The sequence below is a fragment of the Bactrocera tryoni genome, unplaced genomic scaffold, assembly GCF_016617805.1.
Source record: "Bactrocera tryoni isolate S06 unplaced genomic scaffold, CSIRO_BtryS06_freeze2 scaffold_11, whole genome shotgun sequence".
Lineage (NCBI taxonomy): Eukaryota > Metazoa > Arthropoda > Insecta > Diptera > Tephritidae > Bactrocera > Bactrocera tryoni.
In genome coordinates, this window is record NW_024395824.1 from 20,316,887 (window position 1) to 20,387,297 (window position 70,411).

The 70,411-nt window shown below is 34.5% G+C and overlaps 1 long non-coding RNA gene and 1 pseudogene across 1 annotated transcript; both read left to right on the top strand.

The window, feature by feature from the left end:
• The first annotated feature begins 9,341 nt into the window (after nt 1-9,341).
• On the top strand, nt 9,342-20,035 carry LOC120779850 (annotated as a pseudogene).
• Nucleotides 20,036-21,463: 1,428 nt separating this feature from the next.
• On the top strand, nt 21,464-22,735 carry LOC120779644. Its single transcript, XR_005705691.1, has 3 exons — nt 21,464-21,902; nt 21,984-22,149; nt 22,207-22,735. It is a non-coding gene; the product is annotated as an uncharacterized LOC120779644 (long non-coding RNA).
• The last annotated feature ends 47,676 nt before the right edge of the window (nt 22,736-70,411 follow it).

Genomic DNA, 70,411 nt, shown 5'->3' on the forward strand with positions numbered 1-70,411 from the left:
TTCAGGCAACGATTAATGTTTCTAAGTCATCACTCACACAGAGAAGAGTTCAAAGTTTTTGTTTAAATTAAGTACTTAAAAAATTAATTTTCTTAAACGAGTATCGATATTTTGTGAAAATTCTATGGTTACATCGCTAAACACTCGATAAGTTTTACGAAATATATGATTTGTTATGTTTATTAGCCATCAATTTGTAATATAAGATGAAAAATTTGTTTAAATCATTTTTTATAATTTTTTGTTGGACTTTAACTACGAATAACTTTGAATGAGTTGACACAGCTAAAAAATGTTCTAAACCTTTTTTGTAGATCGGTAAATTTCCTATAAGAATAAGTGTTGATTATCGCTTAAATTATTTGTTTGTATACATTAAAAATCCAAACAAAAAGAACAAAATTTCCTGTGTTACTTATATGGGAAATTGAAAATGTCGATGAGGCACCTCTTAACAATAATATTAAGAGCTCAGGTTTTACCAGAACTTGTTTTTAGTCATGTCGGATGAGATTTTCATGGTAACTAAGAAAAAAAAAATAAAAACTTTTTTTGGCCCACCTTAATACATATGTATGTATATATTTTTCTTTTATTATGTAAGAAAGGTAGCTTTTCTCTCGTAGCGCCTAATAGTTGCCTCAACTTGGCTTTTTGTGCACATTGGTCGCACACAATTGACTTGATTTTAAGCCCGATTTCTTCCGAGCCATTTATATTGCTCTTAAGCAAATTCAAAAAATTCGCACTTTTAACGCTATTTTTTGCCACGTTATAGGAAATCACATACATTCCATTTTGCAGCTAAGCCTTTTAACATGAAAAAGCAGCACTTATTGCCGATCACGCTTTCCCGGTGACCTTCTTCATTATCAACGAAGGCATCAATCACACCTCGTACTTTGTTATACGTCAGATCTTTTTTGATTGAGTCGAAAATTAATTGGCATATGCGTTCTTCTGTTTTCATTTCTAGAACGATTTTTTTTAAATTGTTCAAGACATTCTCGTCGATACCGGGGCAGACATACCGGATCGGACGCCAACGTAAAAGTGTTTTTTTGTGGGGCAATGCAAACCCCAAATCGTCGCGCATAAAATTATAGGTCTTAGTCGACATATAATTGATGTTTAAAGCCATTGCTTTCTCCTTTTCATCGTAGGAGTTTTTTTTTTCTTCAAAATCATCTTTGCGAAGGTTATCGCATGTTCATTTCCATCGCCTGTTATCATGACGTTTTTTTTACAGAGCTTGACAATTTTTTGTCAACAGGAAAATATTCCTTTTTAGCTCTTTAATTTTTTTTCATTTGCCTCAAAGTAGTGGTTTGAAAACCCCTAGCTACTCGAGCGTAATGCTCGTGGCCGCAAACAGTGACATTCTCACTATCTTCGCACTTCATTTGTATATCATGAAGCCGGGAATATTTGTCGAATATTTGATTTTGGCGCAATTATTGACACTTGTCTTAATATGCAAAATTGAGCCAAACGAAACAAAGAAATGCATAATTAGTTTTATACGAACATATGTATGTCAATAAGGAAATGCCGACGGCAAAACGAAAAGGCATCCATTGCACATATGTACATATATATGTATGTACATACAAGCAATTCCTTGGTTGAAAGCAAAAATTGAAGTACATATTTATGTATGTATGAGAAATAGAAATGCCGACGACAAAACGAAATTCCTTACATTCGTACATTGCGTATGAAAGGAATTCCATGGTTGAAAGCTAACATGCATCATGAAAATATCATAATGGTGTTAGGTAAATCTGTTATTTATTTAAAATGACTTATTATAAAACAAGATTAAATTAACATAAAATAATTTGAAAAATAATAAATAAAAGTTCTACATACATATGTATATCCATACATAATGGAACATATTTCCTATGGAATATCAAAGATATTATTTTTCTTCAATATTCTCTGTTTGGGAGTAGAGATGGTAAACTCGATTCCTATATCATTTAATGCTTAATTTCTAACAAGTTATTTTTTCAACTATCATTTATTTACAGTCTCGTTTATCAGAAGCAACGATAATGGAATGCTCAACTTATTCCAATGTGAGAGCGCCTCAAACCAATCGTTTTTTATAACATTTTCTATTGTGGCCAGATCGAACAAAATAAGAATTTTTGGGCACTTAAATTAAAATGCCCAATTGCACTTTCCACACCACCAAGGAGGTATGCAAAACGGCGCGTTACCGAAGTTAGGTTTGGGTGCTCGGTTCCCCTTTAGGCCTACATATCACCCATTAAAAATTTATTTACATAAAGTAACAAAACGATAACAATTCATTAGTATATAACGAAAAAAACAAAATAGATAAATGTATACATACATATAACGATAAAACCAAAACAATAACAATTCATGTAAAAAATATATAAAAATATTACAGTATAAAAAAATATTATTTACATATATACAAATGCCTACATTTAAATCCCAAATTCTAATTTTCGTTAAAAAAAAATTGTTTTCTAATTTTAGAGCCTCTTTATCCTACCTGTTTAAAAATTTTTCACTTTTCTATATTCTTTCGTAAGTTTAAGTTCGCATATTGTAACCACTAAAAAACAAAAAAAAAATTAAACCTATAGGAGTGAAACACACAAAATTTTATTTTTAAAATTAGGGACAGAAAGGTCTTTATTTGAAAATTTAATTAAAAAGTATATTCTAATTCTAATAAAAAGGGCTATAACTATTTTTGGGTCACAACTATCACAACACAAAAAAGGCCTAACATCTTTCATTTTTTTTTTTAAAGAATATCTCCTATTCCTATTTTATGACAATTACTGTCGAATTCTTCTAAAAATCTTGTTTCCATAATTTTTACAAATGCAATAAAATCCTCAGGCGGCTCCACTAAATTGCATTTGTCTATTTGATTTTGATGCATGAAGACGAATTCGTCCGAAGGAATTTCATCTCCTAAATATGGTAAAGGCAAGGAACATACAGTTGCTCAAAGTTATAATGGAACAGTATGATTAAAATACTTTTATCTTAAATACAAAAAATTTAAATTGAAAGACGACAATAATTTTTTTTGTTTTTTAAATTCTGTTTAATGTTCACAAATATCAACCCAAAAAACATTAAAATATTTCATATTCACCACGAAAAATATAACTATAATAACAGATACACAGAATTCAGGCTCAAAGTAATAATGGAACAGCTATAAATAAGTACAAATAAATTAAGTAAATAATTAAATATAGATTTTTTAATATTTAGTGGGCAGTCCTTTTTGTTGTAAAACAGCTTTCAAGCGATTTGGCATAGATTCCACCAATTTACGGCAGAAGGAAGGTGGTATATTGTCCCACTCCTCTTTCAAGGCTGCTATCAACTCCGGTCTCTTCGTAATGTGGCGATTATTTAATTTCTGTTCCAAATAATGCCACACATCTTTCTTAATTTGTGCTAAAAGCCAACGCTCATCGGCCTCAGAAAAAATTTTGCGTTTACTCGGCTTTGGTCGATTGCTGAAGTTACCATTATTTTTGTACCTTTTTATTATATTAAATACTGTTGTCGGAGCTCGATTCACAATTTCACTTATAGCACGCATAGATTTCCCCGATTTTGATAACCGAATGACAGTTTCCCGCTGTTCATCTGTGGTTTGTTTACCCTTTGGAGCCATCTTACTTGTAGCACTTAAACACAGAACTAGTTTAACTTGAATACCGAATTCTTGGGATTCCCCTTACTTGTTCTGTTCTAACTAATAAAAAATTGAAGTTAGTTGCGATTTCTGCAATACATAAGTAGAGTTGCCATATAGTGTTCCAATATTAATTTGGGGTTAAAATATATGATTTTACGAAAAAGTGGTAAATTAAAATACAACAAAAGTGAAACTTACAATATTTTTTATTAATTATTTAATCATGTGATATATACATTTTAAAATAAAATACAAAATATTTGTACTAAATCTTTACGACCAATTATACTGATCGAAACTTCTGCCTTTTTACTGTTCCATTATTACTTTGAGCCACTGTATGTGCAGTTTGAAAATTTTTAAATAAAAATAGCCGCAAAAGTAGCTGAACGCATTTTCTTTCAAAAAATTAATTTCTAAACTGCTATCTAATGTGATAGATCTAACGAGGAAGTGTTCAGGCCGTGGTAAACCTTGAAAATCCTGCCAAGAAAGGTCATTCAATAGTGAATCATTACACACATTACGTAGAACATTATTACTAAGTTCCGAAATTACTGTAGCATCAGCTTCTAAAGGCAGCTCACAGTTTCCTTTTGTTAGGACGGTTACGTAACGATTTCCTAAGCAAACTAGAGAACATATAGGGCGTTACTCTAGTACCTCCTCTGCTTCGAACATGCCCAAAAAAATGTTCTAAACTGTCCTGACATAGTCGTCTCGTCTTCAGGTACGGAAAACTTGAATGTGACAAAAATTGCCACAATCGTCTTAAACTGTTAATATTTAACACCCACCCCTTTATAAAACTAAAATTATTGGTTGTGTTACTTTCTAAATCGTCTACGATCCGAATAGCTTTTAGAATTTTTTCGGCCTCATTTAAAAACTCTAACTGTTCAGGGGAACCTACAAACACTTTTTTAGTGGGTAGAACAGCCTGAACAGAACTGCTATTTAGAGTATCAAATAATTTATTAAAAAACGAAACGAATTCCGCGGTATTAATAAAGCTCCTACCATTCGAGCTTAAGGCTCCCGAGCTATATAGGGACAACATACCAGAAGCGACCGTATTACTCAATACTTGAGACGCAAATTTAACCTTCATTTTTGGAAGGTATTTGGATAAATATGAGCATTGGTTAATTTACGCGCACACCGATAATTCGACTTAGAGTCGGTTTCATAAAAATGAACAATATCCGACCAACTGACCCGACAATTTTTAAAGAAAACCGTATTTTTTAACATTAAAAAAAGGCCGTGACGCTGAAACACCTAACAAATTAGCGAAATTCTGAAAATTGGTGCCCTGGTCGCAAACAAAATGGCAAGGAATTAGTCCTATATTTTGCAGTTGGATAATGGCTTCAAGAATGTATTTCTGGAGGACATCCCCTTTGCAGGAACCTTCTACGAAAAAATAAGCCAATGGGTGGGACCAAGGCTCTCCACCTATACCTTGCACCATATATCATTGCAGTAGTTGCTAATCTAGAAGTGCGATTTTCTCGCCATAATCCTCAAGACCTATCACCCTATCGAATTTGCTATCATACTGCAAATGACATTTCACTGACATTTCATCACATGAAACCGACACGAACTTTTGTTCGAAAGTGAATCCCCTACTCCTAATCTCTAACGATTTTATGCTGCTTTGGGTGCAACCTGGGAAACGGGGCCGGTCTGTAACAAAATTTTTCAAAGTACTTTCAGATGGAAAATCTAATTGGTGTCGATAAGCAACTGGCGACAAAAAAAATACACCCAAAGCTATCGTTTTAAAAAAATTGTCATATCGCCGACCATGGGTACGGCGATTACTATTTATAAAACTACTCCTAATGCAAGCACCTAACTGAGGAGGAACTTTACTAAAAACTAAAGAAAGAGGGTCTGACTGTTCCCTAAATGAGCTATTCCTTAGCTGTTCCACACATCTTTTTAACTCTGCGGCCATTTCAACTAACTGGACCTTTAAACTCCTATTTTCCTGCTCTTTTTCTTCTATCTTTATTTTCAAAACCCTATTTATTCCCTCAATTTCTTCTTCCTTTCTGTACCTACTGTCAGACTCCTACCTATGTGCGCGGCCTTATCAAAATTAAGAGATACATCCTCCTCAAAAAATGGAAGAGGCTCTAAAATTCCATCTTCAATCTCATTTCCCAGTGGAACTTGGAAAAAGTACTTCTATATTTCATTAGTTTTGAAAGTACTTATTGGCTATGGAAGATGAAAGTGATTACTTCGTAAATTGATGGTATGCCAATGAAGAAAAGGTTTATAAATTTAATTTAACCTCGCTACTAAGCCGCTTACGATTTCAGCAAATTGTATGCTTGTACAAATTTCTGTTGTTGTATTCTAGCAGATCATGTTGAATTTTATTTAAATTTCACTTGAAAAATAAAACTCATTACCAACCACAATACGATTTCAGCAAATTGTATGCTAGTACAAATTTCTGTTGTTGTATTTGATAGGTTGAATTTTTTTTTCAAGAAGTAACGGCATTTTTTGGTAAACGTTCTCGTCCATGAAGTTATTTGTCACTTTAAAGAAGAATTTTGTTTGTGGGTGTTCAAATAAATTAAGCAATAAATATAAAGGGCATAGAAATAAATGTGGAGATACATATATATACATATATAGTTATCAAGGTCAGTACTAACATCAAATTTTATTAATCATTAAATTTTATTAAATATGTTATATACATGTACATAAATATCGTACATACTAATAATATTATCAGATGAAACGCGGTTTCGGCAAACGTCATATAAAAAGATTAGCAGCTGCGCATTTAGCTAGAATGCAACTACAAAATGTGCAAGCAGAATCTAGAAGCAATGATATATGTATTTACGGAAAACGTTTCCAATGAAAACGAAATATTTATGGAAGACATTTCCAATGAAATTGATGATAGTAAGTTAAACTCAACATAAATAATCTTTTTTTTTTTAATTACCACGTGTTTGTTGTTTTCTAGATAATCCAAGTTCATCTAACTTAAAAAAAAACAAGTAAGGAAGGGCTAAGTTCGGGTGTCATCGAACATTTTATACTCTCGCATGATAAAGTGATAATCGAGATTTCATTATACGTCATTTACATATTTTTCAAATACCGTATTTTTGTAAAGTTTTATTCCGCTGTCATCATTGGTTCCTAATGTACTATATATTATATAGAAAAGGCATCAGATGGAATTCAAAATAGCGTTATATTGGAAGAAGGCGTGGTTGTGAACCGATTTCACCCATATTTCGTACATTTCATCAGGGTGTTAAGAAAATATTATATACCGAATTTCATTGAAATCGGTCTAGTAGTTCCTAAGATATGGTTTTTGTTTCATAAGTGGTCGACGCCACGCCCATTTTCAATTTTTAAAAACAGCCTGGGTGCAGCTTTCTTCTGCCATTTCTTTAGTAACCTTTGTATGGGCGTGGCTATTATCAGATTTTTCCATTCCATTTTTAAACTGTTTATGGAAATGCCTGAAGGAAACGACTCTGTAGAGTTTGGTTGACATAGCTATAGTAAATTCCGAGATATGTATAAAAAACTTTTCCAAAAAAATTCCTAATGCCCATCTTTGAACTTAACCTTCTTATGGAGCCAAGAAATACGTGTACCAAGTTTCATCATGATATCTCAATTTTTACTCAAGTTACAGCTTGCACGGACGGAAGGACAGACGGACGGACATCCGGATTTCAACTCTACTCGTCACCCTGATCACTTTGGTATACATAACCCTATATCTGACTCTTTTAGTTTTAGGACTTACAAACAACCGTTTTGTGAACAAAACTATAATACTCTCTTTGGCAACTTTGTTGCGAGAGTATAAAAAGTGGTACTTTGAGTACAGCCCAAGTAGAAATTCAGTAAACTCATTATTATCAATTTTGCAAGATGAAGGCTTGGATGTCCCTTTGTCGTTACATGGTCTAATAGGACAAAACGAAAAAATTATTGTAAAAAGCGTTCATCCTGGCGAATATTTCCATATAGGCATTAGCTATCATTTACAAAAAATTTCTGATAGGATTAAAAACATGTCTGAAATAGTGATATATATAGGCATTGATGGTCGTCCTTTATTTAAAAGTTCCAAATGTCGCTATGGCCAATATTAGGCTCTATAGAAAATTTGCAAGAAAAATATGTATTTTTAATAGGAGCGTTTATCGGTGACTCTAAACCTCGAAGTGTAGATCAATACCTACTGACATGATTTCAATAATGATTTAAAAAAAATAATGCAAGAAGGAGTTCTCATCAATAAACAACATATAGCTGTAAAGATAAGAGCATTTATTTGTGACGCTCCTGCAAGAGCTTATGTTACAGAGGTTGTAGGTCACAATGCTCATTATGGTTTCCACAAATGCACACAGAAAGGGAAAACAATTGAACATGTTGTGGTTTATAACACTAAAAGGTGCGATGAAAGGACGGACTTAGATTTTTAAAAACGTGTGCACCCAGAACATCACAATAACATGTTTAAAAATATTCCTTCAGACCTCGAAAAGCTTGGAATAAAAATGGTATCGCAGTTTCCTCTAGATCCCATGCATTTATTGGATCTAGGAGTAACAAAACAAATGCTGATATGCATTATAAACCGTAAAACAAATAATTTCAAATTGCAAAAAAAAAGATAAAGAACTGATTTCAAAACGGTTACTTGCTTTAGGTACTTTTATGCCAAAAGAATTTTCAAGAAAACCAAGAAGTCCGATGAATTAAAATTCTGGAAGGCAACTGAGTTTAGGCAGTTTCTTTTGTATACTGGCCCTATTGTTTTGAAAGGCATTATTAGTGATAAGCCTTACAATCATTTTTTAATTTTGCATTGCGCCTATCGTTTGTTATGTTCTAAAAAAAGCTATTTTGATAACTTGGATGTAAGCGACCAGCTATTAAAGAAATTTGTAATTCTGTTTCCCAGCTCTACTCTAAGATGGCAGTTACTTATAATGTACATAATTTGCTGCATTTACCGCAGTGCATAAGAGAAATAGGGTTTATCATGGGCTTTACTGCATACAAGTTTGAGAATTTCATGCAAGACATAAAAAACAAAATTAAATGCCCAACAAGAGTTCTTCAACAGTTTAATAATTTATATGTAAATGAAATAGTAGTGTCATCAAAAAGTCCAGTGGTTGCTTTTAAAACAAATCGGGAGAAATAATTTCATTTGGAAGCCATTTTTTTTTTATCAACAATTCAACCCAATAATTACTGCTGTATAACTCCTTGCATTCCCTTCAAAATTAAGGAATCTAAGCAAATAGATGATGAGAAATATGTATATAGTGGGCAATATAGTTTTGAACTTTGATAATTTTTTCACGCAACCAGTCCAATCTTTGTCAGCATTAGGAATAGTAATAGCGAGTAAAGATATACATATGTTCTGATTTAGAAATATTCAAAATAAGTGATATAATTTATAAGTACACAGCTTTGCCTTATGGAGAACAAATCGTCATGATGCCCATTCTTCTTAACGTCATCTGGTAATATTTTTATAAATTTTAGATATCTAAAAATGTTATATGTTTTAAATGAAAATTGTTACACTTATGTTTAATTGCAGATGTCTTTATTTATGTCGCAAATCCCCGATTCTGATTTCTTTATCGCTTCTAGCGAGTTTACCAATATACTTAAATACAACGAATAACACTAAATTAGAAAGTAATGTCAATAACAAAGTTCCTAATTTCAATGTTTTTAATCAAAATGTTTGTGTTTATTAGAAAAACTTGATATCATTATAGCCAACCAAAACATCATAAAGAGACAACAAGCAGAAACGTTGGCGATGTTTAAGCAGCTATTTGAAAAAGATGTAGGCTCCTATGGAACAAGAAGTGTGTTCCCGTTGTCCAACTTGGAGGCATTAAAAAAACTGAATGCAGATATAGTGGCAGGTTCCAGTGCAGACTATGCAAGTTGTCTATATAATTAAGTTTCACTATTTGACTAATAAATATTATACCTATTTTTCTATAGATAAAAATCATTAAAAATATAATAGGCAAAACGGGGATTATTGAATCTATTGAGGGTATTTTCGAAAGGAGTCTTATTGTTCAGTTGAACTACGATGGCATTCATTCCAAATACTCCTTAAAGGAATGCAAGGGGTTAGTCGACTGGAAAAATAGTTGGAAGAAAGTACTTCGAAGTATACGAAACACTGGGTTTATAGTAAGTAGTTACCGAATTAATAAAATATTGGTGTGGGGAAAGTGCTTCGAAGCACACGAAATATTAGGTTTATAGTAACTACCTACTGAATTAATCAAAATTAGGTGTGGGGAAAGTACTTTCCGTCATATGAATTCGTAAGCGAAGTGGAGGTCCTTCGCTCCAATGACATTGATCAGAAAAACGAAACTAGATAGTATTATTGTAGGAAAGTACCTCTACTTATTTTTTCAGTAGGAAGTATCCAATTCTTTCCTACTTCCAAGTCCCACTGGGTTTCAATAATTGGAAAAAGCTGCCTCGATGCATTTGTTTTTTTTTTTTTTAATCAGAATTTGGGACGTCAAATGTAGGCTCAACTTTTAAATTCATTTCGGGAACGGCCCTCGAACGCAATCGCTTTTCAAGGCGCATCTTTTGCCGAAAAATAGCGCTCACAGCAAAAATAAGTTTATGTGTTTCTTCGGAAACACCTAAACGGTTGAGCCAACATTTACGCCTATTTACATAAAAGAAAAAGAAAGAATATAAAAATATAAAATAACTACATATATTACATATAGTGCAAAAATACCAAGCTTATAAACTTATCCATTCAAATGAACCGGTATATTCGTTACATTTAAATATCTAAAAAGTTAAATTTCAAAAAATCGAAATTTATCGAAACTTTTTCTTACACTTTTTTATCCGGCTTATTTGAATTTAATTATTTAAATTATATAATTAAATATTATTTAAATAATGCTATCAAATTCACATTTCAAATATTTAAACGAATCCGCGTTAACGTTATATTTATATATTTAAGAAACTAAGTTTCAAAATATCGAAATGTATCGATAAATCTATTACACTTCTTCTGTTTTTTAAAAAAATTGTAACACTGGATTTTTATTATTCATTATTCAGTCACTTTTTGCACTATTTATAGTCTATTAAAATTACTAACCTTTCGAGATCCGTTCCCTCGTTGGGAAATCTAAATCCCTCGCTGCACAGATAATTCATCCTCTTCACCAGCAGTTGGGTTGCTTTGACACATTTTAAAATTTACATTCGCCTGGTCTATGGCATATATTTTTTGCACATTTATATTGCTCTTGAGCAAATATCGGTGATTTTTTAAGAGCTTGATAACTTTTTTTTAAAAAAAAACGCATAAAATTTGCAAAATCTCATCGGTTCTTTATTTGAAACGTTAGATTGGTTCATGACATTTACTTTTTGAAGATAATTTCATTTAAATGTTGACCGTGGCTGCGTCTTAGGTGGTCCATTCGGAAAGTCCAATTTTGGGCAACTTTTTCGAGCATTTCGGCCGGAATAGCCCGAATTTCTTCGGAAATGTTGTCTTCCAAAGCTGGAATAGTTGCTGGCTTATTTCTGTAGACTTTAGACTTGACGTAGCCCCACAAAAAATAGTCTAAAGGCGTTAAATCGCATGATCTTGGTGGCCAACTTACGGGTCCATTTCTTGAGATGAATTGTTCTCCGAAGTTTTCCCTCAAAATGGCCATAGAATCGCGAGCTGTGTGTCATGTAGCGCCATCTTGTTGAAACCACATGTCAACCAAGTTCAGTTCTTCCATTTTTGGCAACAAAAAGTTTGTTAGCATCGAACGATAGCGATCGCCATTCACCGTAACGTTGCGTCCAACAGCATCTTTGAAAAATACGGTCCAATGATTCCACCAGCGTACAAACCACACCAAACAGTGCATTTTTCGGGATGCATGGGCAGTTCTTGAACGGCTTCTGGTTGCTCTTCACCCCAAATGCGGCAATTTTGCTTATTTACGTAGCCATTCAACCAGAAATGAGCCTCATCGCTGAACAAAATTTGTCGATAAAAAAGCGGATTTTCTGCCAACTTTTCTGGGGCCCATTCACTGAAAATTCGACGTTGTGGCAGATCGTTCGGCTTCAGTTCTTGCACGAGCTGTATTTTATACGGTTTTACACCAAGATCTTTGCGTAAAATCTTCCATGTGGTCGAATAACACAAACCAATTGCTGCGAACGGCGACGAATCGACATTTCACGGTCTTCAGCCACACTCTCAGAAACAGACGCAATATTCTCTTCTGTACGCACTGTACGCATTCGTGTGGTTGGTTTAATGTCCAATAAAGTAAACTGAGTGCGAAACTTGGTCACAATCGCATTAATTGTTTGCTCACTTGGTCGATTATGTAGACCATAAATCGGACGTAAAGCGCGAAACACATTTCGAACCGAACACTGATTTTGGTAATAAAATTCAATGATTTGCAAGCGTTGCTCGTTAGTAAGTCTATTCATATGAAATGTCAAAGCATACTGAGCATCTTTCTCTTTGACACCATGTCTGAAATCCCACGTGATCTGTCAAATACTAATGCATGAAAATCCTAACCTCAAAAAAATCACCCTTTACAACAAATTCGCACTTTTAACGCTATCTTTTGCCACGTAATAGGAAATCACATATTTCCATTTTGCAGCTAAGCCTTTTAACATGAAAAAGCAGCACTTATTGCCGATCACGCTTTCCCGGTGACCTTCTTCATTATCAACGAAGCCATCAATCACACCTCGTACTTTGTTATACGTCAGATCTTTTTTGATTGAGTCGAAAATTAATTGGCATATGCGTTCTTCTGTTTTCATTTCTAGAACAACTTTTTTTAAATTGTTCAAGACATTCTCGTCGATACCAAGGCAGACATACCGGATCGGACGCCAACGCAAAAGTGTTTTTTTGTGGGGCAATGCAAACCCCAAATCGTCGCGCATAAAATTATAGGTCTTAGTCTACATATAATTGATGTTTAAAGCCATTGCTTTCTCCTTTTCATCGTAGGAGTTTTTGGAACGAAGTTCCTTACGGCAGGCTTGGAGAAGATAGGGATTTGCTGCGGGACCTAACTGAAAAAAAAGTGATGGCAAAACCGAAAGAAAAAACCCGAAAGAAATAACCCGTAAGAAATAACCCGTAAGAAAAAGACCGTAAGATCGCTAGTTATAGCCTACCTTTAGGTTTTGCAAATTAATTAGGCATTAAAATCTGTAACATTATTGTGTATGCAAATTAGTTTTGAGTGAAGTGCGGAACATATAGACCGCGACAGACTGCAAACTACCTCTGTCAAATATTAAAATACACACGTTCTTATGGACACTGTTATTTGGACAGCTGCACGACTACACGACTGCAGGCCGACAGTTGTCGTTCCCGCTAACTTGAATATTTCCTATATTTGCCAACGACAGTAGGACGACAGTAGAGTTGACAGTAGAATGGAAGATAGAAAGAGGAGGTAGAGTGATGATGCCACTAATATGTAATAACAATTGATAATTTAAAGCAAAAATATTTACCTATTTACTTATTTTTTGCATAAAAAATTTCATTTTGAACAAAATATTACAATTTCATTGAAGTGAAAGGAATTAATATGGCCACAACGATATTGTGTACACACAAAATGGACAGCTGTGTTGTCTTGTGTACTTGCCGGCTATTGTTATGTTGCTGCCTTCTTACGAATGTTCATGTAGTAAGATGCACAACGCCATTTTCAGTTCATTGTCGTTCTGCTGCAGTCTGTCGCAGTCATTGTGTTCACCACTTGAGAATTGTGCTTGCACTAAGTACGTTTATAGGGAGTTGAATTGTTGCATATTTTTTGGCGCAGGGTGGTTAATGGTTTGAGTTTTTTTTGTTATAATTTGAATTATTTTTTTATTTTACGTAATCCGTTATTTCTTAAAATACTAAATTTTCTTAATACTTATCTGTACTTAAATAAAAACTAATCAGCGAAATTAGAGAGAAAAATCAAGAACACCTACATTAAATTAAGCATAATTTTGTTTGCAAATTGTATCGATTCTACATTATACGAAGGAACTTCGTTCCTACCTGGTGTCCCACGAAACCACATTTCTTTTTTTTCTTCAAAATCATCTTTGCGAATGTTATCGCATGTTCATTTGCATCGCCTGTTAATATGACGTTGTTTTTTTTTACAGAGCTTGACATTTTTTTTGTCAACAGGAAAATATTCCTTTGAGCCTTATCACACACGGCAACTTTTGTTGCGGCAACTCTTAGTTTATAGGCGAGGGGGCGACGAGGAGAGGAGAATCGCGCCGAGTTTCCAGTGTTCAGCAACTCGCTTTGTGTTCTTATTCGTAACAGTTCGCTGCGACGTTTTTCGGCATTCGTGTTCTTTCTTTCGTAGTACATAGTTGCATTTGCGTATATTTTTTTTAAATTAATATTTTGAATATATATAACAAATTTAATTTCATCTATTAGTAAGTAATTTGCATATATGTATACAAATATACATAATATAATATAAATATTTTAGAAAATGGAGTATGACGAAAAAATCGAATTAATTAAAGATATTGTGAAATGTATGGAGGAAGCCATACAAATTGATTCAGACGTTAGTAAAAAGGGTGATATATCTTTGTTTTAATAAATAAAATGTATTTCTTAATTGACAGAGCTGATTAATATATGTGATAGAGTGGCCCAAATACCTATAAGGAAAGTAAAGAGTAGACAATTGGTTGAAGTAAAGTGAAAGAGAATGAGAAAAAAACTCGAGCAGAGTTGCGCAACACAAGTTGCTCGTGTGAAGGTAATGGGCGACAGCAAAAGAGAATCGCCCGAGAATTAGCAACTAAAGTTGCCCCATGTAATCGCAAACTTTTTAGCTCTTTAATTATTTTCATTTGCCTCAAAGTAGTGCTTTGAAAACCCCTAGCTACTCGAGCGTAGTGCTCGTGGTCGCAAACAGTGACATTCTCACTATCTTCGCACTTCATTTGTATTTCATGAAGCCGGGAATATTTGTCGAATTCTTCAAATGATATGTGATTTGGATTTCCAATCTCTTCAAATGACATATCAGCAGTGTGCTTAGGGTCATTGTCATGTTGAAACAAGAAGTCTTCTTGTATACCTAGCCTAAGAGCACTTTGCTTCATATTATTTCGTAGAATATCCAAATATGTATTCTGGTCCATATTATTTTCGACAAAAATCAGGTTTCCTACCCCCGCAGCTGCCATGCACCCCCACACCATAACGCCACCGCCTCCATGTTTAATGGTTTTAACCGTATTCTTTGGATTGAGCGATTCTCCTGCTCTGCGCCAAACCCTTCTATGCCCATTTACGTCAAATATGCAAAACTTAGACTCATCTGAGAATAAAATTTTGTCCCAAAACTCCACAGGCTTGTCACAATATGTCTTTGCGAATGTTATACGCTTTTCTTTGTTTATAGCACTCACAAGCGGCTTCTTCCTGGGCGTTCTAGATGAAAATCCATTCTCTACGACAGCTCTTCGCACAGTTTCTGCACTAACCTGTTTGTTGTCGTAAACAGCAAGGTCATCACTAATTTTTCTGCAGCTTACAAATGGGTTTTCTTTTACTATACGCAAAATTTTCCTCTTGTCAGTATCATTCAGTTTGGGCGGGCAGCCAGTCACTGGAGTGCATTTTCAACTCTGTTTTCCTTATTATATCGGTTAACCACTTTTTGGACTGATGACCGACTACGCGATACAAGCTCAGATATTTGTGAATAAGATTTACCTTGCCTAACATGTAGATCAATTATGATTTCCCGTTCTCTAATTGTTAATTCTTTTCGGCCCATAACTTATTTTATTTTTATTTGATTTTTATAACAAATAACACTCAACGAACACGAATACAATATTAAAAGTACCAGACTGCAGCTTTTAATTCACAGCAATAATATTGAATTGTGGGATTCCCTTTTTACTAATAAAAGCGCGTTTGCATCAGCTTTACCAAGACTTTTGTGGAACGTCAGTAAAGAGTTGCCAACAAAAACGTAATCTCCTCGCTGATCAAGGTTGCCGAATTGGTTAATTTTATAAAAATTAAAAAGTGCTATTACTAGTCATAATAACATTTTCGTTATTTGGCGTTTGAATTAAAAACACCTGCAAAGCAATACAATTCGCAAATCCAAATTCACCGTACCTTCAGTTTTGTGGAAGACTGTATGTTTGTACAACCGGCGGCAAAACCTACTGCGGCGATTGCTGACTAATTTCGATACATCTTTATTGTAAAAATGTCTTTCACATATATACATATAATTTTTTTTGGGCCAATTGCCTCTTTTCAAAATGTTTCTCACAAATGAATGAGTTGGTGTCTGGAAAGTGGTCAGTGGGGGACATTTTTTGGTTCTTCTTCCACTTTTCAGCCAGCTCCCATTCATTTGGGAAACTAAATAGTCGTAGTACCCCACCGTTGATACTTTCACACCCGCTCACGAGACACTTACGAATTTTCGACATTTTATTACAATTTTTAAAAATAACCCGATTGAAAAAAATCCGTCTGCACTTCACAAAATCACACACTTTATGAAAATTGGCGCAATTATTGGCACTTCAATTTTGTATAAAATTTAAAACATTTTTACATATGAATATATAATATATTTTATTTTGGCGCAATTATCGACCAATTGGGCCAATATACATAAAAGTAGGAGAAAGAAGGATGGTTACTTTCATTTGTGTGTAAAGCTCCATACTTATTTACATATGATATATACAAAGAACATGTAAGAAGAAGTGTTTTACAGGTTCCCTGGTGTGTGATTTGTAAATATTTATTTGATTTTGGCGCAATTATTGACACTTTTCTTAATATGCAAAATTGGGCCAAACGAAGCAAAGAAATACATAATAACTTTTATAAGTCAACAAGAAAAAACGTTAACTTCGGCTGCACCGAAGCTAAATACCCTTCACAGGTGCATTTCTGTTAGTAACTATGTGTTCAGTTTGTGAGGAAGCTATATGCTATAGTAATCCGTTCTAAACAAGTTTTCTAGAGATTACATTGTTGCCTTAAAAAATAACATATGTATACCAAATTTCGTGAATATATCTTGTCAAATGTGAAAGTTGTCCATACAAGAACTTGATTCCGATCGTTCAGTTTGTATGGCAGCTATATGTTATAGTGATCTGATATCGGCCGTTCCGACAAATGAGCAGCTTCTTGAAGAGAAAATGACGTTTACAAAATTTCAAAACGATATCTTAAAAACTGAGGGACTAGTTCGTATACATATATACAGACGGACAGACAGACGGACATGGCAAAATTGACTCAGCTCGAAATACTGATCATTTATATATATACTTTATAGGGTCTCCGACGATTCCTTCTGGGTGTTACAAACTTCGTGACAAACTTAATATACCCTGTTCAGGGTATAATAAGGAAATGCCGACGGCAAAACGCAAAGGCATACATTGCACATATGTACAAACATATGTACATACAAGCAATTCCTTGGTTGAAAGCAAAAATTGAAGTACATAAGGGAAACAGAAATGCCGACGGCAAAACGAAATTCCTTACATTTGTACATTGCGTATGAAAGGAATTCCCTGGTTGAAAGCTAACATGAATCATGAAAATATCACAATGGTATTAGGTAAATCTTTTATTTATTTAAAATGACTTATTATAAAATAAGATTAAATTAACATAAAATAATTTGAAAAATAATAAATAAAAGTTATACGTACATTCATATTTCCATACATTATGGAACATATTTCCTATGGAATATCAAAGATATTATTTTTCTTCAATATTCTCTGTTTGGGAGTAGAGATGGTAAACTCGATTCCGATTCTACTCGAGAATCGAATTTTCTCGTAAAATAATCGATTTTTCGGAAGCGATCTTCATTAGTCGAAGTCGATTAAGAATCGATTCTTGACTTAATTAATTAAGTGACTAGTTTCAAGTTATATATACTACATACGAGCACAAGAAAACTCGCGGTTCTTAATTCTTGACGATAAATTTATTAAAATGGCGCCAAGCGCTGTATGGATTCACTTTAAAAAAATAAACAACGGGTCGAGTGTCAAGTGTCACCAATGTGTAAAGCAATTAAAATATTATAATAGTACGTCCAGCTTAACCAAACATCTCGAAAAATCAAGTAAACTTTCCTTAACTGCTTCTAATTCTAATCAAAATCGCACATTAAGTGAAAAAGAGAGTGACGATGAAATAATAAGTGTCTCACAACCTAAAAAGATAAATATACAGGTTTATATTTATAACCTTCAAATATATACTGTTTTTCTTGTATTTTTCTTTATGTATGCATGTACATATATTTAAATGCCAGTTATTGTATCCTGAACAGGGTATATTAAGTTTGTTACGAAGTTTGTAACACCCAGAAGGAATCGTCGGAGACCCTATAAAGTATATATATAAATGATCAGTATGTCGAGCATAGTCGATTTAGCCATGTCCGTCTGTCTGTCTGTCCGTCGGTGTGTATATATACGAACTAGTCTCTCAATTTTTAAGATATCGTTTTGAAATTTTGCAAACGTCATTTTCTCCTCAAGAAGCTGCTCATTTGTCGGAACGGCCGAAATCGGACCACTTGTATGGACAACTTTCACATTTGACAAGATATATTCACGAAATTTGGTGTATGTTATTTTCTAATGCAAAAGAGTAATATTTAAAGAAATTGTTCAGATCGGTTAACTATAGCATATAGCTGCCATATAAACTAAACGATCGGAATCAAGTTCTTGTATGGACAACTTTCACATTTGACAAGATATACGCACGAAATTTGATATATGTTATTTTCTAAGGTAACAATGTAATCTCCGAAGAAATTGTTCAGATCGGTTAACTATAGCATATAGCTTCCATACAAACTGAACACATAGTTAATAACAGAAATGCACCTGTGACGGGTATTTAGCTTCGGTGTAACCGAAGATGTGTGAGATCGCCATAAACCTCAAGACCTATCACCCTATCGAAATTCTTATCATACTGCAAATGACATTTCATTAAAATTTCATCACATGAAACCGACACGAACTTTTGTTCGAAAATGAATCCCCTACTCCTAATCTCTAACGATTTTATGCTGCTTTGGGTGCAACCTGGGAAACGGGGCCAGTCTGTAACAAAATTTTCCAAAGTACTTTCGGATGGAAAATCTAATTGGTGCTTTAAGTGTCGAAAAGCAACTGGCGACAAAAAAAAAATACACCCAAAGCTATCGTTTTAAAAAAATTGTCATATCGCCGACCATGGGTACGGCGATTACTGTTTATAAAACTACTCCTAATGCAAACACCTAACTGAGGAGGAACTTTACTACAAACTAAAGAAAGAGGGTCTGACTGTTCCCTAAATGAGCTATTCCTTAGCTGTTCGCTACATCTTTCTAACTCTGCGGCCATTTAACTAACTGGGCCTTTGAACTCCTATTTTCCTGCTCTTTTTCATCTAACTTTATTTTCAAAACCCTATTTATTCCCTCAATTTCTTCTTCCTTTCTGTACCTAGTGTCAGACTCCTACCTATGTGCGCGGCCTTATCAAAATTAAGAGATACATCCTCCTCAAAAAATGGAAGAGGCTCAAAAATTCCATCTTCAATCTCACTTTCAATAATTGGAAAAAGCTGCCTCGATGCATTGGGTGCATTTGAGACAGCTTTTTCAACTTGAGGAGCACAATCTTCAAATCCCATTTACTTTGTTTTTTTTTTTAATCAGAATTTGGGACGTCAAATGTAGGCTCAACTTTTAAATTCATGTTGGGAACGGCCCTCGAACGCGCATTTTTGCCGAAAAATGCCGCTCACAAGCAAAAATATGTTTAGGTGTTTCATCGGAAACGCATCGGTTAGGGATCTCTTTATCTCTGATCAGAAGCTTCTACTGAACAAGTTGCATTCAGTAGTACATCAAATTTAAATTTAAGGGCTGAGTCAGAGTCAGAGAGACCAACTTTCCAAGGACCTATTGATCGCTGTATAAATAATGCAAGTTCCTTCTTAGGCAAAGTTTAATGGAACTACAATTAATTTTTATATGTTAACATTTATCTATATTTTTACAGTTTGTGCTCATCGTAATAATGATGCAACAACGTCTCTCATGTACTTACATGATGGCTGTCGATAATCTTCCTTTATGCACGCCTGAAAAAAAGGCTTTACAATGTTTGTAAAAAATATATGTTGTTAAAAAAAAATAAAAAACGCGCTTTTAAATCATATCAAACTAAAAAGTGAAAAATAATTATTTGTATAAACTAACAATAATAATGAAGGAAAAATTCCTGCACTATTGTGAAAATAGCGTGGAATGCTCGATATATGAAAAATATGTCACCAAGCATACAAACATATGTATGTATGTGCTATAGAGACTGTGGGTACGTCATTGACATGGAAAATTTATTAAACTATAGGGAAAATTTCATTTTTTTATTAGGATTTTTGACGATATGCAACCAATTACAAGACTTATGGAAATTTCTGTATCATAAAACTTTAAATATTAATATGTTATTGGAATAGGTTCACTGGTAAAAGAGTGTCAAAAAACTTAGCTATTGAGTGTGATATTCGGCTAGCTATTGAAGATCAACAGTCATCAAACAAAGACAAAAATTTGTGGGATTTTTTGGATCAAGCTGTACAATTGAGTAATCTGGACAACCACAATGATGAAGCGGGTGGAGTACCAATTAAATTAAGGCAATTTATTAATCGGCCGATAGTAGAAAGAGGTAGTAGACCAGATCCATTACTTGTTTGGAAAAGTATCGAAAATGGGTGTCCTGACGTATCGAGGATTACAAGAAAATACTTATCGATTGTTGCGACTTCAACACCTTGTGAACGTTTATTTTCGCACACTGGGCTAACTGCGAATCAAATTCGCAGCCGGTTAACTCCTGATCACTTAAATATACTTCTGTTTTTAAAATCTGTTTCGGAAAATGTATGGTTTTCTTAAACTGACAATTAGCTTATTGTCCTTTTACTTATTTTAAATTTATTTAAAATCTTATTTTATTAAACTTGTTTAAACAACTTGAATTACTAAAAAAAATTTATGTGAAATGTAATGTTCTTGGTACATTATTTATATGCTTTGTGATTTAATAAATAAATTTTTTTCCTTTTAATTTAAAATCGAAACAATCGATGCTTGCGCTCGATTAATCGATTCATAGAATCGAAAAATATAAAAAAATAGTCTGAATCGAGAATCGATTCTGTAAACAATCTTTCCATCCCTATTTGGGAGTATCATCATGGGCATGCATACACATATTTATGTCTCTTCATATTCTTGGGCACGGTAGAGGAGGAGTAAGGTCACTATCAGCTGATGTTATGTAAACAAAGGCACAGCTGAGAGGTGCCACTGTAGAAACGTCAAGTGTAGTCCGGGGTTGAGTTTCTATTGGAATCCAAGACTTTTGACCGGAAAATGGTTGCATTGCGTTATTTTCTTAAACTTTATGGAAAAGTTGTCCCAAAAATATTGGTTATATATAAAAGTTTAATATATTTTCTAAAGAAAATCGTTTTATTTTAATGTATATTCTTAAAGATGAGAACAATATGAGCAAATACGTGAAAAATTAAGTTTTTTATTTATGCCTCTTTTTAACTTACCACAGTAATAAATGTTCACCACAGAAAAATGTTACGAACAAATAAGCAACCATGCCGAATAGTGGGGTCCAGATTATGCTCATTCACAGCCATATTTACATTTTTGCCATCGTAACGAAGGTTTTTGCAAGACAATTTGTTTGAGTTTATTTCATGGTTAAATGCTTTACGATGGTTTATTTAGTTATTTGAATCTGAAAAAAGTGTGCAAATTTCCCTTGAGACGATAAATAACAGATCGGGTTGGGATTTTATTCCAATAAAAATACGGAATAACTAAACATGGCCTCGTTAATATTGCTGCGTAATGGTCAGGCGATAGTTCTCAAATTAGTTGGTCGTGAATTCGAGACAAAATTTTAAGCTCAATGACCTGCTCGTGGAAGGTGCACTTCGCATTGCTAGGTAAGTTAAAATCAAACTTTATTTCAAAAGGTTTACGAAGTATTTTTTAATTTTTTTTTTTTTTGCTGATTCTATGCAAAGGAGCTGGTGTATAACGCTAGTCCCAAACCAATGAGCTTTGTGCTTGAGGGTGGAAGCAACTTTTTGAGGAGCAAATACTACAGTGAGCACATTCGGATTTTGCACAAGCTATTGTCAATTGCGCTAAGGATCCCGATACTGCTGGTCAAGTTTATCAAGCTGTTGGGTAGGTTTTGAGCAATATTGAATTTACATAATGCTAAACACCCCACCCACCTTCCAGATCAAAGCGTTACCAGTTGAACGAATTAATTGAAACCTGTCAATCGTGTTATGCGCAAAAATTAAAAATGCGTTGTATCCTACCTTCCTATTGAAAGCCAAGACGTTTGGATGTACAATTGACCTCCATGGAAGAGCAAGTACCATGGAAATTGCGACCTTACCGTGCTGCGCAATATTATGATGCCGAATTGGGAGAGTGGGAGGAACCAGCTCCACCAAAATCGATAGAAGAACTACGTATGTTTGCATAAAACTACTATAATGGCAACAACGCTAACAACAACAACCAAGCAAATATTAAACAACACTCATCAAATGAAAGTTGGTGGCGTTGGTGGCCAAGCAGCGATTTAAAAAGAAATATTTGCATCTACGCGAATAAGAATTCGTCTTTACATCTAGTGAATTATGAATAAGAAAGTATATAACTTATCGCAGTTATTTGTTTTTATTATTGCATTTAGTTTTACTTTGTGAACAGCAAAACTGGCGGACCCTTTTTCTACCGATTTTATAATTATAACCCCAAATAAAAAATAAATTGTAACTAAATGTTTTATTTCAGTAGATTTTATTTATTGTTTCTTTTTTTACATATTTTTGTGACTATGTTGCATTTTCCGAACCACCATGAGGTATGCAACTAGGCGCGTTACCGATTTTTTTTGGGTGTTCGGTTTCCCTGGAGGCCTATTTGCACCCATATACCTTAAAACTAAGCAACAAATATTTACAAAAACAATTCATTTTGAAAATAAATAAAAAGTAAAAAACAATTCAAAAACAATGCATAATAAAATATATAAAAATACATATATAATAATATTTAATAATATGTACATATGCCAACAGTGGAGATCTAACAAAAGCCTGAAAAATTTCAAATGATATGAATATGAATAAAAAATGCGGAATGTGCCTAATAGCAAGAATATACGAGTGTGCATTCCTATCGTAATATTTAATTGAGCACTTCAAAATATCAAAATTAAATTATGTTAATAATTTAGAACTCGGACAACCAATGAAGATTTTTTTCAGACAAACACCCGGACAAAGGACTCAGACAAATTTTACATGTGTGCAACACATAAAAATTTCACATGCTTGAAAGCAGTTGTGCTCGTCTGTTAATTAAAAATTTTTATTGAAAAATACGTTCTTATCCTAATGAAAAGGCATTTAAGAACGTCTGGCTGAGAATAAACGCAATAAAAACGGCTCTATGTGTCCCATTTTTTCAAATAAACATTTTGAAAATCCACGGACATGACAGCAAGAATCAAAATTCTAGCAAAATATTTCCTCTAATTTTTCGAGGAAGTTTATAAAGTCTGTAGGTGGTTTGACCAGACTGCAGTCGTTATATTCTTTTTCCATAGAAAAAAGAAAACGAGAATCAGTTTCTTCTTCGAAATGAGGAATCGAACTCAAACAACTATGAAGTTTTAAAAACTTTGAATACATATAGCCGCTAAAATAAACAAATGAATTTTGTTTCAAGAAAAAACTTTCACTTAAATCAATTTCCGCGATTTCAATATTTTGAAGTGGTTCTAAGGGTGGTCTTGGCAAACTTTGAAAGGTTTGCCAAGAAATATCATTAATCAAAACGTCGTTGCAGACGCTTTGAAGGGCGCTAGAACTCAAAGCTTCCCATTCTTCCCTAGGCAGAGGTTCGCAATTTCCCTTAGTCACATAGTTAACTGTCCTAAGGCCCCAGGATTTTCGGAAAAGACATGAGAACATGTACGGAGTAGTTCTCACGTTATTTCCGCCCCCCTACGAATCTGTTGGAAATAATGTTCAAGTCTGTCTTGACAAAGATTTCTTGTCCTAATATTTGCGAATCCTTTGGTGGACAAGATCTTCCACAAATGTCGTAAGCCTTTTATGTTTAGAAGCCATCCTTTAATAAATGAAAATGTATTCGTGATATCACGACCTACGCTATCATTGACTTTCAATGATTTAAAAAAATTCTCGGCTTCTAAGAGAAAGTTATTTTGTTCCGTACTACTGAAAAAAAGATCATTAAATTTTCGTAGGGCTCCAAGCCTACTACTATTAAATATATTAAAAATTTTATCAAAAAAAGAACAAATTCGGCGGTATTAAGGAAAGTTGGAGACTTAGAAATATTCAATTTCCCGGAGTTATATAATGCGAACATTGCACTAGCAACCGTGCTGCTGAAAACCTGTGTGGCTAAATGCACACTCATTTTTTCAAAAGTTGATGGCCTAAGATGAGCCGAAGTTATCTTAGGCGCACACCTAATACTTTGTTGAGCGTCTTGCTTATGGAAGTGAATTATATCACTCCATTTCACAAGACGTCCATTAAAACTAACTACGTTCTTGCTATTTTGCAAACAATTTCATGCGCACTTTTTATAAGATGTGGAGAATCGTAAAAGAAATACAATTTATTCTCCATTCACTATAAAATATGGCCTATCTTCTGTCACTCCTACAACCCGGGCAAAAATGCACAAAAAAATTTGACCCTTGGTCACACACACAAAATGACAGGGTAAAGACCTATCCCCTGAAGTTGTGTCACAACTTCGAATACGTATTGTTTTAAAACATCTCCTTTGCATGATTTATGGACAAAAAAATAAGCAAGTGGTTGAGACCAAGGCTCCCCACCTATGCATTGAACCATAAGTGTTAAAACACTTGAAGCAATTCTGGAGGTACGATTTTCATCACCATAATCCTCCAGACCTACAATTAAATCCCTATACCTATCATACTGCAAATGGGTCTTCAAAGACATTTCATCGCAGCAAATTGACACGTATTTCTGGTCACTAGTAAAGCCACGGCTTCGAAGTTCCAGAGTTTTTATGCTGCTATACGTGCAACCCGGACTTCGTGGCCAACTTTGAATAAATTTCGACAAAGTTCTTGGTGATGGCCAATTAAAATAGGGCTGTAAATATCTATATGCTAGAGGTGACAAGAAATGCACCCCAGAGCTATGGTTTTTAATTTCCTATCGTATCTATTACCGTGAAGATTACGGTTATTATTAAACAAACGATTCCTCACACATGCAGCAATATGTGGAGGCAATTTGCTACATAGCTCAACAATTTGCCTATTCTCACTATATTCAATAGACAAACTGTTTCCTTTTAGGGCCTCAATTTCTCTTTCCTTCTCTTCTAATTGTTTTTTTTAATTCTTGCACCTCATTTTCTAAACTAATATTCCTTTTTTTTAAGCTAACTATTTCGCTAACAAATTTTCTTTTCCTAGGTGTCCTTTCACTTAGGTACGCATCTGTTTGCGTTTTGCTACTTATCGCCCTATTACCTAAACTTTCTAAAGGTGAGGAATATGATTGTTCCTCAAATATATTGTAGTGAAGGGACACCTTCTCATGCCCTTCATGTGAACACGAAGTACAGTCTCCTACCTCGTCACCGAAAGTGGTGCAAATAGACTCTATAGGACCTAAAGTATTTACATTGTCCTGTTCGTCAGGTTCGCAAAAACTACCTTTGACTAAACTACCACAGTCCGAAACTATCGCCACTGTTGGCATTAACAAATTTTTATCGGGGACTGCCCCTTTCGATAGTCTTAACCTATTTCGGTGGTGAAGCGAGAAATGCCTATCGCAGGCATATAAATTTTTATCAGTTATATCGGATACACCAAGAAGGTGCATCCATTTCCTCCGCCTAAAAAGCAAAAATAAATAACAAATATATTAACATGCAATAAAAAGTTAATATTGTTAGTATAAAGTAATAAACTAATAATTAAAGATATTTAAATATAAATATAAAACAATTATTTGTAAAACGTCATCGTACAAATACCAAGCCAGCTGTACAAAAAAATTAAGCAGCGCAAAAGTATTATTCATATCAAGAAATAAAAGCAGTTTCAACAAATATTTGTAAATAAATAATGAAATATCGATTATCACTTTATCAAGCGAGAGTATAAAATGTTCGGTGACACCCGAACTTAGCCCTTCCTTACTTGTTTTTTAAGATTTTTAACATTTAATTATTAATTCAAACCGAATATCTATAATAATCACAATCCCAAAAAAAAAACGTGTTCACCTTTATTCGTTTATGAATTTTTCACTGTATTGAATTATTTATTATATATGCACCCAATATGCAAAATAACGTACAGTGAGTGTCAGCTTAATTGATGCAGTCACAAAAATAATTTTTAGATACTAATAACATTTGAATTAAAAAAGATATTCCAAAAAATTAAAAGCCGAAATAAAGAGCATTATTTCCTCTTAAAAACAAATGTTTCATTTATTTGGAATTTTCAGCATTGATTTTACAAACCTGAAAATAATGAGAAAATATTATTTTTAAAATGAGCAGCTTATTTGATGCAGCCAACTTCTAACAGTACTATTCCCGTTATATTAAAAATTTCCAACAATACATGCTGCTGTGTGTTCCATTAGCTTAGTTTGTAGAATTATTACAGTTTTTGGTGTGAAAGTATAAGCAGCGTCCCGAGTAAAAATTAATTTTTAATCATGGGCCGGCGCACTAGCTTAGAGCAACGGGAATTAGTTATTCACCACTTTAAGCTTGGGAAAAGCCAGCGTTCTATAGCTGAGATGGTAAATATTCCATCTTCTACAGTCCAGCACATAATAGAGCGGTTTTTAAATGAGAATCGAATGCATAACAAGGGCCGGAATGCTCCTAATAAGATATTTACGCAAAGTGATGAAAGATGGATCATTAGAAAAATTAGTGTAAATCCCAAATTGTCGGCGCAAAAATTAGCCGATGAAGTAAAAAACTTCTTTGGGAAAGATTGCAGTGCATCAACAATTCGCCGCATCTTACGATCACATGATTTTCATGGTCGCGTTGCTCTCAAGAAGCCATTCATTAATCAGAAGAACAGAGTTACTCGTCTGACATTCGCCAAAAATCATGTTTTGGAGGACTCAACATTTTGGGACACCGTCATCTTTTCAGACGAGTCCAAATTTAATGTATTTGGCTCTGACGGAAGGTCAATGGTGTGGCGGAAACCCAACAAACAACTGGATGTAAACAATTTATGGGCGACGGTGAAACACGGTGGAGGAAGTGTTATGGTTTGGGCCTGCATGGCAGCAACCGGCGTTGGTAACCTCGTGTTCATAGACGGAAATATGGACAAAAACATGTATCTTGGCATTTTAAAAGATAACTTGCTGCAAAGTGCAGAAAAACTGGGTCTGCGTGGAAACTTTTTTATCAGGATAACGATCCTAAACATAAGTCGGAAATTGTTCAGACGTGGCTAATATGGAATTGCCCTCACCTAATGCAACCACCAGCACAATCTCCTGACTTAAATGTTATAGAGAACTTGTGGGCTTTACTAGAAAAAAATATCAGAAAACACAACATCTCTAGCAAAGAAGCTTTAAAAACAGCACTACTCGAAGAATGGTCCAAAATTTCACCGGAGGAAACCAAAAAACTCGTAAATTCAATGCAAAGTCGTCTAAGAGCGGTTATATCTCAAAATGGTTACCAAACAAAATACTAAAAGTCGAAAAATTTAATTTTTTTTATACCTTTCATTGCCGCATCAAATAAGCTGCTCATTCCAATAATATTATTTTTTCATTATTTTTAAGTTTGTGAAAACTAAAATTTAAATTCCAAATAAATTAAATGTTTGTTTTTAAGAGGAAATAATGCTCTTTATTTTGGCTTTTAATTTTTTTGAATATCTTTTTTAATTAAATTGTTATTAGTATCCAAAGATTAGTTTTGTGACTGCATCAATTAAGCTGACACTCACTGTATGATCCAAAAATTTGAAATTGAGTGTTCCATTGATTTCGATCCACCACTTCTAGTTACATATATATGAGTACATACTTATATCCAACATTTTAAGGTTCCGCCATCTGATATAATTCAGTTTTAACCAATATTTAAATTTAATTTCACTAGTCTTATATATCGTCAGCGTCTTATATATCGTCAGCTGAAATTCAAAATAACGTATCATCAAAAAATTCGAAGTTGAGTGTTAATTGATTACGCTTCACCACTTCAAATAATATTACATAAGTTCAACATTTTCAGGTTCTGCACTCAGATATAAACCAGTTTTAACCGATATTAAATTTTTTTCACTCATGTTCTATTTTATTTCATTTATGCCACTTTAAATTTCCGAAAATGTTGTTACGTTTTTTTGCATTTCAGGTGGCGATATACAAATAAAAAGTTATTTTAAGACTATCACAGGATCAAAAAGTTATTTTTGTATGTCCAACGTACATATGTATGGTAAATACATATATAATTAAGAAAATAAAATCAAATATTCTACTTACATGGGCATTTCTCGCTCCCCAGGAAATTTGTGTAGCCGTAACGAGCCTTCACACCCTAATATACATTTGCGAGGCATTTTCCTTCTGTAAAAAAGTTTCAATTATTAATTGGCTATAATTTAACTTATAGCATACTAACCTGTCGATCGATGGGAACAGGAACGGGATAGGATTGATCTGTGAAAATAATAATAAAGTAATAATTATATTCAAAACTTAAATAACTTATTTTTAAAATGGCCGTCCGTCCGTCAGTTTGAATATTTTCAAATATAATGCCAGTATTGCTATTGAGCATGGCAAAATAGTGTTGCGTAAGCTAACTTCTTTTTACTACTACATAGATATTGCAAATTCAAATAATAATTAAGAATCATTTTTATTTAAAAACTTAGCTTGGAACTAAAAATTAATATGGTAAATCTGTTAGGATGGTCAAACCAGAGAACGTAAAGTATAGAGAAGGTGCAAATCGAAATCTGTATGACGGTTCGATTGCGCGACTAACAGAGCTGATAGAATTTGTCTAAGGAATTCGCCGTGCTCTGGCTATTTAGCAGAATTGAGCACGTACAGTGGCAGAAATATAATATATTACGTTATATCGGGTGATTTTTTAAGAGCTTGATAACTTTTAAAAAAAAAAAAACGCATAAAATTTGCAAAATCTCATCGGTTCTTTATTTGAAACGTTAGATTGGTTCATGACATTTACTTTTTGAAGATAATTTCATTTAAATGTTGACCGCGGCTGCGTCTTAGGTGGTCCATTCGGAAAGTCCAATTTTGGGCAACTTTTTCGAGCATTTCGGCCGGAATAGCCCGAATTTCTTCGGAAATGTTGTCTTCCAAAGCTGGAATAGTTGCTGGCTTATTTCTGTAGACTTTAGACTTGACGTAGCCCCACAAAAAATAGTCTAAAGGCGTTAAATCGCATGATCTTGGTGGCCAACTTACGGGTCCATTTCTTGAGATGAATTGTTCTCCGAAGTTTTCCCTCAAAATGGCCATAGAATCGCGAGCTGTGTGGCATGTAGCGCCATCTTGTTGAAACCACATGTCAACCAAGTTCAGTTCTTCCATTTTTGGCAACAAAAAGTTTGTTAGCATCGAACGATAGCGATCGCCATTCACCGTAACGTTGCGTCCAACAGCATCTTTGAAAAAATACGGTCCAATGATTCCACCAGCGTACAAACCACACCAAACAGTGCATTTTTCGGGATGCATGGGCAGTTCTTGAACGGCTTCTGGTTGCTCTTCACCCCAAATGCGGCAATTTTGCTTATTTACGTAGCCATTCAACCAGAAATGAGCCTCATCGCTGAACAAAATTTGTCGATAAAAAAGCGGATTTTCTGCCAACTTTTCTAGGGCCCATTCACTGAAAATTTCTTGATTGGACTTTCCGAATGGACCACCTAAGACGCAGCCGCGGTCAACATTTAAATGAAATTATCTTCAAAAAGTAAATGTCATGAACCAATCTAACGTTTCAAATAAAGAACCGATGAGATTTTGCAAATTTTATGCGTTTTTTTTTTTTAAAAAGTTATCAAGCTCTTAAAAAATCACCCGATATAAAACGACTGAATTCATGCGAGGATGAATAAAGGGAAATGCTTTGAAGAAAAATATGCAAAGTCACACAAAGAATGTAAAGAAGCATTCTCTGAGACACATATGCGTGATCTTGTATCATATGAACCATTTTTTTCAGAAAAATTGTAAAAATTTTAATTTTTTACAAAATCGTAAAAAATTAGATAAAAAATAATTAATTTTATTATTTAATTTTTTAATTATTTCAAAAAAGTTATATTTATTTCGTCTATTACAAAGCGAAGATGTGTCAAATGAACTTCATTTCTTCAAAGAAAATTGATGACCTTCATGAAATATGCATATTCGCATTATTTCGTTATCATTTCCATATTTGCACCAATAGAATTTCTATGGCATATACATATGTACATACATATATTATTTCTTTGGCACATTTGTCTGTATGTTTGCGAAAGCAAATGCGAGCCATATACATAATATGTACATACATTCATAGTAACAAGTGTCGCACGCTTCTTTCGCATCTCCATTGTCACGGTCAACCAATGGCCGAAACTTGCGTTTTGTCAAAGAGTCAAGTGCTGAACAAATTGAGCACGACAGACTGCAAGCGACATCTGTCAAATACACACGTTCTTATGGACACAGTTATGTAGTTGTGCAGCTGGCTCAATAACTGTGTCCCTAAGAACGTGTGTATTCTAATATATTCGTTTGCAGTCGGTCGCGCTCATTGTGTTCGGTACTTCTATGTGTCGAAACACTGACGCGACGGTAAAGCGCCACAACATTGTGTTGTTGGTAGAAAATCCGAGCTGTGCCCAAAGGAACTAACAAACGATCGCCGATTGTTACCGCTTCCCTTGCTGCTCGAACAGCGTCGCCAACAAACCAGCGTAAATATGTATGAAGATGTATGCGCGTGCATACATATCGACGCAGATTTTTGCGAGTCACGGAAAAATATTTTAGACAAATATTGTAAATCGACAACGGCTATGTTGCCACTTTTGTCACTTCTTTCTGTGAAGAATCATCAGAAAGTTGTTCAATTTATGATTTTTAGCTTTTGCCATCGTCGCAAAAAGACGCTTGTTGGCAAAGGCATGCTCGGGGAGATGTTACGGCGGCTGTTTTTATGAATGAAGCGAGGTCGCTTGTGGAATTTGCGCCTGCGTTTATGAATGAAATCGTTTTTGTTGTAAAATTTACTACATTTGAGCTTCGCCAAATCGGCTGCCATATTGGCTTGCCATGCTTATGCTATTTAGGCAATTGTTGTTTTTGTAGAACAATGCTTCAATTTTTTGTTGGTGGCATATTCACATGTGTACGCATATGTATGTTTGTATGCTTGTGCATTATTTGTTCGGAAGTGTATGCAAATATATGTATGTACATATACCTAAGTGTGTATATATGAATGTATGAACATGCAGATCAATGCGCGCGCATGTAATACATTATATTGATAAGTGATAAAATCATGATTTGATTTTCTGAATGCGCACATGCGTATATATAATAAGATTATGATATGAGCATGTGCAGAGACATAAGATTAATATGATAGAAGATGTACATACATGCATACATACATACATACATATGTACATATTGTTGTGATAAATTTAATTTCTATTAGTAGGAAATATAATATAAAAATATTTATTAGAATAGTATGTTATGTAAAAATCAAAGAAAATTATTAAATATGCAAGTCCATATTGACTATAAATATTACTATGCATGCATTCATACAAAATATACTCATATCATAATTATGTTTACATGTCAATATTGAATTGCCGACGGCAAAACGCAAAAGCATACATATGTACATATTTGCATACATTGCGATTCCCAAGTTGAAAGAAAAATTGAAGCATGAAATATCACAATGCTGTTGTTGGGAGCATCATAAGGAGCATGCATACATATATTTATGTCTCTTCATATTCTTGGGCATGTAAGACAAGAACATAAAAAATTTGTTTATGTTCTCTGTGTGAGAGTGAGTTTTGTACAAATTATTCGCTGTTAAAAATGGAATTAAATGTACACAAGCAAAACGAAAATCGTCATGGGCATGTTAATATATTTATCTCTCTTCATATTATCTGCTTTGGCATATATGCCATGCCATCATATGCCGAAAATACATACATATATTTCTTTCTCTCATATTCTTTGTTGAATATGTGAAGAACTGTTAAAAATGTTAAAATTGCGAGGCGAATTCCGACCTACAATGTTAACAAATGCGGCGAATTCCTTACACAAAATCTAACAAATGTTCGCTGTCGAACCTGCACCTTCTCTATACTTTACGTTCTCTGGTCAAACACTCCATTTGGGAACGAGTAGGATTCCTGATCGCCGGCGTATAGCTAAATTCTGACATATAAAACGTGTATGTAGTTTGTGATTACAAAAATTTATACTTAAAATATAGGAAACATGGCTATTATAATTTTCTGTTGATTTATCTTACAATAAAAAATTGTGTTTTACTGTTCAGACGAATTATTATAGTATGTAATATCAAACTTTTCTGTGCCAATAGTTATCTCTTTATGGTCCACCTCATTATAAAATATAATTTCCAATTTGTCCATGAATAAGTTAACTAAAACGCTTAAAAATATATAGCATATTTATCTATATCATGAAGGTATAATTAATTTTTTGATAACAGCTATAAACATTACTTTATAACAGAAATTGAAAATAGTATTTATAAATGAACAAATAAAGTACTATAAATTTATAATTTAATATTATAGTATTTTCGCTTTCTGCATCCCGTTTTAACCTCTCGCCACCCTTATTCACCAGAGGTGGCCATGATGTTTTATTGTGAACGTACACTTGAGGGGTAGGTTAAGGACTGTGAATGGCTCTTTTTTCTATTGTGAATGGGACTTTCCCTACTCCTCTATACCATGTTCTTGGGTATGTGAGACAGAGAACACAATAAAAAATGTCTTTATGTTCTCGGTGTGAGAGGTGTGTTTTGTACGCATTTTTCACTGTTAAAAGTTGAATAGCAAAGAACTTATTTTTCTTTAATATTGTCTGCTTGGGCATATATGCTATGTCATTATATGCCGAAAATACATATACTTATGTACATATTTATTTCTCTTTATATTCTCTTTGAGTATGTGAGAGAACTGTTAAAAATGTTAACATTTCACAGCGTGAATTCTGTGGCTGTGAGGTGAAATTCCGCACTGCAATTTTATAAAATGTTCGACATCGAATCTGCACCTTCTCTATGTTTTATGTTCTCTGGTTAAACTTCTTAGTGATATTCCAAGAAATGCATATCATTTTGTATGAAAGAAAACTAGCGAGAGAGAAAAAAAATTGTAAAATTTACCATATTTGATTAAATATCCAAATTGACTATAAATATTACTATGCATGCATTCATACACAATTATACTCATTACATAATTATGTTTACATGTCAATATTGAATTGTTGAAGGCATGTAGGCACACTAACAAGATGCATCACATCTGGCAGCACTGTTTTTCAGTTATTCTATTATTTTTCTATTACTTCATTCTCTGTATATTCTTGGAAATTTAAGTGGTGAACACATAGAGCGCGACAGACTGCAGCAGCACGACAGTGAACTGAAAACGTCATTGTTCATCTTACTACATGTACATTTTGAGAAGCAACAACAACACAATGGCCGGCATGTACACAAAACAACGCAGTTGTCCATTTTGTATGTCCACAATTTCGTTGTGGCCATACTAATTCCTTTCACTTCAATGAAATTTTAATATTTTGTTCAAAATGAAATTTTTTATGCAAAAAATAAGTAAATAGGTAAATATTTTTGCTTTAAATTATCAATTGTTATTACAAATGATATAATAGAGCTATAATATAGCTATTTAATGCTTTTATTTGGAAAATAACGTCAAGTTTGTTAGAGCTGTGAATAATTTTACATTTTACATATTAGTGGCATCACCCTCTACCTCATCTCTCTATCTTCCATTCTACTGTCAACTCTACTGTCGTCGTACTGTCGTTGGCAAATATAGGAGGATATTGAAGTTAGCGAGAACGACAACTGTCGGCCTGCAGTCGTGTAGTCGTGCAGCTATCAAAATAACACTGTCCATAAGAACGTGTGTATTTTAATATTTGACAGATGTAGTTTGCAGTCTCTCGCTCTCTGTGTGTTCAGCGCCACACTTTTTGTACAGACGCCGTCAAGAGTACAAGTGTTTAAGATCTCTTTAATAAATAATCGTCTTCATATTAAATGTGGTGGCGTAATATTTCCACAGGCAAAACGCAAAAGCATACATACATATATAAATATGTACGAGTATGTACATATATGCAAATTAATTTTTTATTTTATTTATTGGTTTTTTTAAAAAGAACTTATAACTATAGCTTAAGACTTATTACTAATAACTGATGATTTACAACTCATCACTGTCCTATTTATCTCTTAATTTTAGTTCTTATAGTATTATAATGCTGATCATGCATTTGGGTTGCATTAACTTGCATACATTTCACATACAAGCGACTCCCTAGAGCCTTATTACACACGGCAACTTTTGTTGCGGCAACTCTTAGTTTATAGGCGAGGGGGCGACGAGGAGAGGAGAATCGCGCCGAGTTTCCAGTGTTCAGCAACTCGCTTTGTGTTCTTATTCGTAACAGTTTGCTGCGACGTTTTTCGGCATTCGTGTTCTTTCTTTCGTAGTACATAGTTGCATTTGCGTATATTTTTTTTGAAATTAATATTTTGAATATATTTAAAAAATTTAATTTCATCTTTTGGTAAGTAATTTGCAAATATGTATACAAGTATACATAATATAATATAAATATTTTAGAAAATGGAATATGATGAAAAAATCGAATTAATTAAAGATATTGTGAAATGTATGGAGGAAGCCATACAAATTGATTCAGACGTTAGTAAAAAGGGTGATATATCTTTGTTTTAATAAATAAAATGTATTTCTTAATTGACAGAGCTGATTAATATATGTATGTGATAGAGTGGCCCAAATACCTATAAAGAAAAAGAAGCGACAATGGGTAAAAGTAAAGTAAAAGAGAATGAGAAAAAACTCGAGCAGAGTTGCGCAACACAAGTTGCTCGTGTGAAGGTAATGGGCGACAGCAAAAGAGAATCGCCCGAGAATTAGCAACTAAAGTTGCCCCATATAATCGTAGACCTAGTTGAAAGCAAAAATTTAAACAAGCAAAACGAAATTCTTTACATTCGTTGAGAGTGTAATCATGGGCATGCATACATATATTTATGTCTCTTCATATTCTCTGCTTTGGCATACATGCCACGTCATCATATGCTGAAAATACATGCATATATTTATTTCTCTTCACAGCGTGAATTCTGTGGTAGTGAGTTGAATTCCTTCCTACAAATCTAACCAATGTTCGCTGTCGAACCTGCACCTTCTTTGTGCTTTAAGTTCTTTACTTTACTCCCATTATCTCTCTCTCTCTCTCGCACTTTATCTTTCTCTGTAGCTATTCTCCTTCCGAGTTGCGTTAATCATTCAACCAGTGACCATAAAGCATAGAGTGTGCAAATTGAATTCAGTATGTTCGATTTGACGGTTAACAGAGCCGATAGATTTGTAGTAAGGAATTCACCATTATCGCTGCTATTTAGCAGAATTGAGCACGTGCAATGGCAGAAATAAGTATATGGAAAACAACTGAATTCATGCGAGAATAAATGAAGAGAAATGCTTTGAAGAAAAATATACAAAGTCACACAGAGAATGTAAAAAAGCATTCTCTGAATCACATATGCATGATTATTTTGTATTATGTGAACTATTGTTTTCCGAAAAATGGTAAAAATTTTAATTTTTTTTTACAAAATCTGGAAAAATTAAATAAAAAATAAGTTTCAATAAATTATTATTATTGCAAAAATTATATTAATTTCGACTATTATACATAAAATGAAGATGTGCCAAATAAACTTAAATGTGCTCATATATACACTTCCTTTCATTTTTTCAAAAAAATGAATGACTTTCATGAAATATGCATATTTGTAGCAACAGAATTTCTATGGCTTATACATATATCATTTCTTTGGCACATTTGTCTATATGTTTACGAAAACTAATACGAACCACATATGTATGTACATATGTACAAACATTCATAAGGGAATAATAAGTGCCGCACGCATTTTTTCGCCTCTCCGTTATCACGGGCTACCAAGGCCGAAGCTCACGTTTTGTCAAAGAGTCAAAGTGTAGAAACACTCACGCGACGACAAAGCGCTACAACATTGTATTGCTGGTAGAAAATCCAAGCTGTGCTTCCCTTGCCCCCTGTAGCAGTTTCGCCTGCCAACGTGCGTAAATATGTATGTATGTATACGTATGAAAGTGAATACGTATCGACGCAGATTTTTGTCACGGAAAAATATTTTAGACACATAAATATTATAAATCGACAACTTCTATGTTGCCACTTTTCTCACTTCGTTCTTAGAACAAACACCAGAAAGATGTTCAATTTATGATTTTTAGCTTTTGCCATCGTCGCGAAAAGACGCTTCTAGGGAAAGGCATGCTCGGGGAGATGTTATGGCGTCTGTTTTTATGAATGAAGCGAGGTCGCTTGTGGAATCTGCGCCTGTGTTTATGAATGAAATCGTTTTTGTTGTAAAACTTACTACATTTGAGCTTCGCTAATTTATCTGCCTTATTGACTTTTTTAGACAAGTGTTGTTTTTGTAGAACAATGCTTACATTTTTGATCGGTGACATATTCACATGCGTACGCAATTGTATGTTTGTATGCTTATGCATTACACAGTACAACAGCTAATCTCTGAAAGTATTCGACGCAGTACCCGCCGGGGGAAGCAGAGGAAGAGGAAGACCTCCACTCCATTGGAAGGACCAAGTGGAGAAGGACCTGGCTACGCTTGGAATATCCAATTGGCGCCACGTAGCGGAAAGAAGAAACGACTGGCGCGCTGTTGTTAACTCGGCTATAATCGCGTAAGCGGTGTCTACGCTAATTAAGAAGAAGAAGTTTAAGTTCGCTTATTGTAACCACTAAAAAATAAAAAAAAATTAAACCTGTAGGTGTGAAACACACAAAATTTCATTTTTAAAATTAGGGACAGAAAGGTCTTTATTTAAAAATTTAGTTAAAAAATATATTATATTTCTAATAAAAAGGTCTATAACTATTTTTTGGTCACAATTATCACAACAAAAAAAGGGCCTAACATCTGTCATTTCATTAAAAAGAATATCTCCTATTCCTATTTTATCACAATTACTGTCGAATTCTTCTAAAAATCTTGTTTCCAAAATTTTTACAAATGCAATAAAATCATCAGGCGGCTTGACTAAGTTGCATTTGTCTATTTGATTTTGATGCATGAAGATGAATTCGTCTGAAGGAATTTCATCTCCTAAATATGGTAAAGGCAGGGAACATGTGTGCAGTTTGAAAATTTTTAAATAAAAATAGCCGCAAAAGTAGCTAAACGCATTTTCTTTAAAAAATTTAATTTCTAAACTGTGATTGATCTAACGAGGGATTGTTCAGGCTGTGGTAAACCTTGAAAATCCTGAAAACCTGAGTGTGACAAAAATCGCCACAATCGCCTTAAACTGTTAATATTTACCACCCACTCCTTTATAAAACTAAAATTATTGGTTGTGTTGCTTTCTAAATCGCCTACGACCCCAATAGTTTACAGAATTTTTTCTGCCTCATTTAAAAACTCTAACTGTTCAAGGGAACCTACAAACATTTTTAGTAGGTACAACAGCCTCAACGAAACTGCTATTTAAAATATCAAATAATTTATTAAAAAACGAAACGAATTCCGCGGTATTAATAAAGCTCCAAATATTCGAGCTTAAGGCTCCCGAGCTATATAGGGACAACATACCAGAAGCGACCGTATTACTCAATACTTGAGACGCGAATTTAACCTTCATTTTTTGGAAGGTATTTGGATAAATATGTATGAGCATCGGTTAATTTCTGCGCACACCGATAATTCGACTTAGAGCCGGTTTCATAAAAAAGAACAATATCCGACCAACTTATTTTTTAAATTTTATAAGCAGTTACGACTACTTTTTATCAAATGGGGGCTATCGTAAAAAAAAAATACACTTCCTTGCCATTCACATTAAAAAAAAGGTCGTGACGCTGAAACACCTAACAAACTAACGAAATTCTGAAAATTGATGCCCTGGTCGCAAACAAAATGGCAAGGAATTAGTCCTATATTTTGCAGTTGGGTATTGGCTTCAAGAATGTATTTCTTGGGGACATCCCCTTTGCAGGAACCTTTTACGAAAAAATAAGCCAATGGGTGGGACCAAGGCTCTCCATCTGTACCTTGCACCATTATGGTCATTGCAGTTGTTGCTAATCTAGAAGTGCGATTTTCATCGCCATAATCCTCAATACCTATCACTGTAACAAAATTTTCCAAAGAACTCTCGGATGGAAAATCTAATTGGTGCTTTGAGTGTCGATAAGCAACTGGCGACAAAAAAAAATACACCCAAAGGTATCGTTTTAAAAAAATTGTCATATCGCCGACCATGGGTACGGCGATTGCTGTTTATAAAACTACTCCTAATGTAAGCACCTAACTGAGGAGGAACTTTACTACAAACTAAAGAAAGTGGGTCTGACTGTTCCCTAAATGAGCTATTCCTTAGCTGTTCCCTACATCTTTCTAACTCTGCGGCCATTTCAGCTAAGTGGGCCTTTAAACTTATTTTTTCCTACTCTTTTTCATCTAATAATATTTATTTATTTAATTTAATAATGATATACATACATACTATGCATTTAAAAAATCTTATTCACAATTCAATTATTCTTCACTACTTCACTTAAAACTGTTTACTTATTCTTTTTTCTTCGAAGAAACGATGGCCATTACGAATTCCTCCATTCTAATATTATTTTGGCGGGATTTCAATCCGGTCGTCTCTTTTCTTCCAATTGCGAAACGTCAAAACCTACCCAATCCAGTCAACTGTCAAAGTTCGGTAGGTGAGCGGCTCTCACATTTCCAGTGACAGGAGAGTTAGGGATCTCTTTATCTCTGGTTCACACGCTGGTTCGCAATTGAATCTTCTCTATAATTTTACGTTCTTTGTTATGCGTGTTATATTGGCCATCGCAAGGTAATAGCTAAATCATGGACAAATAAAACGCACTTTGCTTATTTCATATTTGTTGGCAATGCGGGCGGGAACAGTCAGCTGCTATTCGATTTGTTTCAAAATGGCTGATGTGGAGAAAAAGTTAGTTTAAATTTTTCAGTTTGTAAACGGGTTATTAAACTACATACTATATAAATATATTTTTTTTCTTTAATATTAATACAAAGAAATTATAAGAAGTGTTCATATTTGTATTAATTTTAACTTAAAATATAAAATTTTGTAAATTTGGTTTGTTAACATTTTCATATTTCAATGAACTTTATCGTTATTTTTTTGTTTTTTTTTTGAAAAATCATAGCTATTGTGAATTAAAAAAAGCGATGAACTGGAATACAAACTATGATAGCTTATGACAAGCTTTGATAGCTTATGACAAGCCAACATAATTATGTTGGCTAGCCCTAACAGACGACAGGCGCTAAAAGGCATTAACGGGATTAATTTACATTTACTTGCGCATTTCACCCATGTTAATGCAAGTTTTTAATGCACAAGAATTTCGTGCATTTAGCTGAATTTACTAAATTTTAGTAGGCAACACTGCTATTTTAGCCTATAAGTAGTCGTTTGCGTTTCACAGTCAATGCTTAATTTATATAAAATTTTAGTATGATATATGGCTACGTTTTACACATGTCATTCATAAAATACTTAACATACTTTTAGATACTCCAAATAAATCTCCTACTGTCCGCAACATACTTCCCGTAGCATAAAAGCGCAATATAAGCAAAAAATATGTTCTGGCGATAGTGTATGATTCCTAAAAGAAATGTATGTATACGTAATTTTTTGCTCAATTTCTTGTCGAATACAATCGAGCACATTCTCCAGGCTGTTTCTTGGCTAATCCAAAATCTGTCGCGGAAATCTTTATCGTCATATAGCTTTGAAGAATTTTGGCCGTCTTTTTTAAGTTTTTTAACTACATATGTATGTATGTATATGTATTTATTTTCCACTTTTTAATTTGATATGCTAAAAGGCATATTTATAGCCTATTAAACTATATTTATTATTAACTTTAAAGATGTGTTAGAGTAAATTTGTTATCGAAATTACAGCAACGAAAGTTGATGCTCTCAGCTGTATAGCTTTGGGAGCATTTTTTTTACACAAGATGGGCAGTTCATGCCTTTTGTGTCTATTACTGTAAATAAATTAACTCTTACAGATCCCCATCGCGTTTTTGCATGCGGCTTTTATGCAGCTACGCAATTAAATTCTGTTCTAAATCAATATTTACTTAAGGAATTTAATAATAAATCGATATCTTCTTTCTTCTTTGTTTTAATAAACAATGAAGAACATCCCACGCTTTGAATTTTAATCTCAAAGGCAAAGCGTTATGCCGAAATTAGCTTTAAGATTAAGATTTGCAAGTGTATAAATATAGTATACTTAAGTACTTATAGAAATAAAGACCAGAACTTTGTTTAAACTTGAAACATGATGAAGTTCCCAAAAAACTTCTCAAGATGTGAGGCGATGTTCGAGGCAGGATTTTGGTTTTTATTTGCTTCTTTGTGTGACGTATTAGCGACGTGGTACTTGGTTGGGGTTGTGGTTTGATCTGTGCCGGGAAACGAGTGGTTCTTTGTGGTAGAGCTTTGGAGATCTTGGGGTGTAATATAAAAGTGCTCTCATTGCCGGGATACATGAGAGCGGAGGAGTTTCGAAGGTCATTTAATGTTCCGTCCACGACCTGTATATGTGCTTTATGGCTCATGGCGCATTCAGCCCACATAATCAATGAGGGACCTGCAATAGTTTTCTAAGAGGCCCATATTTGCGGATAAAACATATTGATTGCTGTTCAAGACTTACGGATAGCGGAATTTAAAAAGATGAATGAGCAGTTTTTCTATCCTTTTGATTAATTTATGTACATATATTTCACAAACCAAAAATAACAAAACTACCTACATATGTACATATCGCTCATTTGCTGCAACGTCGTCATAACTCAAAAATAGTGATATTACAGAAGACGCATTTTTAGTTTTTGAATTGATGTATATTTATTAAATTTGTAGATGAAAGTAAGATTAGGGTCCAATTTGGTCAAATAACATCTGGTTAAGACGTCCATGTAAACTAAAGCTTGAAATGTATAATGGACTGTTTTCTGTAGCTTCAAAAGTACTCCGAGTTTTTCTTATGACGTTATTGCTGCTAGAATAAGTTTTATGGTCTGACATAATTGAAATTGTGACGTTACTGCAAATAACAAAAAGATTTATAGCTCAAAACCTTTTGCAAATTCTGATTTATGACTGCATTATATTTTCGCGTTACTAAACATTATAAGAGAAAAAAACATGGATATAAAATAAAATTTATTGCATTCATTGCATATTTTATTGTAACATAAAAATTAACATAAAATATTACTTCAGGTACAAAAATGAAGGAACATAAATTAAAAAATAAATGCAAAAAATTAATGAATAAGGATTACAATTGCTCGTAAAAAGGTCTATAATACTTAGGAATGTGATTTTTCTGTATCAATTCTAGCAGATCTTTTTTTTTGCAGTCCGCTATCTGAGGTTTTGTATAAAATGCTCTTGTCAGTGTAATATCCTTCGTGTTTTTCTTTTTAATAATATTATTTGCCACCTTAAATTCGTCATCGTTATAAGATGTTTTAAAGAAAATTTTGTTTGGTGAATCGCGCCGAGCTTGCAGAACCACCACTGTGGAAATTTTTACCTGTGCCATATTTTGGAGTCCCATTTCAGTTGCTAAAGCCTTCATATCATAGAAGTCTTCAAAGCACAGTTCCGTAACGTTAAATGGCTTTCCAGTTTTTTTGGCTCCACGAATTGCAGATATGAATGACTCTGGCGTGTACATTGGACCACCTTTCAGCTGTCGTTTCACATGACGTTCAATTAAAGAGTGGGCGGAATCTCCCTCGTTTTGTGTGTGGCCTTTGATCAGGTACTTATGAGTTATGCTTCTTACGTTGAGATGAGATATGGCGTAGAGGTAGAGGGCCACCATGAACTTATTTTTTTGCTGGCCCGCACAATTATCAGAATAAAAGATGAAATCTTCATCACCTGACAAAGCTCTTTTATTCAAAAACCGAAGAACGCACGAACCCAACTCGTTAATACCTCTGTGCCCATTGGATTCATCCCAAACAAAACATTCACATTCGTTACTCTTTAGATCGTAGATTGTAAAATTAAATACATTTAGTTTTGATTTATAATAAAAAACTGAGACATCGCCCTTAGGAATCTGCATGACGGCTTGTAAATCGTACACTACCACATTAGCATTCACTTCCTCCTTATCATACTTCTTTTCCTTTCTGGATAATTCTTTCTCTACGATATGCTGATTATAATATTCTTCTTGTTTATTTTTTTCATCACCCTCAGCGATATCGTAGGCACAACAAGTTTCACATAAATCTTTTTTTGGCGTAAAGAACGAAATATTATAATCTTCTGTAAATATTCGATAAAACATTACATAGTTAACAAACGGAACGTTTTTATCTTTACACTGCGCGACGTAGTCTCGGTGAATGTCCGCAATAGATTTGCTACCATCAATAAAATGTTTACTGGTGTTTGCACGAGTATAATGACTCTCGATTTTAGGGATTTTATCGATAAAGTTTTTAACACCTTCCTTTAAAACTTCATGAACTTTCCTTTGTTTTCCATGTTTTCCTCGACAATCCTCCAGCAGTAAAACATTTGCCACCTTATTTCGTTTTTCCTGCACAGTTCTTATTGGGCGATCATTAATATTTAAAGTATTTTTAAAAAACAATTTGCATACTCGAACTTTCTGTCCATTGAGATGGAAATAGAAGGCATTATTATTGTCCCTTTTCTTTCTCGTACCACCTTCACGCACATACCGATATTTAGGCTGAATGACCATCATACTATTCTGAATAAATAGTCGCTGTTTTTCGTACATCGCCAAATCCCAGTATGATCTAAAAATTACCATCCGTTCCTCTTCTGTAAATTTTTCAAAACATTTCAGCTTACACTTCTCTGTACATGGAGGTTCCATTTTTCTCTCTTTTCGAACTTTTTGACACGTAGACCTCATTTTGTATTCTTTTCCACTATTTCTTAACTTTTTGTTTAAATTCCTTACCCAGTTATTCTCATTTCGTTTACGCTTTACTCCTTTTTTTAGTGGACTCGTTAAGATCATCGGAGTTTCGACACCGGTGATGTTAGCCTCAGAAGTGTCTGATGTCGAATTTGCTTCGCAGTGACTGTTACTCTTCCTGACAATATCGGGTGGAATGTATGTAGTATCACGTACAGAATCGTCATCATCTTCAGAAAATGAGCTCGAGCTTAATGAGTCTGATTTCATTTCAGCAGAAGACACTGTTGATGTACTTTTTATCTGCCATTCTTTATCATTTCCTTTTTGTTTTTTAAAAGCCATTACCACCATTTTAGCGGACCGAGAATTAGATTCCATGATTTTTTTTTACTGAAAATGACAACAATACTGACAGAAATGGAAATGATTCATAGCAAATTATTTATATTAAAAAAATATTTAGTGCAAGAATGTCATAACAGCGAATAGTTCTTTAATGCACTATTGCTGCACTAATACATCTTATTTGTAATACTGTTTTAAAACAAAATATTACTGAAATAAAAATTATATTTTTCTACAAAAACGTCAGAACACTAAAAAACACTGCAAGAATTCACTCAAATTTTTACATACACAACGTCATATCTTAAAATAATGCAATATACATGATAACGAAAGAGATAGAAAAGTGATCTTACCTTTTATTAATATTGTCACAAAACGAAATATGGCACTTTTCTTGAGAACCTAACGATGTTTACCAAGCAAAAGCCGACGCACAACTGAGATAATACGTTGTTACAAATAAGACGCAATAGGATATGTAGTTAGAGCAAAAGGCTTCTATCGCGATGCTGCGTAAAATGTTAAGACCTCGAATATAACACTTTGCCAGTTGATCAAACATATTATTTCCGATATATTAGTGATGTTAACTCAAAATTTGGATTTTTTGAATTATGACGACGTTGCAGCAAATGAGCGATATGTATTTGTGTTTTCCGACGAAGGTATAGTAAAATAAAATTTTATTAAAATAGAGGCAGGCACAATAAAAATTCTTAGATGACAGCGAAAAATATCAATTTCTACAATCGATGTGGCGAAAAGAAGAGGTCGAGCGCCCAGGTCGTTGTTTCCTTGATCGTGATTTCGAAAACTAGCCCGGGCCGTTACACGTTTTTCTTTTTGTTAATGTTTGGTGTGGGATGTTGACCAGCTGCGAGATCTGCTACAGCGATGACATTGTGGATGATGTATAGTGTGGGTGTTGGTGTGTGGTGAAGTGATGTGGAATGTGTGTTGTGAACGCGGTGTGTCGGTGTTGTGCATCTGCATAGTATTGTGTGCTGGTGTGGTACGTTGAGGCTCATTTGGCCAACCCCGCCCCTCTAGGCGAATAGTTAGTCTAGGAGACGTTGAAGCTGTTGCAAGGTGGCGTCCACGTTGCTGAGGACTGTCACGTTCACAGAGCTGGCACATGGTGTCAGACACGCACTCCTATGTGACATGAGTCTGGGCTAAGCAATTGAAACAGTGACAATGTGCCTGAGACACCTGCCGGCGTTTGTTCTGAGTCATTCCCTTAAAAATAGAGCAGTGCTGCAACCGGTGTGGACGGCAACAGAGCGGTCATCAAGTAATTTAGTTATGTATATTGCTTAATTATTTTTTTAGTTTGGCGGTTGTTTAACAAGTTTTGACAACGATTCGTTATTATTGGCGGTTGCCCTGGGTTAGGGCTGTAAGATATGACACGGTGCTCTGGAGCGAATTTAAATAAAATTTTTAGTTAAATAAAATTTTAAAGTGGATTCTGTTTCTAGGTGATATTAGAAAGAAAAATAAACGTGAAAAGAAAAAAATCCACTTGGCGCTTTTTTTTTTTGGCAGCGAAAATAAGATTTTTTGCTTCATTTTCAAATTTTGATCTATAGCTTCTTTTGAAAAATAATATTATCACCCTAGCAATGCATTTTAAAACAAAAGTTTTCAGTATATTTTGGAAGTAGTAAATGTCAGCTGTCAAAAAGAGCTTGTTTGTGGTACTAAAATTATGTTTTTTCTGAAAATTTAGAATTTAAGTTGTAAAATTTGCAAAAGTTTTATCATTTTTCGACTTTTAGGACCAACTTAATCAAGAAAATGAATTAACAGAAATAATAATTTTTTTCTAGAAGACATAAACTATCTGTATTATGAACATAATCTCTCTCTTATTATCAATATTTTTTATTGAAGTGTTTTTTTACAATAAAATATAATTGAACGCAACTTAAAAGATAATGCAAGCAAAGTTACATTGTTTTTCACAAGTATTCACATATTATTCACAAGTTCAAACTATTGTAATCGCAAACTTCACGTAATAATTTTTTAGAGTACTCAGAATGGTTCTTTAGGACTTTATACCTTTCCCAAGTTTTACTGTAATCAGCGTGAACAGACTCACACGATTGTTCGCTCGCCCTTATTGGTTTTCGCACAAAATTCTGATACATGGTAAAATATTGCATGAATCTTTGGTGTAACTGGAATTCCAAGGGATTCGTAACTCTTTTTGAAAGCGTCGATATTCTTTTGAAAATTGAAATCTAGTTCGATTGAAAAGCATCAGTCAACAACTTTTTTCAATGCTCGAAACGTATCATCATATTTTTCGCAACTCAAACATTTCATGCCATCTAATACGTCTATCTCATTTAACAAAGTTTTACACGCATTACCTGCAAAAGTCGGAGATCCATATGTACACTGACGTTCAACATTGCGTTTTTTGGCCCATTGTAAACTGACCTTTTCGTTTTCCAACATCATATGTTTGAATAAAGTATTAACACCACCTAATAATAAGTGTAATTCTGGAGGAGGAATTCATCGTTCGCCAAAAAGAGTGGTGGGTTTACACAATTTTTAAAGAACTTAGAATGTTTAAAAACTTTCCTTTTCTAGCACCAGCTTTTGAAGTATTTTAAACAATTTTCTGTTGTCCTAGCGGGTCCACAATTATTGAAATTAAGATGAGATATTTCACACCATGTACACGGATGTGAACTACTATGCCCCATTAGACCAGTAACGATGTTGGCAAGCTTGAGATCAGTAACTATTGAACCGTTGTCAAGGAATCGATTTATATCTAATGCTGTCCAAATAAGTGAAACGTTATCGTAATTTTCCTCAGTCGAAGATAAGACGTTTGAACCGAAAGTATGATTTTGAAAAATCCACCTCCACCATCTAAACCAAATTTTAGGTACGGTGTTTCTGAGAGTCTTCGACAATTCACAATATAATTATTAAATCCAAATCAATTTCATCTCCTTCAAAGTAATCCCCTCCCGATGCAATGCACTTATGCCAAAGGATTTTCCAATCTTCGAAACACTGGTTGTAGTCACTTTCCGGGATGGTGCATTATCGTGGTGTAAAAACCAAGAATTGTCTTTCCACCATTCCAGCCTTTTTAGGCGGATAGCGTTACGCAAACGACGCATAACGTTCAAATAGTATTCCTTGTTGACTGTTTGACCGGTTGGAAGGAATTCATAATGCACAACACCACGATAATCGAAGAAAACAGTCAACATGACCTTGGTTTTTGAGCGACTTTGCCGCGATTTTTCTGGTCTCGGCTCTCTTTTGGCACGATATTCACTCGATTGATCGGTTATTTCGGGGTCGTAAGCATAGATCCGAGTCTCATCGCCAGTTATAATGCGTTTCATGACACCTTGGTAGTCGGAAAGCATCGTTTCACACACTTCAACGCGACGCCTTTTTTTTCAAAAAATTCAATGTTTTCGGAGATTTGACGCGCGGTATTGGCTGAACCTTTCGATGTGCCTACTTCATCAGCAAGGTCTCTAATTGTTAATCGACGGTTTTCAACACCAAATCTTTGATTTGTTGAACGTGAGCTTCGTCGGTTGAGGTTGATGGTCGCCCTGGACGCTCTTCGTCTTCAACACGTTCACGGCCGGCTTGGAACTCACTATACCACTTGTATACATTTTTTTTTGACATAGCCTCATCACCAAAGGCTTTCTGCACCATCCTCAATGTATCCGCAGCAGAAAATTGATTCCGTAAACAAAATTTAATGCAAATTGTTTGCTCAACATCGACATCGCAAAAAACGAAAAACTCGCTTTTAGCAGCTCACAAAACGACGCGTATCTCAAACTCTAATGAATATTTTGACATAAATGTGACTGACAGTATTACCAACCTAAAAAAAAATAATTGACCAAATCCTTCGACGCGCGCAGTTTAAATTCAAATATCACCTTATCTTCTGGAGAGGGAGAGCTGTGATTAGGAAATTTCTTCTTTATCACAAAATCAAATTTTTTTGTTTCAAAATATTTATCAACAGAGTGACTATTATCAGCCACTTTCTTTTGAAAATTTGGTTCGATAATTTTAGAGTTCTTAGTCTCAGCCCGAATAGCAGTAGCGATACCTAAAACCTTTCTTTTACTTAAACTTAAATTTTTCTGCATCTTTCGTAGTGCATCTGCAGAAATTGGAGTGTTCTGTCTCTCCGCTGTCTTTTTTTACGTTTACATTTAGAAGTTTTCCATGAGGTTGTGATAATGATAATGAATTGTCACCATTTTTATTTAAGGTTTCATTTTTTTCATTATCATTTTCAAGCATTTTATTTTTTAAGAGTCTAGCCACAAAATGATCTTTCTCCTTTCTCGAAAATTTGTTTACTTCCCTCTCGATGGCATTAATTGCATTGTTGCATTGTTGAAATTCCAAATAATCTTAAACACTTGGTACACCTCTTATCGATTTTCATTTCAGTAACTTTTTCTTTATTTACATTTTTGTCTTGACTCTTTTTTTAATGTGCTTCTAGCATTTAAACCTTTAACGTTTCGTAGATTCTTATTTCGCAAGTCACTGATTTTTAAACAGAGAAAACATGTACAATTTTCACTAGCTGATGAAGAACGCGTTTTTATTGATGTTAAGTTACTGAAGTCAGGAACTTTGAAGTTTTTTTATTCTTTAGCGCCTTATCCACAGACAAATTGCAAGTAAAACATAAGTATAACACTAGGAAATCTTTTATCTGAAAAATCAAACTGATCCAACACATTCTTTAGCTTAATTTGGATTTTCTCTTGTATTTTTTTACTTTTTTTCCAACAAAGCAGACATAATTTTGAACGATTTGCAGTGAGATTTCCAGATTTCTTATAATTCGGAAGAAACATCTTAAAGAAATTTAATTTATATTAGTACATCATTATACAAAACTATTTTTCTAAACGTCCAGGTATTATAGTTAAGGACTGTACCGAAGAGAAACTGCACACTTTCAATTCAATATTTCTCACGAACTAGCCGTTTGATCACATTGTGGTAGGTATCGTTAGAAAGCGTGATCAGTTCTGCTTCTATTGTTTTTTCTTTCTCCGTAATTTGTTATTTCATTTTCGCGATGGGTCGAATCAAAGAGCACGTGCGTAAGCAAATTGTGCACAATTTACCAGATTTGTTTAAGCATCATCTATAAAAATCTTACTTTCACTGCCAAAAAAAAAAAGCGCCAAGTGGATTTTTTTCATTTTACGTTTCTTTTCTTTCTAATATCACCTAGAAACAGAATCCACTTGAAAATTATATTTACCTAAAAATTTTATTTAAATTCGCACCAGAGCAACGTGCTGAGGGATCATGCGAGAGTGATGTTAGTGGCCGTGAATTGAGTACATAAATGCAAATTATTAGTGTTGTTAATTCTTCGTAATTAAATTTGAAGCTTCTAGCATCTTTTTTTAAGTGGGATTTAAAACTTTTTACAGCGCATTCCCATAAACCACCCATATAAGGAGCGCTTGGGGGGATAAATTGCCAATTAATGCCTTGAGCAGCGTACTTTTGTATAATCTCAGGGGAAACTTGTTGAGTGAAATCCACAAACTGTTTTTCTGTGGCTCTTTGAGCTTCGATAAAAGTTTTCCGTTGTCCCTCATAAGTTTTGACGGAAAACTGCGTCGTCGACGAAGCGTGTAAATGCCGCGGGGAAAGCCACTTTTGTCAGATCAGTAAATATGTTTTGTTGTAAAACAGACAAAGACAGCCACGTAGCCGTTCATTGGTGTGGGAGAACTATGCATGCCTGTAGTAGAGAAAGGGTAAAGCTGCCCATAATATTCGTCCTCATTTTCTGCTTATGCATAGTGCAGATCTTATACGTGATGGTGGATTGCATATGTATATACATACATATATATATATATATATATGTGACCTGGTCTACGAAAAGGGAGCTAACGTGCGAAAAATAGTTTTCTGGGAAACAGCTGTTAAAAATATCGTCAGTTTCTCGTTATCTCATTAATTGTTCTCCTTTTTTTTGACACCTAAGCCCCTTTTCCGTAGACCAGGTCACATACATACATATATAAACAATACAAACTCCGCGGTATTTAAAAAGGTTTGGGACTAAGATGTATTTAAGTGACCCGTTGTATACATGGTTAGAATTGCGCTAGCAACTGTATTGCTAAAGACTTGGGCAGCTAAGCGTACATTAATTTTTTGAAAAGTACTGGGCTTTAAATGTGCGGAAGTTAATTTTGGCGCACATCGAATATCACGTTGTGAATCCTGTTCATGAAAATGAACTACATACATACATATGTATATCTTTCCAATCTACAGGATGCCCACGAAATTGTACTCGTATATGGTTTTTAAAGTTTTAATACAATTTGTTGTACTTTTTAACAGGTGAGGAGAATCATAAACGAACACGATTTCTTCACCATTAACTTCACAATAGGGCCTATCATCTGTAATCGCCACTACTTTAGCAAAATTAACAAAATTGGATATTTGATCACAGACTAATTGACAGGTATGAAGACCTATTCCCTGGAGTTTCTCAATCACTTCAAAAACATACTTCCGAACCACATCTCCTTTACAAAAGTTATGAACGAAAAAGTATGCAACTGGTTGAGACCAGGAGTTGCCTCCAATGCCTTCAGCCATTACTGTTGGCTATCCTGGACGTGCGATTTTCATCCCCATAGTTCTCCAAACCTACTATAAAATCCCTATATCTATCATATTTCAAATGAGTTTTCAATGACATTTCATCACAACACAATGAAATGTATTTCTCCTCATTACTAAAGCCTCGGCTACGCAACTCCAGGGTTTTAATGCTGCAAATTGAGCATCCAGGATTTCTTGGCCAACCTTTTATAAATTTTGAAAGAGTGGTTGTAGAAGGCCAATGAAAAAGGGGTCGCAAATATCTATAGGCCAAAGTAGATGTGAATTTTACTCCAAATTGATATAGTCTTCATAGTTTTACCATATCTGTGACCTGCGGGGCTGCGAAAAGTATTTTTTAAACTATTTTTGACACATATTGCGAGATGTGGTTATAATTTGAAATAAATCTCATCAATTTGATTGAAGTAATATTGTTTTGATTAATTAAATAATCTCTTTGGGCTTTTAGCTCTAATAGTAGGAGAGCCTGGAGTTCTAAATTTGCAGGTACTGGAGCATCATGGGGACGAACTGGATTGTCAAGATAACGTTTAAAAAAATAGAAAGTCTTGGTCAAGTTTTCCATTTTAGTGGGGGAAGATCGGGTGATTATTTTCAAAACTGTAAAAAAAAAAACCAGTCACAAAAAAATACGCAAGCGCGTCAGTCATTTAAGATAATCTGACAATTACATATGTATGTATGTACATACTTATGTAGAGGGATATCGTTAATCTGACGATTTAAAATTGCAAAATAGAAAACGTCATTGAAACAAATTTTCAAGTTTATTTTTCTTAAGAAAAAATGGATTTATTTCAGTAGTTTCTTTTAAATTATAATAACAGTGAATAGGTTGTCAATTAATTCTTTGCAAAATGTAAACATTAGGTAAACTTGTAACGAAAACTTATAAAGTATAACATTTATGGTTCTAATATTTGGTGTGGCGTTCCTTGGAATCCAAGACTGCATTCAGGCGACGAGGCATGGAATGTATAAGACCATTCATGTCATAATACTTCGGTATTTTCTTCCATTCCTCTTTAATCGCTTTTATTAAGGCGTTTTTATTTGTCGGTCCCCGTTTAGCCACCTTCTTCTTTAATAAAGACCACAAATTTTCGATGGGGTTTAGGCCAGGACTCTGGGCAGGAGTGTCGATCTCTATGCTGCAGTTATACAGCAGCCGGGTCCTGCAAAGGAGCGATTTGTGTTTGGGGTCGTTGTCCTGATAGAGTTTATATTGCAGTTTATTTGGATTCTGAGGGCTAACGAACCCAAAATCCAGGACGCTTTTTATTAATTCATTTTTTAAAATGTCCAAATAAAATTCTTTGGTCATTACATCATTAAATATACGAAGCTCTCCAACGCCTTTGGATGAAATACATCCCCAAACCATTACAGAAAGTTTGCCAAACTTTACTGTTGGTACGATATTTTTTTGTTTAAAGGCTGTTTTGGGCTTTCTCCAGACTTTGCTGGGCCCGTCATAAAAGTACAACATTATTTTAGTTTCATCACAAAAAATAACGTCGTCCCGTACCTTGCCGGCTTGTTAACATTGGCAATAGAAAAGTTTAGCCGCCGATCGATGTTGATCGCAGAAAGCATAGGTTTATTTCTGGCTACGTGTTATGAGTACTTGTGAATGTTGAGAACATGGGGATGTTCGAGTCTCAATCACTGCGGCAATATTGCAAAGCATCACATTCGATGCAAAAATGTGGCAACTTTTGCAAATGTCAAACATTCGAGCAACTCGAATTTTGACATTTCTTGCGCGCAAAAGTGACTAAATCGGCATCAGCGAAATTCATGATGGATGATATGAGGTAAGCGAAATCGCTCTTTATTTTTGTTAATAACTAATTATTATTATTACTTATGTATATTAATGAATAATATTATACTATTTTTTACATTAAATATCAATTCCAGCCCGAAGCTAAGTCACAACTTCACCAAGCTCCTAGTGAGATGCCGGCTCGAAATGGAGCACGAATTTTCTGCGGGGAAACGTAAAAAGTTAGGGTATTGCTATAAAAATGAGATTTTAACTTTTAATATTGTAAAAAAGTAAATAGTTTAAAAATTTGCTTACCTCTCTTCTTCGGTCACCATTGTATTGAACAAGTGCATCAACAATGTTATAGCCCTGACAGACGACAGCGCTAATATGCATTAGCGGGCTTAAGTTACATTTATTTGCGCATTTAACCCATGTGAATGCAAGTTTGTAATGCACAAGAATTTCGTGCATTTGGCTGAATTTAGTAGGCAACATTGGTTAAAAATGACAGATTTTTGCTATTGTTTGACAGATGTCGCTTGAAATCTGCCGCCTTGTTTGTTTTTACAGCTTCAGAGGTAAACAGTTTTTATATTGCTAATTAAATTATGTGCAAGTATATTAACAAAAACTAATTTTAACATTCTTCACTTTTTTACACACTTTCATTTCACTTTTTGTTTTAATAAATAAACAAATTTCACTATCAGCTGTCCAAATGCACAAGTCTGCCGTCTGTCACCATAAAATTTCAATGCGCATTAGCGTTGCTTAAGGCGCATTAATTTTGCTCGTCTGTCAGGGCTATTAGTGATGCGCGGATTTCTTTTTTTGCGCATTTATCGGGCAGGGTTTCCATACGATACATTGCCAAAGTTTGTGCAACTGCGTTTGGGAATGTGCTATACTGTTCGAATACAAAGCAAAATACGTTTAGGAAGTCAGCCATACAAAGGTTCCAATCAAAAATGCTTAGAACAATCACGTGTTCACCATGGTACATGCGCAATAAAAATATCCGTAAAGACCTTGGTATTTCTATGGTAAAGAAATAAGTAGAAGACAGCAGAATTAAATAAATGTATGTACATATGTATATCTAAACTCAGAGATCACCCAAACCCTTTGACTAATGCTTTGGTACATTCCTGTGTTCGAACACGCCTTAAAAGAAGAGATATGCCTGCCTACTAAAGGGCAACGTATCACCAAAGCAGCGCAAACACTTGCTTGAGCTTGTCTAGTTTCTTTTTAAATAGATTTAAGATTTTATAACTTATTGTTAGGCTTTTGAAACAAAAAGCAGATTCAATAATTCAATAAATAAAAAGAAACTGCAAGAAAAAACGTTAACTTCGGCTGCACCGAAGCTACTATACCCTTCACAGGTACACTTCTTTTAGTAACTAAGTGTTCAGTTTGTATGGAAGCTATATGCTATAGTAATTCGATTTGAATAATTTTATCGGAGATTACATTGTTGTCTTGGAAAATGATCTATACCAAATTTGGTGAAGATACATTGTCAAATGTGAAAGTTTTCCATACACGAACTTGATTCCGATCGTTCAGTTTGTATGGTAGCTATATGCTATAGTTAACCGATCTGACCAATTTCTTCGGAGATTACATTGTTGCCTTAGAAAATAATCTATACCAAATTTAGTGAAGATACATTGTCGAATGTGAAAATTTTCCATACAAGAACTTGATTCCGATCGTTCAGTTTATATGGCAGCTACATGTTATAGTGGTCCGATATCGGCCGTTCCGACAAATGAGCAGCTTCTTGAAGAGAAAATGACGTTCGCAAAATTTCAAAAGGATATCTTAAAAACTGAGGGACCAGTTCGTATATATACAGACGGACGGACGGACGGACGGACATGGTTAAATCGACTCAGCTCAACATACTGATCATTTATATATATACTTTATAGGGTCCCCGACACTTCTTTCTGGGTGTTACAAACATCGTGACAAACTTAATATACCCTGTTCAGGGTATAAAAAAAAAGGTTTGGGGTATCTATCTGCAATAGTTTGACCGTTTAACTTTTGAAAGTCTACTTCCATTCTACTTATGTTTACGTTTCCCTTGTTCATCGTTAACTTTTTAGCAACTGTTCAAATGGGTGAATTGTATGGACTTTTACGTGGTTGGATTGTTTCATTTTCTAAAAGTTTATTTATTTCTTTGTTTATAAAATCTTTATCAGATATAGGATACGGATGTTGTTTTGTCCAGATAGGATCTTCAGATTTCGTCCTAACTGTAGCTTGTACAGTGGTAGTAAAAGGTATTATTGAGTTAGTGTCTTCATTTAGTTACATAATTTTTTTAAATTTCAGATCTATACATATTTCTCATCGCTTACTGTATAATTTATGTTTTGCAAAATCTCCCTTTCTTTCTTGGCCCTATATTTATAGCTGAGCTTCGAAAAGGTTAATCTCTGCTTTGACTGTTCTGAGTCCCTGTTCGCACAGACACATATAAAATTCTTCTAATGCAACAGTTTCAAAAAATGTATGGATTATCTAATACTGATACTATTTTTTTGGATTTATTTTTTGTGGTGGTTATACGAGTAGTACGATGCGCGCGCGAGTTAAGGAATGTATTCCTTATAATAGTAACAAACATCAAAACAACCTTTTGTTTCAGTAAACAGAATGCAGAAACAACCTTGAGTTGGAACAAGTGAAATGCATTATCACTACAACAAACAATCCAAAACAAACAAGTATCAAAACAACATTGAGTTTGAATACCAGAACAACCTTACCTTAAAAAAAGCAATTGTATCTAAGCAAGCAATATATATATATAAACAAACCTAAACAAATAATATAATCTGTATCTTAACAAACTATCAACTAGTAATAAGTAAACATATTAGTTAGTATAAATAGAAGTAAGAACCATGTAATAAGTGAGTCTTAAGAGTATAAATAAAGAGTACACATTTCGGTGCAGCTCAAAATATATTCTTTTGACTCATTTTTACTTATGTAAAAATTAACTGGGGGCTCAACCGGGATAGCAAATTTATTTGCTATACAAAAAGCCAGATTTTATTCCGAAAGGAATAAATCAAAAAATTCCACAGGAAGTGGGACTTCCAGCACTAAATGCCTGAAAAAAGTGCAGAAACAAATGGCAATGGATATAAGTAGAAGTCCTGTAACAGCGGACAATACTTCCAGAACGAATCAAAAGCAGATCCCGAAAAAACGGACAGCAGCGAATTCAGCAAGATTCACAACAGGCCCTGGAAGAGCGGACAGCGACAATTCCTGAAAAAGTGGAACAAGGTAAAAAAGTATAGGCCCTGAAATAATGGATAATACTTTCACCAAGATTCGCAATAGACTCTGAAAAAGCGGATAACGTTGAGTCCTGAAAAATCCTGAAACATTGGACAGTTAATTATCAGTTAGGAAGAAGCAAAGATGGTCCAACTCCAAGCACAAGTAACTGCATTGATGGTAATTATAAACAAGCAACAAGAGGAATTTATACAAATTTATCCTCAATCGAAAAGTGAAAATTTCCATAAGCAACACCAATTACCCAAAAAAGGCACCGAAAACAAGGCAAGCCAAAAAGGAAAATGGTTGTTGAGTTCTGGAAAATTAACGCTAATTCAAAACGAACTAAAAGAAGACATCATTTGAAACACGAAAAAATAATTAAGTATATAATATAGAAAGATATTAATTATAAACATAAAAAATTTTTCACACATATACGAAAAGTGAAAATTTTCACAAACACAGCCAATAATTCCAAAAAAAAGGCACCGAAAACAAGGCAAGCCAAAAAGGAAAATGGTTGTTATATTTTAGAAAATTATTAAACTAATTAAACACTAAATTATAAGAGAAAGGAAAGCATTATAAGAAACATGCAAAAATAATTATTTACTATATAATATAATATAAAAAGGTAAACTCAAAAAATTAATCAAACACATAAAATAATTAATTATTATAAGCCGACATCAAGCCTAGATGTTTTGAAATGAGGACATTTCATTTTAACAGAGGGGAGAGTTAAGGAATGTATTCCTTATAATAGTAACAAACATCAAAACAACCTTTTGTTTCAGTAAACAGAATGCAGAAACAACCTTGAGTTAGAACAATTGAAGTGCACTGTCACTACAACAAATAATCCTAAACAAACAAGTATCAAAACAACATTGAGTTTGAATACCACAACCTTATCTTAGAACAAAGCAATTGTATCTAAGCAAGCAATATATATATAAACAAACCTAAACAAATAATATAATCTGTATCTTAACAAACTATCAACTAGTAATAAGTAAACATATTAGTTAGTATAAATAGAAGTAAGAACCATGTAATGAGTTAGTCTTAAGAGTATAAATAAAGAGTACACATTTCGGTGCAGCTCAAAATATATTCTTTTGACTCATTTTTACTTATGGTAAAAATTAACTCGCGTCAGCAGGACAAGAGAGTTGATCGTGTGATGTGTGGTCCTATATATTAATAGCAGCGGGCGCCCTCAAGACACGGCCAGGAATAAAGGGATGTTCAACTTATTCCAGTGTGAGAGCTCTTCAAAATTAACGTTTTTTATAACATTTTCCATTATGGCCAGATTGAACAAAATAACAATTTTTGGGCATTTATCAGCCCAACACCCAACATTTAGTACGAATAAAAATTACTAAATAGTGGTTATTTATAATATGGAGAAACTATTTAAATCTAAAGAATATTAGAACAACTGACTTTTGTCCTTTCAATACCCAATAAAAGGATTTAAGCTTTTTAGCTCTCAATCATTAAATGTTTCTAATCATTTTCCATTGAAAATAAAACTATGATGCTTCAAATTACAAAACGTTTCATCAAATACCTTTAAATTTCACAAATTTATTTAATTTTCATTGTTTTACATTTTTTATAAGTGGTCGTTAACGATGCAACAAATCCCTCCGTTTAGATATCTTTTTGGTAAGATTTCAATCTGGCCACCGCTCGTTTCCAATTGCTAAACGTCAAAACCTCCTGAACTCGATCAACTGTCAAAGTTCAGGAGGTTTTGACGTTTAGGAATTGTTTTCTCACTTCCAGTGAGAGAGGAGTTGGACATCTCTTTATCTCTGACACGGCAGCACGACAGTGAACTGTAAATGGCGTCGGGTATCCTTCTACATGAACATTTGTAGGAAGGCAGCGACATAGCAGTGCCCGGCATGACACAAAATAACACAGCTGTCCATTTTGCATGTACACAATTTCTTTGTGGCCATACTAATACCTTGCACTTTAATGAAATTTTAAAATTTTGTTTAAAGTGAAATTTTTTTTGCAAAAAATAAGTAAATAGGTCAATTTATCTGTTTTAAATTATCAATTGTTATTACAAATTATATTAACGTCAGGTTTGTTAGAGCTTTGAATAATTTTACATATTAGTGGCATCACTTCTCTCAACTCCACTATCGTCCTACTGTCGTTGTCAAATATAAGAATATTTTGAAGTTAGCGAGAGCGACAACTGTCGGCCTGGAGTCGTGTAGTCGTGCGGCTGTCTAAATAACTGTGTCCATTAGAACGTGTGTATTTTAATATTTGACAGATGTCGCTTTCAGTCTGTCGCACTCTATGTGTTCAGCACTTAACGGTTAACTATGTATTCCTTGTTTCGTTTTGTGTCGTATTCGTTTCAGCGTTGCTTGTAAGCCAGGCGCAGCTCACTTTCTGACATGATGTTGCCATATTCTATTAAAAGTTGAAATATAATAATATAATATATTGTGGCTCGTCCCACAAGTACTCCCCTTCTTGGAGAACGTTATCAAAATTATTGATAATCTAGGAAGATGATTAGCAGTTCAGCGGAATCTAACGCGTCCTTTGGATGACGGTGTAGATAAGTTGCAATCAGATTCAGAAGGGCGGTATGATGGCGACGAACATCGAGATGTCCCAGGTTCAGATGACTCTGGTGAAGTTAATGTAGTAAGCGTAGTATTGTGGTCATCGTCGTGGCTCTGATCACTCTCGTTGAGCTTATCGTCGAGAAGTATGTAGATAAACAGGCTTTAGTCGGTCTATCGAAACTGTATTGTTTTCGGCTCTGACGTTTACAATGAAATATTTTTCATACTTTGAAATGACTCGGTGAGGTCCTTCATAAGGAGAAGTAAACACGTGGCAGGAGTTGCGCCAAGATCTTCCTTCCAAGCGGCGCTAATGCAAAGAAGAACGATGGGTAGCATGTCGACCCATGAGCTGTTTTCGTGATAAGGAATGGCATCTTTCAAGTGACGGTGGAGACGTTCCACCATTCCATTGGACTGCGGATTTATATGCTCACTGCCGAGGAGAAGAGCGAGAGCGTTAAAGAGTTGGCCCTTAAACTGAGTTCCTTGGTTCGTTGTGATTTGTAATGGTACACCGTAACGGCATATCCATCCAGCAAAAAGTGTGCGGGCAACACATTCGGCGTCGATACTATCAATGGGAAATGCCTTTGGAAACCTGGTGAAACGATTGATGATTGTCAAGCAGTAGCGATACCCCTTTGAAGGTACGTATAGACCAATGATGTCGAAACGTCTTGCGCGGCTTAGAAAGTTTTGGATTGTTGATAAAACATGGCGAGATACCTTATTTCGTTGGCAAGCTAGGGCTCGGGCCCACAAACGGTAGTCGCGGTTAATGCTGGGTCAAACGTATCGTTGCGTCAATTATTTGGCAGAGGCTCGAGCTCCGGGATGACTAATGCTGTGGAAAGCGTCAGACATTTTCTTCTTCAGCGCGGTGGGAACGTATGGACGAATAATATCGGTCGAAACGTCGCAGTAAATTGGTTTTTTGCAGCCTGGAATCTTGACTGGTCGCCAGTTTAGTGAATCGTCTTTTTCCCTTCATATTCTTGGCTGAAGTTCCTCGTCCTCAGCTTGTGCTTGAGCAAGTTGGTTTGAAGATTCTGCCGTTGAAATTTCTTCGATACGAGAAAGAGCATCTGTGACGCTGTTGTTTTTTCCGGCTATATGTTGGATATCGGTTGTAAACTGCCTGACGATAAATATTGCCCAAGGGAGCGTTGTATCAGGGTATGCTGATATTGTTGCTTTACGTAGCTCTTCTTTGCATTGAACGGACATTGCATCCCCTTCTGGTTTCCAGGGGGCCGGTGAGAACCTTTTATTGAAGTTTCTTGAATGTACTCGTGCAGTGGTGTCTGTAACTTAGCAGCGTTTTTAAAGAATTTACGATAAAAATTTATCATGCCGAGGAACTCACGCAGTTTTCGGATCATTTTTGGTTGTGGAAAGTTAACTATCGCGTCTATTTAACCAGAAAGAGGTTTCTCCGGCCTCTCTGGCGGTGTCCCAAAAAATCCACTTCGGACTGACCAAACCGACACTTAGCGGTGTTAATTACGATACCATACTTAGTGAGTCGTTCGAAAAGTAAGCGAAGATGACTGCGGTGTTGCAAACATCCTTGGAAGCGATTAGGATGTCGCCTATGTATGGGAATAAGAAGTCGTCTAGGCCCCGTGTTACCTCGTCGATAAATCATTGAATGTTTGTGCGGCATTCCGAACTCCGAACGTCTTGAACGGAAATTCGAAAAGACCTTAAGGTGTTATATTTGCAGTTTTGTCGACCTCTTCTTTGGAAACAGGTATCTGATTAAAAGCGCGTACTAGATCAATTGTTGAAAATACTGTTTTGCCAATTAGATTGGCAGTAGAGTCTTCGAGAACACGAATAGGATATCGATCTGGCAATGTACGGGCGTTAAGTCGTCGATAATCTCCACAAGGTCGCCATTCGCCAGATTTCTTTGGAACCAGTTGGAGCGGAGATGACCAGGAGCTCTTCGAACGTTGAGCGATTCCTAGTTGTAACATTGATAAAGGTTCAGGAGAGCGGTTTTTCCGAAAACGTGCACCAATTTTCACGGGAAATGTCTTAAAATTTTTGTTTTTAATTCTAGTTTGCGAATATATATGGCGCGTTATCTGATTTTACGCTTTTTTGCAGTAAAAAGCATGAAAAACTTCACAATAAAACGAAAATGGCAAGGTTATGCACAATATATGTACATACTACATGGCACCACTTTTTGATATCGATGCTTTCGATATTCGAAAATGACAAGTATTGTTTAAATGAGAATTACGTTTCAAAAAAAAACTGTGTATTATTCGTTTGAGTATAAAATCTAAAATTTACTGTTATCTACATACATATATCATTTTGGATTCGCTGTATATAATATTGAGATATTTTATAAAAATTAAGGTAAATATATGTATGTATATACGTAGCTTAGGTCCTCCAAAGAAGGAGGACAGCAAAATGTTCAATGTTATTCATGTACATACATACATACATATGTATGTATGCGTTACACGAAAATTTTCATTCGTCCATTGCGTGTTTAAGTTTGGATTAGCATAGAAATATTTTATAAAATTAAGGTAAATATATAATTTAGGTCCCCCAACGAAGGAGGACGCGAAAATAAAATGATGAGTGGAATATTAACACACTTGGCACACATTATTCAATTCAAAAAAAAACCCTAATCGGTCCAACACCGGGATGTACCAGGTTTTTTTTCGCGTAGATCTCCGTTGTGCGTTGGCGGCTTTAGGCCGCGCTTCAAAAAATAATAAAAAGGAAATCTACGCGAAAGAAGACGTGCAAAGTGTGTTAATTTTTTGTAAAAATCAATTTACTTTCCACTTACGAATTTCTCATCTTTGCGTCAAAATAAAACGATTTAGTATATTCTAATATTATAGATATTAAGTTAATAGCGGGATTCTGTAACCAGTCTCTAGTCTCTATTTGAGACATTTTGAGGCAAAGTCTCAATTTGAGACTACTTACTATTCACTAAACAGTCTCTAGCGTTAGTCTCAAAATATTGAGACCTGGTAGTTAGCAGGTCACAAAACTAAAAAGAACTCTTGTCTGCCATTTTGAATATACTGAATAGAGATCATCATAGATATTAATCGAATGTCGTTTCTTTATATTTTGTAAGCAACTCAAACACGAAAAGGTTAAAAATAAATCAATTTTACATAAATTTCGTAAATATTATGAAACAAAGTCAACATATATTTTTATTTTCATTGATAATTATGTTTTTTGACTATGTTATAGAAAATTTAATATTTGTTATCGACATATTTATTTTCATTCAAGTGTAAAAACATCTCTGAATAATGAAATGTAATAGATTTTGTGACTGTCACTTACAGAATAGCAATATCATCTCAAGTCTCAAAAATTGTCTCTAACTTAAAATCTCAAATTTAGAGACTTGAGACTGTCTCAAGTTACAGAATCGCACGGTAACTCTTTTATAAACAGAACATGTCTGACATGCCCATCAGCAGTTCTTCTGGATGTGGTGTTGACTTGCGGAGCTTCATCAAATACAGTGATGAAGAGTTGCGGAATTTTCTGTCTCAGCATAGTATAGTTTTGGCAGAAAAGAAATGCCCAACATGCAGCGAGACGTGTACCTTAAGTCCCGATTCCTTTTGGCGTTGCCAACGCAGCAAAAAGTTTCAAATGGCAAACAGAAAATACAAAATCATGCGCTGCTCATTTAAGCAAAGTTTATATACCAATACATTCGTTGACAACACGAAATTGTCAACTCGCGACATTTGTGACTTTATAGTTTTTTTTATAACGACAAATCCACCCAGAAAAACATTTTTGTCGAACGTTTTGCAATTTGGAAATGCGACGTTGGTGGAAATGAAAGTGTGCGAAAAAGTTAAGAATATTGGAAAAATTGATAGCAAACTGTGCGTTGTTTATTTTCTGCCATCTAAAAACATTAAAATTTGTTTTTGTTAATATATGTACTTGCACATAATTTACTTAGCAATATAAAAACTGTTTATCTCTGAAGCTGTAAACACAAAAAAGGCGGCAGTTTTCAAGCGACATCTGTCAAACAATAGCAGAAACTAGTCATTTTTGGGCAGTGTTACCTACTCAAATTTAGTAAATTCAACTAAATGCACCAAATTTTTGTGCATTACTAACTTGCATTAACATGGGTCAAATGCGCAAGTAAATGTAAAATAAGCCCGCTAATGCATATTAGCGCTGTCGTCTGTCAGGGCTGTTATACTGTCTGCCACTTGTACGTTTGCGCTATCTGGCATAGCGATTTAGCGAAAAAAAAAATCAGTTGATCTCAAAGCTGTATTGATCAGCACTGCGGGAAAACTGCAATCGTTCGTATGCGAGGGCAGCCACGTTCGCAGATGAGCAAAAAAACCAATACACAAAGTGCCCTGTAGTCGAAAAGTGTTGGCGTTATTTTAAATAATAAACGGGGTGCACTATAGCCGAAAAAGTTAGCGAATTTTAAAATTATATTATTGAATCGCGGTATAACTATCGATCACGTCGGAGTCAGCCGGTTGTGGAGGTTATAGAATAAATATATTTAAACAAATATATCGATAAATTTAAAAAAAAAACTAATTAAAGTACTGATTATAGCCAATGTTCAAAACTGAGTGTAGATCAAAAACGACACGTAGCAAAAAAAAATTAAAAATTGTTAAGTTTTAAGATTTTTTGACACTATCTCTGCATCAAATTCTTTTTTTCTTTTTGTGGGCCATTGTTATGATAAAACAGTTTTGCTGTATACTAAACATTACTCAGTTAGTAGCAAGTCTATCCACCATTATTCTGAATTACTTTACTTACATATTCGTTGGGCATATTACTGGTCAAAGTCTGACGGGTTTCTTTAGGTATCTCACACCAAGTTTTTTTGTATGTGCTCCCTTAACTGGTATTTTTAAGAGAAAGATTGATTCGCCAATTTTGTTTCTAGTTCTCCCCATAAGTTTTCTATTGGATTTAAATCTGGGATTGGCTTGGCCACTTTCAGTGGCGTAGCTAAGGGGGGCGAAGGGAGCCGTCGCTGCGGGCGGCAAAACGATCTTCGCTGTTTTTTAATATTCAGAAAAATACTTCAACAATTTTTTTTACAAAATTTATTATAAAAGATAAAGTGTTGTACACTCACAATGTAATAATCTGAATAACAATGAAAAATATTAATTTTTACTCGAATGCTCTTCAGTCTTTGAATTTGTCTTATATCTTTTGGCTTAGTATATCTTTCTTAAAAATAGTGATAGAACTTTCTAGCTTTGTCTAGAGACGTGTCACTCTCACAGTTACCCTATACTTTGAATGTAGCAAATACTTTTTTTTCTCCAAATTTTCAAATATGGTATTTAAAAACTCCAATTCAGTCAAAATTCCTGCAAATTGTGTCAAAAATGTACAAGATATTGGGCGAAAATGGGTTTTTACTATGGCTTTTATGGCTTTTAAAAAGATGCCTTCTAAATTTACTATCAGTTTCCACAAAAACCGTGTTATGAGAATTTTGTAACTTCAGAATTTGTGTGGCTTCTAGTTCCTAAATTTTATATTCTTAATATCGAAGATATTTTGTCAAAATTCACATTTGTTCGAACCACCTCATGAAACTTGTAGGTATGTAGGTTGATAAAGGGGGGCGGCAGAACATCCTTGGCCCCGGGCGCCCGAAGTTGTAGCTACGCCACTGGCCACTTCAACACGTTAACATTATTGTCTTGAAAATATTTCTTTATCAGTTTGGAGGCATGTTTTGGGGCATTAGCTTGCTGATATTCACAAGGATTGGTAAGTTTTCTTCAGCATGGGTATCATGACATTTTCAAGTATTTGTATGTATATAGGACCTACTCCAGGCCAAGAAAAACATCATCGAACCATGACGTTTCCTCCACCATGCTTCATACTTTTTCTTTGTGAATCGAACGTGAAACTCCTTTTCTTTTGAACGACGCACATTTCTCTCATTCCATTAGCATTGGAACTAAAAAATGACTGCAATACAATAGTTAGCCATGAGACCATAAGAAAAGGGGGATGTTCGAGCAAGCAAATAACTGCGGCAATATTGCAAGCCTGATGTTTTTTTTTGCAGATACTCAGCTGATACTTAAGCAAATATTTTGCGCGGCGTGCAGGTGCATTAAAGAAGTGGAATTTAAGAGGTCTTAAAAATGAATTTTTTAATAAATTTAACTGTGGATAACTTGGTGGATAGTGAGTGTAGTTTGCTTCTTAAATACAAAAAAGCAAGGAAACAAAGTTTTTTGCGTAAAAAAAGTGGCTTATGACCAAATTTTAAAGAAGAGGGCAATAGTAAAATCGCAAAACTTCTTCAAAACAATTCAATTTTATCCTCCGGATATACTTATATTTATCACATTTTCGGATGCCTTGTGAAACATTTGCTGTAAGTTTTCTGATTTAAATAATCGCCTAAATAAACACATACATAAATACTTCATAGGAATTAAAGAGCGGCTTGGAACCATTTTGGTTAACGTCACGCTGGGAATATTCGATAGATCAGGCTTTGCATATTACCTTGTGGAAGCTGGCTACCAGTAGAGTCACTTATCGTGAACTATCAGATAAAATTGATGTTTCAAAAGGGACTGCCCACAAAATTTTTCTTAAACGATCATTGCAATTTGCAAGTTAAAAAATTAAATATGTTGGCCATCAATTTCCCAGCAGCAAACAGTTATGGAGCGTTTCCAAGCGAGCCGGCCGAATGCATTTCCTTTCGTAGTCGGCTGTTTGGATGGGACACATTTTAAAACAAGTAAGGAAGGGCTAAGTTCGGGTGTCACCGAACATTTTATACTCTCGCATGATAAAGTGATAATCGAGATTTCATTATCCGTCATTTACATATTTTTCAAATACCGTATTTGTGAAAAGTTTTATTCTGCTATCATCATTGGTTCCTAATGTGTATATTATACAGAGAAGGCATCAGATTGAATTTAAAATAGCGTTATATTGGAAGAAGGCGTGGTTGTGAACCGATTTCACCCATATTTCGTACATGTCATCAGGGTGTTAAGAAAATATTATATACCGAATTTCATTGAAATCGGTCTAGTAGTTCCTGAGATATGGTTTTTGGTCCATAAGTGGGCGAGGCCACGCCCATTCTCAATTTTTAAAAAAAGCCTGGGTGCAGCTTCCTTCTGCCATTTCTTCCGTAAAACTTAGTGTTTCTGACGTTTTTTGTTAGTGATTTTGAACATAACCTTTTTATGGGAGGTGGGCGGGGTTATTATCCGATTTCTTCCATTTTTAAACTGTATATGGAAACGCCTGAAGGAAACGACTCTATAGAGTTTGGTTGACATAGCTATAGTAGTTTCCGAGATATGTACAAAAAACTTAGTAGGGGGCGGGGCCACGCCCACTTTTCCAAAAAAATTGCGTCCAAATATGCCCCTCCCTAATGCGATCCTTTGTGCCAAATTTCACTTTAATATCTTTATGTATGGGTTAGTTATGACACTTTATAGGTTTTCGGTTTCCGCCATTTTGTGGGCGTGGCAGTGGGCCGATGTTGCCCATCTTCGAACTTACCCTTCTTATGGAGCCAAGAAATACGTGTACCAAGTTTCATCACGATATCTCAATTTTTACTCAAGTTACAGCTTGCACGGACGGACGGACGGACAGACAGACATCCGGATTTCAACTTTACTCGTCACCCTGATCACTTTGGTATATATAACCCTATATCTGACTCTTTTAGTTTTAGGACTTACAAACAACCGTTATGTGAACAAAACTATAATACTCTCCTTAGCAACTTTATTGCGAGAGTATAAAAACATAAAACATTTGCAATGTTTAGGGCATATGCGACAGCACATTTCGTTTCTTGGATGTTTTCATCGGCTACCCAGGGAGCTGCCATGACGTCAACGTATGGAAAAATAGTCCGATTTACAAAGGAATTACGTCTGGAGAGCTACAACTTGCAAAAGATGCTATAATTTAGCTGACTCAGCTTATCCTCTTTCAAAATATTTGCTCGCGCCTTATAAAGATAATGGACATCTTCTCTTGAGGGGAAAGTTCAAAATTTTAAATCATATTGGTATTCAAAATATTGAAGATGTATCAAAAGTAGTATTAGCTTATGTACATAATTCTGCATAATTTAATAATGCGGAACCATTTTAATGACCCTAAAGTCAATTATCTATTGGAAAATTTGGAAACACATAATGAAAACATAAATGATAATAACGAAGGTATTATCAAAAGAAATAATTTAAAAATGTTGTTTGTTTCTTAAATTATTTATTTTTTAAATAAAAATGTTAGTAAATAAATATATGTATGTGCATGTGATATTTTATTTAATTTCAACTATTTCAAGTACAGGTCACAACAGTAATAAAAAATTATAAAAAGAGATCAAGTTTACATTTATCAAATTGTTTTTTTTTTTACTTTTCGGTTAACTTCTTAAAATTCAATTTTTCTTTTTCGAATTGTAGCATTCATGACGTGCTTGTTCTTTTAGAGCCTCATTCTTTAAAAATTCCAATGCTTCGTTGGCGGCAGTCTTTGGACGCTTTCGTCGTTCGGTTACGTGTTGACTTTCGGAAGAGTGGTCAGTATTCTCGTCTCCACTCCCTTCACATACTTCAGCGCTATCCATTAAGAAGCCTTGAAGGAGTTTGGCTAGCGGTTGAATGGAATGTCGCCTACCGTACACATCGTCGAACTCTTCAAAAAACTCCCAGCTTGTTGCCTCTCTCCCAGTCTGCTAATTTCGCTTCTTTATACGTTTGTATGTAGCAAATAAATTCAAAAACTTTCTTTGCATAAGGTCCTTCGATTTTGGAACATCCACATTAGCCACATTCATTTTGTTGACCACTTTTGCCCCAATCAGAAACCACCAGCTAACTCCAACATGGCAATACGAGACATGGGTGGAAATTGGGTTCGAAGTGACGAGGATTTTGCAAATCACCTAGAAAAGGTATTTCAACCAAACTGCCAAAAGAGCAACTTTGAGTTGTCCAGCTTACCCAACACAGTTAACGAGTCACTCGAGTCTTTTAAGACTACATCTTCTGAAATTATTAGAATAATGAAAGAACATTAACTAAAAAAGTCACTAGGACATGATAATATTACCCCAATAATGATAACTGAGTTACCAAATATTACTGTAGAAGTGCACTCTTTGCTCTTCAGTGCAATTCTTAATCTCGGATACTATCTTAATTCATGGAAAAAGTCGCAGATTATCTTGATAGATAAACTTGGGAAAGACTTAACACAGCCGTTTTCATACAGACCAATCAGCCTTCTACCCTGTCTTTCTAAAATATTTGAAAAAATGTCATAGATGTCTCCTTTCCTCCACGAAAATAATATAATACCAACGCACCAATTCGAGCAGTGTTTTAGGCCCAACTCTATACATCATATTTACTGCAGATCTTCCAACAGCTAATAATGTATTAAGATCAACTTTTGCGGATGATACAGATTTAGTGAGCCGTAACAAATGCCACATAATAGCATTAAGAATATTAGCCGAGCAATTAAGGTCTGTCGAATAATGACTTGCCAACCGGCGTATAAAAGTGAATGAACAAAAGTGTAAGCATGTTACGTTTTCGCTAAGACCTAAAATGTGTCCGGCAGTAAAAATGAACAATATTTTAGGACCCCAAGCAAACGAAGTAACTTATCTTGGTATTCACCTAGATAGATGACTTACGTGGAGAAAACATAAACAGTCAGAGTCATAAGTCTACAAGCAGCCAATATAAAAATGTTTGTTTCAAAATATTTACAAAACTGATTTATTTTTTGAATTGAAATTGTATTTTTCTTATACTGAATTGAATGTAGAATGCTGGCGCCAAGTTTCTTTGCACGTGTTCGCAAAACCGGCAAACTAACGGCTCTTTTCTTATTCGACGTAACAATACAAGCGGTCAAAAGTCTACAAGCACTAAATATGTATATCAAGGCGTTACATTGTAAAATTAAATTTTTTTTGTCTCTTAATAACAAGTTGGATATCCACGGCGCTTTAGGACCTCTGCTAACCATTTAATTAAAATTTTTTTTAAATTTTTTTTAAATTTTTTTTGTCTCTTAATAACGAGTTGGATATCCACGGCACTGTAGGATCTCTGCTAACCGTTTTTTCATTGAAACTACAAGTTTGCTGGTCTCCTGAGGTGTTATTTTAGACCACTCTTCTCATATAACATTTTTGAGTGGTCTTTGAAGGTCAGTCTGAGGTCTGGTATCAGTCCTAAATACCTAACAGTATTTTCCCCGTTGACATCGAAAGAGTTAAGAGAAATATGACTTGTTGGGAGAAAGATGATTTTACACTTCCTCGTGAAAAAAATTGCTTCAGTCTTGTCAGTATTAATTTTTTCCATTTGTTAAAGTAAGAGACAAGGATATTAAGGTCCTCTTGGAGTGAATTTGTGATATCAGCTGAAATGAAACCTGAGCAGAGTATTGCGGTCTCGTCCGCGAAATTAGAAGCTGTGCTCTTACTTAGAGGTGGGAAATGAGAACTAAAAATGTTATACAACATTGGAGACAGACACGAACCTTTGGGACAACCTGCATTGATGTCAATTTTGCGAAACTGCGCTTCGCCCAGGTAGATGTGGTGTAAATGATCGGTTGGTCAAAAAACTTTGTATATTTTTTATATAAACTAAGGGAAATTTCAAGAGCATCATTTTGTACAAGAGCTCGTTATGCCAAACAGAGTCGAATGCAGCTTTGATATCTAGTAAAATCATGCCAGTGGACTTAGAGTTTGTAAAATTTGTTTTTTTTTTTCAAATTTAGAACTGAACAAGAAGATATTATTTATTTTGCAAAGTTTACGATAATTTATTTGACGTATAAAAGTACCTATGCTAGTTTTAACGAAATCTTTCTATTTTGCGATTTCATAATACATTTTTGGATATACAAGTATTTCTTTTATTTAATTATATTATATGAAAATTAAAAAAAAATATTATTTTATTTTTTAAAGTTTAAGCAATCAAAATGGGGTGAAAACAAATTGCTAAAAAAAAAATTATTTATTAAAATGTTGCTAAGGATTAGGTATTATAGTTTTGTTCACATAACGGTTGTTTGTAAGTCCTAAAACAAAAAGAGTCAGATATAGGGTTATATATACCAAAGTGATCAGAGTGACGAGTAAAGTCGAAATCCGGATGTCTGTCTGTCCGTCCGTCCGTCTGTCCGTCCGTCTGTCCGTCCGTCCGTGCAAGCTGTAACTTGAGTAAAAATTGAGATATCATGATGAAACTTGGTACACGTATTCCTTGGCTCCATAAGAAGGTTAAGTTCGAAGATGGGCAAAATCGGCCCACTGCCACGCCCACAAAATGGCGGAAACCGAAAACCTATAAAGTGTCATAACTAAGCCATAAATAAAGATATTAAAATGAAATTTGGCACAAAGGATCGCATTAGGGAGGGCCATATTTGGACGCAATTGTTTTGGAAAAGTGGGCGTGGCCCTGCCCCCTACTAAGTTTTTTGTACATATCTCGGAAACTACTATAGCTATGTCAACCAAAGTCTACAAAGTCGTTTTCTTCAAGTATTTCCATATCCAGTTCAAAAATGGAAGAAATCGGATAATAACCACGCCCACCTCCCATACAAAGGTTATGTTGAAAATCACTAAAAGTGCGTTAACCGACTAACAAAAAACGTCAGAAACACTAAATTTTACGGAAGAAGTGGCAGAAGGAAGCTGCACCCAGGCTTTTTTTAAAAATTGAAAATGGGCGTGGCGCCGCCCACTTATGGACCAAAAACCATATCTCAGGAACTACTAGACCGATTTCAATGAAATTCGGTATATAATATTTTCTTAACACCCTGATGACATGTACGAAATATGGGTGAAATCGGTTCACAACCACGCCTTCTTCCAATATAACGCTATTTTGAATTCCATCTGATGCCTTCTGTATATAATATATAAAACATTAGGAACCAATGATGATAGCGGAATAAAACTTTACAAAAATACGGTATTTGAAAAATATGTAAATGACGTATTATGAAATCTCGATTATCACTTTACCATGCGAGAGTATAAAATGTTCGGTGACACCCGAACTTAGCCCTTCCTTACTTGTCTTC